This window comes from Pinus tabuliformis, chromosome 1_1 (assembly GCF_031772625.1).
Source record: "Pinus tabuliformis cultivar Carrire ecotype Pingquan chromosome 1_1, CPIR1, whole genome shotgun sequence".
In the NCBI taxonomy this organism is placed as follows: Eukaryota; Viridiplantae; Streptophyta; class Pinopsida; order Pinales; family Pinaceae; genus Pinus; species Pinus tabuliformis.
Window position 1 is genome coordinate 454,291,249 of NC_142297.1, and position 72,089 is coordinate 454,363,337.

The window sequence follows — 72,089 nt, forward strand, 5'->3', positions numbered from 1 at the left end:
CTTCAACCTATATCAACGCATTTTGTGTTGTCTATGTGACTTGCACTTCCTCTTATTCCAGTTCCTATTCTTGTTCATGCTCATGTTGTGCTTCCTTCTGTCTTCTGCACAACTCTTGTTCTTCTTTGAGTTTCTGCTAGACTTCCTGCAACATCCTCTCTGCATCTTCTAGTATTTTCTTCTCTCTCTCTTTCTTTGAGCTATCCTCCTGTCATGTTGTCACCCCTTTGCATCTATCTCCAAAGCTACTTTTTCCACAAGTGTCTCTTCCTTAAACTTGTAGCTTTGTTCCATCTATGTGCTTTCGACAATCTTCCTCTTGCCTTTGACTTGCACAGGTTTGTTGCTTGCTACTGTTGTTGTTGTTGCTCCCTATGGTGTTGTTTCCTTAAGTGCTACTAGCCACTCTACTGCAATGATGACTGGTTCATTGAGCCTATAGGAGTTATAACAATATGTCCATGGGTCTTCCTCTAGCCAATGACATGCCCCATGGATCCAATAATAGTACACTCTTGCACAGTGGTCCTTGCATAAACCATGTGGGTCATATGGGTTGAAAATCTTGGTGTTGAACTTAAACTTCTTGAAGTCTAACACCTTGGCATCCGCTTCTTTCAAGTTCCGGATCACATACAACCCAATTCGCACAGGAAGCATAGGCCATGAAGCCTTCTTCTTCCTGTGAAATCTAGTTGATAACCCTATCAAGATGTGGTATGCAACCTCCTGCATGACCAACTTGTCTGTTTCAAACCTTGGCAGTACATGCAGATCTTTCTCTACATTGTACATCCTGATGAAGGTGCCCTCGGGTGAGGCGTACCAATCTACGATGTTCAACAACACCTCCATTGCTTCTTGGGACATGCAGGACAGATCTTGTTCAAAGATCATCGTGTACAAAGGGGTGTTGAAATGATCAGATATTCTAGCCATGACTCCTCGGTAGCTACAATCTGAGAGAAACTTGCAATACACGTTCACAATACTCTTTGAAGGTATCCATGCCCAACCCATGCTAGGAAAATGTTGATAAACACAAAATGCATTGAAATACTAGGCAGACATGAAGAATCTTTCTTGATGATCCTTGGGTGGACTATGAGCATTGGATAGATGCACTTTCAACTGGAGAGCCAACATATCGAACCAGTTGAACCATTTTCCTTCACTTTCTAACTGATCCAACATAGCAACTCAACTCTGTAGGAAGGTATCTGTATTCCCTTGGCCATACAAGTGGCATATGAAGATGACCAAGAATTGATATGCCTTCCTAAGTGTCTTCGTACTATATATTTCGTTGGGTGTTGCCCTAAACTTTTCTGGATCCTTTACCCAATGCTTCAAGATGTCTTTTATGTTCATGTTGCTGTTGGGAGTGTAGAATGGTGCATCCATCCTGCTCACTGGAAATGGAAAATGATAAATCTCCTGATAATCCTCCGTCCTAAAGGAAGCAAGCCTTGCTCCACTGACACTGCCCAGTATCATTGTCTCAAGATCAGAGTGTGAGACAATCCAGTGGATCACATCTGCACATGGAAACACGGGAAAACTACATGCAACCTTATACAATCTTGACTTATGGATGTTCACATAGACCTATTGATCCTCCAGATTCTCCTCAAAGTTGCATGAGAAGATGGACTTGATGTCTTGCCATGTGATCTTGATTTCTTTCTTAATGAACATGTGTGTGTCTACGTACACGAGCAAGCTCATAGACCCTTGTTCAACTGTGTCGCTAGTACTTCTTTCAACTGTGTCTTTTGATCCAGCTCTCTTGTAGGCCATGATACCTAAATTGATAAGAAGCTGCTCAAAAACTTGTGGTACCTAGAGACAGAGAAGACACTCATGGCGAGACAAAGTCAGCTAGAAACATCAAAAAACTAGAGAAACATTCAGGCAACAAACTGGTGACTATTGGGCAAGATTACACATCATTGACTTCAGGAAGCTAGGAGAATGTTAGCTAGAACTATGCATTGTGCAGTCCCAAGTGCTAGTGAGGCTGACTATTGGCTGGATCTACACAATGCGTAGTCCAATGAGGTTGACTGTTGATTGAAACTATGCAATGCAAAGAACAGTCAGGCTGGGTTGCAAGGATAATTTTAGGGGCGAATGTTTGCCCTTTGGCGAAATTAAGGGGTTTTAAATTTTTAGTGGGCGAATATTTTGTATCATAGTAAATTTTTACAAATCACCTCAAATAGCCCACCTTATTTTAAGGGAGAGGGTAAAAAAGGTAAATTTAGCCCTTGAAATTAGGACTTACAACCTTCCATTCGCCCATTTTCAAGAATAGGTTTTATTTAAGTGAATCCATTCGCCCATTTTCAAGAATAGGTTTTATTTAAGTGAATCCTATGGGCCAAATACCATATTTATAAAAGAGGTTTGGTAAATTAATAAAAATATAAATAAATGAGAGGTATGTAAATAAATAAAACATTTTTAATATTTACTCCATAAGTCACCTTATATACATGTAAGGGTGTAAACAAATAAAAATATAAGTAAAGTGGAGGTATGGTAAATAAATAAAATGTCTTTTTATACTTACTCAAAAGGTATGGTAAATAAATAAAAATATAAATAAACTAGACGTATCATAAATAAATAAAACCTCTTTTCATATTTAGTCCATAACCCTCGTTCTATTTATGAAGGCTCAAGAAAGAGGTTTTATTTAAGTGAATCCTATGGGCCAAATACCATATTTGTAAAAGAGGTATGGTAAATTAATAGAAATATAAATAAACGAGAGGTATGGTAAACAAATAAAACATTTTTTTATATTTACTCCATAAGTCACCTTATATTTATGAACACTCAAAAAATGGGTTATATTTAGGTGAAACCTATGGCCAAAATACTATGGGACAATTACCATGGACTAGATTGTTATTAATACCATGCAAAAAACCATTATTAACCCTAATATTAGAATTAATAAAAATAAAAATGGCACATGGTATTGACCCATGGTATTCACCAAAATGGCACATGGTATTGACCCATGGTATTCACCTGGAATGTAGCCTATTTAAATGGGGGAACTGAACAGCATGTAGCCTATGCTAAGATTTTACAAAGTTTTATTATTTAGTGAAAGACTCGCCAAGATCTTATAAGATTTTATAATTGAGTAAAATATTCGCCATGCCTGGTGAGAGATTCGCCAAAAAATTATATATAAATATTATATTATTGATAAAATCGCCTTTCATTTTTCCTATATACCATGGAGATTCGCCCATTTATTATATTTATAAATTTAGGGGGGGTTCTTAAAATTTTCCCTGCTGGGTTGTTGGTTGGAACTGCACATTGCGTAGTCCTAGTGGGCAGGAGTGGGCATTTCCTCCCAGTATTATGTAGAGAACACCTCAAAGATAGTGTAGGCGGCCTCTACGTAATTCCTGGAGGCAAGGTAGAGCCTTGACTGTTAGGAATGCATAGAGCATGCTGGGAGAGACAAGATTTGGGCCAAGTAAGCTCAGATCTGCCCAATGGAAACCTAAAAACATAAAGGACTGAGTGTGTGTGTGAACCTGGAACAGATCTGAGTGAAACATACATGCACGCACTTGAATTAAGTGCAGAAATCAGTCAAACGGGAAAACCAAGAAGCTCATGAAGCGAGTCGCCGCAACGACAACTGTGATTGCAGAAACAATGTTATGTATGCGACATTAAGGAAAGGTAATGAAAAACTTGAAACAACAATTCTACAAGCTAAAATATATTTAAAATCCAATGATCATTCGATAAAATGAAGGAAACAACACTCATACAAGACAAAAACTAAAAAGCGATAGAAAAAGTGGCAAAAGGGATGAAAAACAAAACTTGAAAAAATTTGTGTCAACTGTGCCGAAGGTTCCTAGATGCCTCGGGAATGCCAAAGCTCCAAGATCAAATGTGAAGAATGAGCTCTGAGGCATCATTTAAGTATATTTGGCAAAATTATGGTTTATGACATGCATGCCACAAATCTAATAAAAGAGTGACAGTTGGCGAGGAGTTTCTAAAAATAGTTTTGCATGTAACTCTTACTGCTAAAAATAGATTCGTAAAATAGGGATGCTTTTTCACTTTTTTGATTTTTTGATTTTTTTGGGAAATGTTGTCAAACACACATAGAAGGATTATGCAATTCTGGAGGGAATTTGGCAACCTATCGACACATGCGACAAAACAAATGATGGAAAACTTCTGCAAATTTCTGGACTAAATGACCCGGGTTACCTGGCTAGCTCTGTGTAATTTTCTAGAGTAGTGATGCTCGGATGCTCTGTGCATTTTTGGAGAGCAATGCAGCTAGGCCAGTTCTACGCATTTCTACATGGAAGTGAAACTTTCCTAGCTTGCTTTGTGCAATTCTTGAGAGCAGTGACAACTATCTAGAACTGCGCATTTCTAGAGAGAAGTGCCAACTCAACTACTCTACACATTTTCCGAGTGCAGGGCAGCTGTTGGGCTTCTCTGCAAAATTCCTAAGGGGAAGACAAAATGTCCTCTAGGTTTGCACAATTTTGCCCGATAGCTGGTTGACTAGATGTGAACCAAGTGATGGGTGTTCTTGTGGTTGACCGACAGGATAAGTGAGTTGAACACAAGCTGTTAAACAACAGATGAAATCAAATAGAAACAAGTACCTGATCAGTGCAAGGTAGCTATAATTATTTTGAGGAGGGAGGCTCAAAAATGAAGCGAAGGAAAAATTTTGGAGGGTGGATGTAGCAATTACAACTGGTTGGAGGGCTCTTGGGGGTTCTGTTGCAAGCGTATAAGATTAGGTTGTCTGTGTTCCTTCAGTTCCACTTCCTTAACTGTTACATAGGGATTTGAACCATATCATAGTAACTCTTCATCACATGTTTACCCTGGTTGGGTGGTTACTTAGGTATATGTGGGAGGAAGGTGTTACAATTGACCCAAAACAATATGGAAAACATCCATTGACATCCTTTTTGGAACTCAACCTCATGTTGGTCATTCACTAACAATTGGTGTCCCTTCTGCATCCATGATACTTTGCACAATGTTGGATGTTTAGTCCTCTTCAATCCCATTTTTTCTACCATTTCTAACTAAACGATATTGTTAGTGCTTCCACTATCAATCACTACCTTATTTGGGTTGTTTCAATATTTTCTTTAGCTAGTTTCAACAAGACATTTTTCATCATCAATGCCTCTCTGGTTTCCGACATATTTTCTTCCTCAGGTGCTTTCACTTTTGCTACTTTTGGCTGAACTATGTGTGCACCACAATGTATCATATTATCATTCTCTGGACACTCAAAATATTTGTGACCCATTTTGCCACATTTGTAACACCGATAAGCAATCTCTCTACTTCTTCTCTACCTCTCTGGTAAGGTCTTCCTCCTCTAGTTCTACCTTCCTTCTCTGGCTTCCCTTATTGTTTTGAGTTGCCTGCATCATTCTTTTGAGTTGGAATATTTCCTCTTCCAGTTTCCTATCCTTTTCCTCTAGAAAAACCATTCCCTCTACCTGAGTTTTGATTTATTTCTATCTTTTCTTCTGCCTTCAAGGCATATTGGTATACTTATTCCATGGTCCTTGGAGAAAGCATGTTGATTTCATCTTGAATATCCATTATTAAGCCATTAATATAGCTTGCTATATTTTTTGGGGTATCTTCCACATAACCTGCTCTCAATTTAACTTTGTAAAATTATTTGGTATATTCTTTTACTATCAGTGACCTTTACTTGAGGTTTTCATCTTCCTGTAGAGAGTTAACTGGTAATCTTTTGGTAATAAATTACTCTTCATCTTTCCCACCATCCTATCCCAGCTTTTGATCAATGGCTTATTCATATTTCTCCGTTCAGCCTGCACAGTGTCCCACCATAGTGCAACATGAACTTTCAACCTTGTTACTGCAAACTTCATTTATACTTCATCGCCCATCTCTTCATATTCAAAATACTTGTCTAACTCACTGATCCAATCAAACAAATTTTCAGCTGCCAGACTGCCATCATAGGTATATAGTTCAAACTTTGTTCTTGAACTTGAGCCTAACAATGATCTTAATAATTTGACTTCTGTAGGTTCCTCAGTAGGTGTCTCCCCTTCTTCCTCAATGTATTCCTACCTCCATGGCGTTACGAGCTTGCAATCTCCTTATCTATTTTATGAGTTTTGTGTTAACCATGGGTCTGCCTCCTCGATCTCATCTTGTTCTTCCTCGCAGAGCCATATTATCTTACATTGTAAACAATATCAACCATGCCAAAAGGTTTTCTATTGATGAGCCTCGGTATTGTAACAAGAATGTTGCAACTCCCAAGGCTACCAAATTTAATTATAAACCTGGGGTTCGTAGAATTAAGAGATATCGACACTATATGTGTAGCATACGATGTGTCATTCCTTTGATGTCATGATGTAATGAAGTGCATGTACTGAAGTAAAATCCTAAACTAATTGCAGAAAATGAAATGTTCGAAATGGAAACCTTAACCTATTGCAAGAAAGAAAGTACAAGGAAATAAACCTATTCTAATTGCATAAAGTAAACATCATGAACTAAATTTCAACCATTACATTTCAAAATTTTTAGATCCATTAACAATGTTCATTGGGTGTGGCAATCAATAAAATCATCATTGTATTATCCATTTCATAAGTTTGTCCATTGGCCCAAATCACTAAAATGTTTTGCATGATAAAGAGGCAAGTCATAAGTAGTCTTTAGTCTTCCCTAATCATTTATTTAGAGCCTAGGGGTATTTATTCAACCCTAAGGGATCATAACAAAGCTTCTTGAGTGAATATGGGCAAGTATATACACGCTAGAAGGCTGCTGCAGGGTTTCCTATAGTAGGACTACAAGAAACAACAAATTTGCTATAGGGAGTTATAATTCATCAAATGTGTTAAACACACACATGGCAACAATAGTAGATGAATGATAAGCAGGATAGTACACTTATTATTAACAAATGATATACATTTATAATACATGGTGTGACCCTTGGATTCATATTCCAAGTGGTCTCTTGGACTCCTTTTGGTTGTTCAGCTTCCACAACAAACCTTAGAGGATTAGGTGTCCAACATTCCCCACCTTAATCCGAAGGGTTATGTATGAGTCCAAGAAGAGAGTTGTAATACAAAATGTGCAAAAATGCATGGCAACACTAGGATGAATTTGCTCTCTGAAATGTTGGTATAAAGGGTGATGGTTTAAGGATGACCACCAACACTGGAACACTTAGTGCAGTTCCGAGAACTCTTCCAAGTCTAGCATGAAGCTCAGGTCTTCTGCTAGAGGAAGTGTTCCTGATGTTTTGAAGAGGGAAACCTTCAACCATGAAAGGGATGTATCACCCCACATAAAATGGATAAACTCAACCTGAAAAGGGAAGTCTCAACCTGTGATGGTTTAAGGATTACCAAAAACTCTGGAATGCTTAATGCAATTCCTAGAACTCTTCTGAAACTAGCAAGAAGTTGAAGTCTTCTGCTAGAGGAAGTGTCCCCAATTCTTTGAAGAGGTATCACCAAATGAAGTGATGCTTAGGGGCATCTTTGTCTCTGGCTACAACTCTGAATCTGGTGTGGCAGTTTGTGGCTCAGGCTTGCTTGATGTGGCTTTGAAGCTTGTAGATGACCATCATTTCCCCCGCTATCAGATATAAGGTGAGATGATGGAGAAAACTCAACAGCAAGACTGCTCAATACTCTAGAACATGTTCGGACATATGACTGAAATATCTTCTTGGCTATTGATGCCCATTGCCAAGAAGCGATCCACCCAAGATGAATCTTTGTTCTTGCAGGACGTTTGTTTTTTAAGCATCTGTTTGAAGAATTACTGGTTGTATGACTATGCTTACATGGATGAAGATCAAAATAGTGATCTTTTAGATGGCCAACTCGGTCATAGTGTTGGCATTTCACAATCTGTTGTTCTTGTTGTTGTTGTTGCTGTTGCTGTGGAAGAGGGGCAGAATCTGGAACAGCTAGAGGTGAACTGTCATGAAGAAATCCAACACTCTGAAACTGGATGGGCTTTAAGTAATTTGGAATATTAAAGGACATGTCCTTTTCATATCCAAGACCAATTCTGTGCTTGTTGTGAACAAGCTCTTCCCAAGGTCTGATAATGGGCTTGGGAAGTGAAAAGTGAACTTTTGCATCTACATGTAACTTTGCTGCTTTATTGGGCACTGGATCTGAATCAATTGTAACATTATCGACTTGATGTTGATGGGTAGCTGTCTCAATGTTCTAAACAAAAACAGGTTCAGAATGACGACTCCATTGTTGTAACTCTTCTTGTTGTAGCTGAGATTCAAGCTCCAAAAATTCCACGTTCTCCTGTGTATATTCTAGACATGTTTTAATATCACAGAGAGTGTTCTTGCTAATTTTCATTGTATCATGATCAGAGGAATTTATCATATTTTTCAAGAACTCTAATATTTCATTAATTTGAGCCATATTCTTCATTGTCAAAATTACACTTTTTTTTTTTAAACTGATCACAACTATGACCCAATGCAGAAAAAGTAACACCCACTCACAGTACAAAGACACAAAAATATCCTCTATAAATGTGCACCAATTGTCCAGTGTGCAACCAGCAAGCACCAATTACTGTAATGCATTCACAATCCATTACATAAGAATAAGAGTTCACTCATGACCAGCATATAGAATGCAATATGTTCCGATAATACAAACGACTAAACTTTCCTCCACAAAAGACTACTTTTAATTGCCAAAACAATCATTGCCTTCATACAGCCCACCAAACTCTTATGCAGCAGTCGAAGTAACAAGGAATCAAGGCAGTGAAGCGTGGATCTACACAGTGAAGCTCTTCTGGCCATCAAGCAATAGGACTAGAAAATCCAATTGCAACCATGGCAGGTCATCGAATAGTAGTGATTGTGGGTGTCCTTCTATGGGCATAGAGATTTCGGTGAGAGCACCCTCATTGTCACTTTGGCTTGCAAACTCAAATAAATTTGATGTGGCTGACTTTAGCAACCACAGAAAACATGGCCGAGTTTGAATGGTTTTTGTAGCAATGAGTTCTTTGGTTTTGGTTTCCAGAAAATAGCATGGCGGCTGCTAGGGTTTTGTATATGGTTTAGCTCCACAATGCCACCCTTTTATTTCCCATTTTGAGTACTTTCCACACCAGAGCATGTCCAGTTTCAGTATTTTGTTATAGCTCGACAGCTAGACTTCAACTGCAGTTCCGTGCAACTTTTGCATTGCCACGCATCAAAGAAGTTGATAGAATCAAAGACACTCTTTCAAACCCATATGAGTCAGAAAATCAGCTATACAAGTCATTGAGAATATTGGAGTTAATGCAACTTTCTGTCGACATTCTAAAGGTAATTGCTATTGGCAGGACAATTAATAGATTAAAGAAACACAGTTCAACGAGAATTCAGTCCATCGCAAAGCAGCTAATCAGTGGTTAGAAAGATCTTATGGATGTATGGTTAAAGACTACTGATGATGTTGCTACAACGGCTATAGGCACCTCTCCAAACTCAGTTTCACCAGAAGCTTTCAAAGATGATGATGGTCTACCTTCTCCTCCACTTGATGAGGGTTCCTTTTTAACAGCTCAGACCACATCAATAGAAATATCTCAGTTCTTTGATGGAATGGATGAGGATGGAAATATTTGAAATACCAATGGACATGACAAAGATGGAGATGCTGGTTATTTTGAAAAACAATGCACAGTGGCACCTTCAAGTAATGGCAAGCAGTCTATTCAACGGAGCAATGCTGTAAGGGAAGGTGCAATCAGTGGTAAACAAGGAACCCCATGAGATAAAAAGGCAACGGGAGACACAAAGTCACATATTCAAAAGCAGAAGAATACTGATCATAGACATTCAATTAGTATTCCAAATGATGGAGCTGCCACTTCTATGCGTGTTAAGAATACAAGTGGAATGCCTCAGAGGAATGAACTTAGGGACAATGTCCGTCGGTGTAGTGATCCAATGAAGAATCAAATAAGGGATTCTTCTCTTCCACCTCGAAATAAGCCAACATCTTCAGTTGATATATCTGTAAGGGTTGAAGCTTCTAAAAGAAAGCTTTAGGAATGATACCAACAAGCATAAACTGCAAGGAGGCAACGAACTGTTCAAGTAATGGATCTGCAAGACCTCCCTAAAAATGGGCGTAATCTTGTAAAACCATCACAAGCTAAACTAGGGTCATAGAATAGGCAGTGATTCATTAATTGCAAATAGGAATGTCATATTATCTAGGCCCCAGTAGTCCAGTATAAATTGCTTGAAATCATGATACACTGGTCATGCCTATTTTTTGTGAGTCTGAAGCTTCCAATTGGTGTGGAGTGTATTTTGAGAACGGGAACTGCTTCAATTCATTTCTCAGGACTTCAAATAAAATCACAGAAAATGCACCAGGAGTATGGACTTGGAATTCGAATTTCAAATAAAACACCTTTTGAGAGCCAACGGTGTAAGTGGAGGCGAACGTGGCAAAACAGTCGGAATTACTGCACAGTTAAAATGCAGAGGTAACGTTTGAACGAGGAATGGAGAAAGAGAGCACAACTTCCATTGGTTTGCAGGAACAGGTCTGAGTGGGAGCATGAAACTGATAGAGAGTGTTAGAGCATTGCATTGGTAGAGAGGGACAGGTCTAGAAATATTCCTCTTTGCAGTCGCAGGGGAAGGTCTGCTCACAATAGAGGAATGGCAGAGCTGATAGAGGGAACAACCTCTATTCTAACAAATGCTCAGAAAGGCATAATCAAGAGGAGAGCATTGGTTTACAAAGGCCACAAAAATAGGTGGCTCACACTTGAGCAAGGTAGGAGATCGCCTGCTCTGATACCATGTTAAACACACACATGGCAGCAATAGCAGATGAATGATAAGCAAGAGAGTACACTTATTATTAACAAATTATATACATTTATAGTACATGGTGTGACCCTTGGATTCATATTCCAAGTGGTCTCTTGGACTCCTTTTAGCTGTTCAGCTTCCACACCAACCCTTAGAGGATTAGGTGGCCAACAAAATGACCAACCAAATAAAATCTAAATTGTATGGGACAAATTTTATTATTGGCTAGGATGTCTTAGGTTTCCATTCCAAGTGGAAGCACTAAAAAATACATATGTTAACCCATGCTAAAAAATGGCAGAAAATTACTAGTCTAAAATCTAGAAATTCAAGAACTAGTGAGCTAGTAAATCTATCAAATGTCTAACCTAATGAAGTGAAAATGAATTGGGGTAATTTTTTTTATTAATTGGAATGTCTTTTTTATCTAATACGATTGGAACCAACTTGATTGAAGCTCGTTAGCATTCTCTAAAAAATATCATAAATAAGAAACAAGAACAAGAGATGCATGTGAATAAGAAGTGAAAAGAAGAAAAATAAACGATACAAAAGGGATCCGAGGCTCCTGGGATGGCTAAGCCGAAGGAAACTCAGAGTCCTATGAAGAATACCAAGGTTTAGAAGTTTAACATGACACCAATCTTCATTATTTTCATCAATACAATTACATCCCTGCAATAAATGAAAATGGAGCTACAAAAATATGAGTTCTCTCCTTAAGAAGACTAATAAAAATCCACCCCTCGAGGAAAATTCAATGTGGTACCTATACAAAATAATTAGGAATCATTCCCCATGAAATGAGGAAGCTTTCCCCACCCAAATCCCTTGATTAGTGGATCTGGTTCCCAATACTAGGAATCTGCATTAAATGGCATGGAACACATTCCTAGATTTTCTCAATCATTGGAGCTCCACAATCTGTGCCATAATTTCATAATATCTTGTTTATTTATTATTTAATATTGATCCTCGTGTAGTAGGGAGTAGGTCCCTAGATTATCTCCTCCTCCAAATCTCCATAATATGCTCAATATTCTCATAATATTCCACAAAAATAAATAATATTAGGCACAAATATGAAATTATCCATAAACCTTCCTAATGAACATATTAAAGCTAAAAATACATTATCTAATGCAAAAAGAGAGGTTTAATGTGTTTAAGGATGGTCAGATGGGCCTTAATTTATGTCTAATTTAGAGGTCCATCATACCCCCTTACTGAAAGCATTGCTCATCCTCTAAGAAACTTAGTTACCTCATTGTGCCTCATTCATGGCCTTGTTCACCTCTCTCTTGTGCATTCCTTAGTCCTTTATCTTAAGAATATTGGTTGTAAGTTCTGCAAGGACAAGCATAAAAATGTAGTTGTTCTTTTCATGATTGTTTAACAATCTTTCAAGCAAAATAAACATAACTTTCCTCTTTTCAAGTGAACTCTGTTGGCTTGTAGATCCATTTCATTCATATCCTCTCCCTTGGAACCTTCATTCCATTTTCACTCATTTTTCCAAAACTATTTGTACATACAAAAAATCACAGTGTTTCTTGAGACCATCATCTTGCCTTCGTCCCCTTATTCAAGATGGGTTCTTGAATATTTTTTAGTTTGGAAAGGTCTTCCACATCCTTTTCCAACCTCCTGCTACCTTGTTCCACCATTTGGACACCTCTAAAACCTTCAAAACACCTTTAAATGAGAACTAGGACATCCTATAGTAATTCCTATAAAAACTACAGGAAACCCTATAGTGGTTCTTGTAGTACTATAGCAAACCTTGTAGCGGTTCCTGTAGTATTACGAGAAACATTGTAGTAGTTCTTGTAGTACTACAGGAAACCTTGTTTAAACCTGTTTTGAGAAGAAATGATAATCTGAGCCTAGGGTAGGCCCTCAACTAGACTTCCATGCCTTTTTCCCATTTCTATAACATCTTTTAGACCTTAGACAAAATCTGGAAAGAGAATGGAGACCTCTTGGAAAGTCTATTTTCATCACTATAGTTTGAGTTCTATTTTGATGATGAATTCCTTCTTTCCTTTTGTTGCCTTCTTCTTTTCTTTTGTGGCCTATATGATTTCCTAACGGCCTTGGAGTTCCATGTTTTGATTAGGTCTCTCTTAGGCACTGTTATTTTAGGTTTTAACACAATTTATTCCTTTCTTCCTTCTTGTAGCAACATTCTGCCATTCCTGTAGCATCCATCCTTCCTCCTTCATGGTCTTCTAACTGTATGGGAGTCATGAGAAATGATGTAGAGGGGTTGGATGATGATGCTAGGGCTCAGAGGGAGTAGTGTAGGTTTGTGAAAATGGAGAGGATGCTCGTTTTCCGATAAATTTTCAGGGTGAGACAGAGTGTAGGGTTTGTTCTTGAAAAATATTAATTTTTTTCTTATGAAATGGGATGGACGAATGATGGATAGATAATGAATATCAAGTGGATGGAGGACTTGGAGTGCTTTGGTGACTTGGCCTTCACACAAATTTCCTCTTTTAACTATTATCCCCATTCCTCAAAATCATCACCCTTCATAATTTGGTTTTCCACCTTGCATGAGTGAAGGAGTGAGCTACAATTAAGTAGTTGAAGGTGGTTAAGACTACTGACCCATCCTTAGCTTATAACACCTCATCTCTCATATATTGACAACAAATTTCTAACTATAATATGCTCAAGAGAAGATGTCAAGAATATTGCATACTTGTACCTACCTGATGGTTGTTGGAGAGACATGCATGTTGTTGTTGAGTTGATGATTGATCCATGGTCCTCTGGAGGTGATATTTTCCTTTGTTTGCTTCTGCACAGGTCTTCATAACTTGGTGATTCTAAGCCTTTGTCTTCTAGTTACCATGAGCAAGCTATCCTAGTCAAATCTAGCCTTCTTGGAGTGATGGGTTTGTTTGTGAGTGATGTTCACCTTCCCTATACCTTATTCCACAATTAGGCACCTTTCCCACACTTCATTATACCTTTCCTACCATCTCCTAATCTTTCGTCCTGTTTCCCGTAGTAAAACAGGGCATCCTGTAGTAGAACTAGACATCATGTAGTAGTACTACAGGAAAAAATAGATTTGGCATGTTTTGTCCATATCTCCCAAATGGTGAATGGATTGACCTAAACTTTTCTGAGCATGTTTCCATCATCCTTATACACCTCCCCATAAAACAAATTTGGCCAATGGATGCACAAATCTCGAGAAAAAGTGAAAATGGCTGAAGTTGATGGAGGCTGATTTCTTGGAAACTGTACACTAGAATTTTTTGAAATTGCTTGGGCATGTTACCATCATCCATATGCATCTATCCATGAAACAACTTTTTAAATGGATGCACGAATACTGAGAAAATTAAAAAATGGTTGTAGGTGATGGAGGCCGATTTCTCAAAAATTGTACACTGGAATTGGATGAAATCTCTTGAGCATGTTACCATCATCCATATGCATATCCACCTAAAACAGCTTGGAAAATGGATGCATGGTTTTCAAGATATGACAAAAAATAAATGTCTTCTCTATGTATTTCTGTTTCTTGTAGTAAAACAAAGCATTCCTATAGTATTTTAGAAAAACATGGAAAATGAGAGGTAAAAGCTTGGGAATGATGAGTTGATGGTAGAAATAGATGAGGGTGATGGATTTGCATGGCCTTGGTCCTTCTGGACCATCTGAGCAAAGGAGGAGAAAGTCCAAGTTTGACTTCCTTTAACTATAATTTTGACCAATTTTTCTTTTCTTTGGTGCCAACTTGTTTTTTTTGCTTGCATATGTTGGAGAGAACCTACATTCATAAGAGAGATACATGGAGTGAAGATTTTTTTATTTTTATAAAAAAAAAAAAATTCTTCTAGGCCTACTAGCCACCTCAACGATGTTTTCAACTAATAGGTCTACCTAGGCGCCTCAAAGGAGGTTTTCACCTATGATCTTTCATTTTTCTCTTTTTTTTCCTTCTTTCCAAGCCATTGACTACCTCATGGAGGTTTTCAATCAATGAGCCAATATCAGACACCTCAAAGGAGGGTTTCACCTAAGATTTTATTTCTTTCTCTTATTTTTCATTTTTTTTCTACCCTACTCTACTTGAAAAACAAAATCTCTTTCAAGTATAAGAATACTTCCAATGGAGCCATGTGCACATTGTTGGGTTGTGTTATATTCTTTCCATGGCTAGACCACATAGTTAACCGAGGGTTAGAGGGGGGAAAGGTCACAAGGGGTTTGAGGGGTACCCGTAACCCCACTTTATGGGGTCCAGGGCAGCGCCCTGGAAAATTTTGGTTTTGGACCCTATGTTAGGTTGGGCGGACCCACCTATGGTTTTGTGTATGGATTTCGCACATGTTTTTTGGACACGATGGTTTTTGGTCCATGGTTTTGGACGCGATGGTTTTTTGGTCCATGGTATTGGATGCTTCAACATGTATAAATATGTATTGTAACATTGAAAGGAACATAATGAAAAATAAAGCTGGTAGTCCCAGTTTTGGGATCCAGGGGAAAATCTCTATGTATATGTATTTTATGTGTTATGCTATCACATTATTTATTTTCTATGTTTTAGAATTCGTATGCAGGTAATTTATGTATGGGGTTAAAACCTACATTTGGTATCAGAGCTGTTTTGGCTTCAAGGGGATGCCTTTGTTGTGGAGGGGTTTCACTCGGGCCTGTGGTAGACCCTGTTCAGTGGGAGATCTGGGAGATCGATTCTAGTGGTGAAAGAAGATGGCGAGTAGTCGAAAGATAGAGATGAAGAAATTTAATGGTTAGAGTTTTGAGTTGTGGAAATTCAAGATGGAAGATCTGTTGGTGGATAAAGATTAGTGGATCGCGGTAGATCTGAGTACTAAACCAACGGGAGTGTCCGATGAAGAATGGAAGAAGTTGGATCAGAAGGCAAAAAGCACAATACGATTGTGTGTCTCAGATTCAATATTGCTGAATGTATCAAGGGAAGCTACAGTGAAGGCTTTGTGGGACAAGTTAGGGACTTTGTACCAATCTAAGTCTCTGGTGAATAAATTGTTCTTACAGAAAAAACTGTATAACCTGACGATGAAAGATGGAGACTCGGCGATAGAGCATCTGAACACATTTAATATTGTGGTAAGTCAGTTATCATCTGTTGATATTAAAATTTTAGATGAAGATAAGTGCATCAGTTTGTTGTGTTCTCTACCAGATTTTTAGGATAGTCTGGTTATTGCAATAGGTAGCAATGCAACTGCCTTGCATTTTGATGAAATAGTCTCATCCTTGCTGACGGAGGAGATGAGACGAAAAAATATGGAGAGCCAGAATGGTGATGCCTTGTTTGTACAAGGACAGTCCCAGAACAGAAACAAAAATAAGTCATCAAGTGGGAGATCTAAATCTAGAGGGAGATCTAAATCTCCAGGAAAACTTGTAAAGGTGGTGTGCTGGAAATGCGGAAAGGAATGGCACTTCAAAAAGGACTGTAAATCTAAAGCTCCTAATAAAGGAAAGGGATCTGATGATGCTCCTTCTATAGAGGTGAAAACCACCTCAGATGAAGGTGGGAATGTGTACTTGGCTTCTTCAAGTACACATGTAGATCATGAGGCATCGTTGATTGACTCAGGTGCATCCTTTCACTTCACTCCCCATAGAGAGTGGTTCTGTGAGTATGAGAAATACAATGGTGGTGATGTCTTCTTAGGGGATGACAAGAAGGCTAGGATCGTTGGTCATGAAAAATTAAAGTTGAAGTTGCAAGGTGGAAGGGTTAGAACACTTCCGGGTGTTCTGCATATTCCTGCATTGGCCAAAAATCTGATTTTTGTAAGCAAGTTGGTTGATGTAGGTGTAAAAACAGTGTTCGAGAAGGATACCTACAAGATGGTTCGGGGTGCATTGGCATTGATGCGGGGAGTTCGAACCGGAACTCTGGACAAGCTGCAAGATTGGGGGTTATTTAAGCAAAGAAACACACATTCCACACAGCCATGATGCTAATAAAACAAACTATAGGAAGAAGGGGTGCACCTTAGGTCCTTCGTTTGAGAAGATCCAATTAGGTTTCAGACCCTCTTTGAGTTCCTTTGAGTCCTTCAACCTGCAAAACCACAAATTCCAGAAAGTACAATAGTATATGGACAAAGCATCATAAATAAATCATCTTCATTGCATATAGAAAGGTAGTTAGTTATGTAATTAAAAACAACCATTCACATGTGAATCATAACATTGATATCATAAACATGAAGGAGATTTATATCAGGAAAAAAGACAAGTGTTTCTTTTATTATAAATAACTAAAGTACAGAAAGGAATAATTTCATCTCATTCGTCCTTTCACAGGCTCCAAACGGAACTGATCTCTGGATTCATCCAGTCTCAAGCCTTTAACAAATTCCTTCCATGACTTGCTCCATGATATCTCAAATAGTAGATAGACATCAACACACAAGGAAACAAGGGTTTCCTGCAAATGGGGGAAGTGCTAGAAGCACAAAGGACTTCAGACCTAGTACATGGATTATCTCAGCAGCGTGATCTTTCTCTCTATTCTCTCCTCCTTTAGGCCTTCCCATGGAAGCCTTTTATACTTCTCCCAAGGTAGTTGTTTAGTTGGGAATTCGTAGGGAACAGTTGGGCCACGGGCACTAACAGGTGATCAACAAGTAAAACCCGCGATCTCTGCCTGAAATTAAGGAGTTTATATTTTTTTAAGTGTTTTTATACATATACGCGGGTTGGATATACACAGACCTGCGTATACATGCATTTAGCTCAGGGAAATGTCGCTTATAGGGAATAAAAAATTGTTTTTTGAATATTTTGACCAAGTCTGGAAGGAGGGGTTGCCCTAGGCCATGAGTGCAGCATCACAAACATCAAGAGTGAGATTTGGAGCTATAAAATATGCCTCATAATATATGAGGTTAGAAGGGGTACATGATGGCTGAAATGTATTAAGCAAGTACACAGAAAGGAAATCTGTCGAAAACTGAGAAGGACTTCACCAGAGTTCAGCCTGCCAAGCCATAAAAGGAGATCATAAAGAAACACTGTCTAAGGCGGGCATACCCATGCTCATAGAAAGTAAAGCATGTCCACATATTAAGTACAAGCGGATCCACTAAGTATACAAGTATAAAGAACTGGAAAATACATAATGGATCATCTGATCATAATCAAACACGTACATGTCTGAATATCACATATAAGACTATCAATGATGCTGAAAGATGTAATGGATCACTGATATCAAAGACTGATCCCATAAGGTACCAAATGAACATGATGGAGTAAGATGGTACTACACTGCAAACTTAGGTGCCAGCATATAGAATGTCGCCATGAATGACTGCAACATATAAGGTGGAGTGGTGTCAACTAGCAGAAACAGGAGCAACTGTCAAGTGAACCAATGAATGTTAATGCAACCTGAGGTCTTCACTGACTGCCGTGGTACATTTCTACACCATGGGAATAAATGATCTAAAGTTGACCATGTGAGAAATCGTTTGATTACCGGTCATTGATGTATACCGTTAACAAACGCGAGACTACTCATTGATAATGATAATGAGCGTCAAGGTACCCAATACAATCTGGAAAGTGTGAATAAATGAGCTGGAGTCGAACACCTGTAAGAATCTATCAATCAGGAGACAATGATGGTTTCCCACTGTCGATAGCGAAGGATCTGCCACTAATGACTGCAAACCCCAAGGTACTGCCAAATGGACTCTAGACCTTTGCCCTAGAGCAATGAGTCGTAGTCGATGGGGAAAGATCCACTAGAAGGAAGGCATTAAGGCATCCTTCATCAATCTAGCACGAGTGTAACCCGTAGGCCAATAATGTGGAAGGAATCAGACGAAAGAAGCTGTAGTAACCCGACTGAAGCACGTTTTCGGCATACACAAGATGTGGCTAGCGCATGACAGAAACCCTCTAAACCAACCAATAATGAAAGCTGACACAGAGGCGAGGTATCCACCAATAGGGTCAAATGGAAACCAAGGTACTGCATGAATCCCAATGTGTGATAATGTAAGCTAATGTCGAACACAAGGGAAACCACTCAGTCAAAGACCCATGATATTGATCGATGTTGAGCACAAGGTGACCTATCAATAATGTAAATAGGGCCAGGGTGCGGCTCTAGGCCTGCCCTCAGAGCAATATGTCGTCGTCGATAAGGACAAGACCCGCCAGCAAGAAGTCAATGGGGACCTTCTCAAACCGGCACGAGTAAAGGACCAATATAACTGATGTGATGATAGACAAGACACTGACAACCAGGGATGGCTGACTAAAAAAAAATGAGTCAAGAGACACCGCAAAGAGGCCGACTCAGGCTAACTTCCCTTGAACAAAAGAATGACTCAATGTGACTATGTGGTAGCATATGATGACTCTGTATAAGCTTGTCGTGTAGGAGGCACAAATGAACCCTCCATATGATTGGAAGAGATAACCAATCGGGGAGAACTGACTCAATAACAAGGTTAAGGCATACCTAAGTCAAACTAAATCCCACCCAAATGGAGGAGACTTTGTTTTGAGTGCTTTATTCAAGGGCGACACGACTAAGTCTAGCTGCCAACAATAAATGGAAATACTTGTCCCGTTCCCGCTCTTTTTTGAATATATAATTTTTTTGTCTTTTTCTTTAAGCTGGAAAAAGAATAAAATAATGCTATAGTACAGTGGAAAGAGTGAGTGTCAGTGAAACAGATGATATAGTTCCTGGGATTGGAACATTCCTATGCTCAATGCAAGGAGGCAAAACTGGTCAAAGACACTCAAAGGTGTGTTCCTTCCACGGGTCAAGGTGTGTCAAGCTACAGAAGGCTAGGGCATGCAAGTTTGATTTCGCAGTAGTCATGGTCAAAAGTTAGCTTAAACACGAGTCCAAGTGAAGCCGGCTCAAGGCCAATAGGTGCAAATGGTCAAAATGCAATGCAGTAGTACAACTCAACACAAAGGAGCCTCTGGGGTATAAGGCTAGAATGAAGCGAAGAAGCAAAGAGGAATGAGTCTTCATCACATAAGTCATGGCGGGACTACAGAGGAATCCCGAGCCTACGTAAAACGAAGCAGCATGGGCAACAAATGTCAGTGAGGTGCTAACTAGGAAGCCCATGAAAAGGATGGCTCTACCATCATGTCATGATTAAAAAATCGGCGAGTGAAGATGGTTTACTGACCATAACACGATGGGATCGACCCTATGGCAGATGTATCAACAAATGGAGGATAGTATGCATAATGCAGCTGAAAAATGGTGTCCCTAACCTATATGCTAGTGAGAAAACGATACCTGCCATGAAGGGTCAACAGTCATGGAAACGTCTCGAAACTGTCGAAAAAGCGTCCAAAATGACCTGAAAATCAAACCATTCTCAACATTCCAAGCTCCCAAGTTAAAAGTTACATGAGACCAAACAAAATCAAGTTTTGAAAAAAAAAATCATTTTCAAAGCCTATAAAACAATTTTTGGACTCATCATTTTCACCATTTGAGTTGGAGAGAAAAAGTTTGGAGCAAAAGAAGCAAACCTCCCATACGCCAAATTCAACCGTTCATATCCTTTGAAAATCACCAGGTAAGCTCTATACTTCACTTGCATTCATTTGTGACTAGTTTTAGAATTTTTAAATTAGGTTTTACCGTTAGATTTTTTGCCAAAATTTCTCCGCGGCGTATACGCGGGTTGAGTATATGAAACCCACGTACATGCAGGCCCTACATGTGATTGTGTGTAAAGGGACCCACATATATGCCGCGAGCATTTCAAACATAAAACATAACGGTTCAAAATCATTTTTTCTTCAGGATGCCAGTCACATGGCGAGAAAGAGAGCATACCTCAATAGATAATGAGGCCATGAACGATCCAAATGCTTTGGATGCCTTGCGAGATGTGGTTTGCTAAAATTATTCAAATTGCCAAATATGGAAGCAAACACATGGTTTCTTGAGATGCTCCTTCACTATTGGAGTATCAAGGATGATGCATTTATGATTGACCAAATGCCACTCAGGATGGAAATGAAAGACATTTATTTCATCACAGGCCTGACCCGAAGGGGAGAGATAGTGCATTCCAGGGGTAGGACATGAAGCAATCTCTCGATCGAGGATTATGTTCATATATACTGCCCGGGACATCTGAAAAAGGTTGGAAGTCAGATTCCAATCAAACATGTAGCGAGTTTATCATTGAGGATAATCTTGTTCACCATAGCTAGAGTGAACGGATCAGCATCTCTGCACCAGGCGTCATGACCAGCCATGAGCCTGGCGGTAGATTGTCTTACTACCGTATTTGACTGGTGTACTCCTCTACTGGCTAGCCTGAAAAGCCAGCTAGCTTCCATCAAGAGAGGGCAGACCAAAAACTTTGGATACGGGACCATCTTGTGCTCTTTCTTCTTTGAGAGAGTCCTAGCACTTCGTCCTAGAGTGCCAGTTTCAATCAGCACCCCACGAGATCCATGGATGGGCAGGTGGGCTGACCTGATGAAACACCTAGGAGGTGGGGACATCCCACAAACTGCATTTGACGAAGACTTCTCCTGGTGGGAGTAGCAGATCATTGCCATAGATGACTACCCTTATGCTGGGTTGGATTTCTGAGGAGATCCCAATCTAGTATTACCACCGACCGCAGCATGGGGTGACATAGGTAAGTGATTTTTGATTTTATGATTTTTTGTGATTTTTCAAATATAATAATGAATTTTGAAAAAAAAAATTGATAGGATTCAAATGATTAATATGATGATCATGTTCTAGATATTGGGCCGGTACGACCAGATGGGTTCCCGCGACATGGACGGCGCGACCAAGGAGCCGAAGAGGCAGCTGCTAATACAGAGCGACTTCTACATATAGTTCAGCGACACTTGGTGAGACTGACTCACCGAGTACCGATGGCAGCTGTAGAGGACCTCCCTGAGGATATGCAGCGTCATGTGGTTGGCATGCCACGTGACTGGGTTCGCACTTTTAGGCGTGTAGCCAATGCTATAGCTACCTACTTAGCCGCTCATCCTGAGCTGGGGCATTAGATATGCCGGACATGATTATGGGCATTTGAGTCCCAATTTTGTATATTATTTTTGGACAAACTTATGTACACTCGAGATGATTTATGATATATATACAGTTCGACTTGTTGATATTTGATTTTATTGTGATGAATGATTTATGTGCCAGTCTAATGCTTGATTAGCGATAGAATCAGCTAACCAATTATGAGATCTTGGAATATGCAAATAATTAATATAAGTAAATTATATTTGCAACAACCTCACCCTTAAATACTGGCGATATAAATATGGATCCCTTACCCCATAAATGTTATTTAATTGTGACACTATCAATTGAGAATCAAGATAAACTACTAACGAGTTGATTTCGTGAGAAATTGCCTCAGATAGTAAATTAATAACGGCAGTATACTCAGCCATATTGTTTGAAGCAGGACTAATGCATACTCCCCTTGACACCATCAATTGACCAGTTGGATAATAGAGTACCCAAGTTGCAGAAGCGAGGTTCCAAGTGTGCCAACTAGCACCATCGGCGAATCCAAAATAGACCAAGTCATCCATCAACACCTACCATAGCAGACCAAAAGTGTCGATATCAACAAACTCTCGATGAAATATGTACAAATATACAAAATGTACAAAGAAGCCATTGCCTGATTACTAAGAAAAATACTTCTTAAGGTAGAGCCCGTTTCGGGGCTCCGCCAACTTGTTTCCTTCAAAATCGATTAACTCATACGCCCCTTTTTCTAAAACTCGTTTAATAATGAAAGGACCATACCACATAGGCTTAAACTTGCCTGCCCCCAAGGTATCCTTGTCTTGGTCGTAGACTAGGATGAGGTCGCCTTCTGAAAAGACTCGAGGACGGACAGATTTATCATACTGCGTTTTAACCCTTTTCTTATGAGCCTCGTTGATTGTGGCGGCATCTCGACGCTGCTCATCGAGATGTTCCAAATGAAGGAGGCACTCTTCGAGACTAGAAGTCTCTGGAAGGAGCTCAATAGATAACTTAAGAGATGGAATTTCACATTCAACCGGAAATATAGATTCCATCCCATAAACCAACTTAAAAGGTGTAAAACCAGTAGCAGTCTTTATGGAGGTTCGGTATGCCCAAAGAGCCGGATACAACATAAGATGCCAATTGGACCGATTTTTGTTGATTGTCCTTTGCAGGATCGTCTTAAGAGTTTTTTTGACTGCCTCGACCTGTCCATTGGCCTGAGGATAATAAGGAGAGGAATGTTCCTGACGGAAACCAAGCTTAATAACCAATTCAGACATTAGTTGATTCTGGAAATGCCTGCCATGGTCAGTGACAATCTCTCTTGAGATACTGAATCTTGAGATAATCTGATTGAAAAGGAACAATGTCACCATTTCACTATCGTTTTTATAAGTAGGCATGGCTTCGGCCCACTTCGTAAAGTAGTCTACAGCCACGATAATGTACTTGTGACTCGCCGCTGAAGGCGGATTACAAGTTGTATAATCAATACCCCACTTAGTAAAAGGACCGACAGTGACAACGGGGAAGAGAGGAGCTGGATGTGTGCGCATCTTCCGAGTATAAATTTGACACGGGTGACAGCGTTTGACCGCTTCAACACAATCCTTGAAGAGCGACGGCCAAAAATAGCCGGCACGCAAGATACGCTGGGCTGTAGCAAGCCCTGATAGATGACCACCACAAGCTCCACTGTGGCAATCATTGAGCACTGACTCTACTTCCTCTAAGGTTAAACAACGTCGAAGGATTGAATCAACCCCTCGACGATACAATGTATCACCAATGATAACATAATTCTTGGCCAGGTGATGTAATTTCCAGCGTTCATCCTTAGAAAAAGTAGAGGGAAACTTCGAAGTTTGGAGATAGACAATGATATCTCCATACCAAGGGTCGGGTGAAGAGATGAGGAATAAATTTTCGTCGAGAAAACTTTCCTCATAAATAGTATCCTCTCCACAAGGCAGCGCGGAAATAAGCTCGGCGAAAACCATGGATTTCTTAGACTTGGCAGACAAGAACTCGAGATCAAATTCTTGTAAAATGACTATCCATTGATTATATTTGCCCCCAATCACTCGCCTACTGAGGACAAATTGAAATGGATTGACTGCTGCTAAGACAAATTTTTGCATAGCAAAATATAATGACGGAGCCGTTGGACAGCATGAATAGCTGCCAAAGCCAATTTCTCAACAGGAGAATAGTGAAGTTCAGGACCTATCAAGCCTCAACTCAAGTAATAAATCACATGCTCTGTGAGAGCATCGTCTTCTTGGACGAGAACCATCACAATGGTTGATTCCGCTACATCGAGATATAAAAGGAAGTCCCTACCATAATCCGATGGACTCAAAAGCGGGGCAGAGACTAATGCTTTTTTCAAAGCATCGAACGACCGCTGTGCAAAATCGTCCCATATAAATGGAACTCCTTTATGTAGCAAACGCATAAATCCTTTCGTAATCTCGACATAATTCACTATAAACCTTCTTAAGAAATTAGCTTTCCCTTGAAGACTCTGAAGTTGTCGAATTGTGGACGGGGGAGGCAACTGAACTATTGCCTCAACCTTGAAGGGATCAACATGAATCCCTTCGTTTGTCATGATGAACCCTAGTAACCGACCAGATGTAACCGCGAAAACACACTTGTTGGGATTCAACCGGATCTTGTAAAAATGGCATCGCTCAAAAACCAATCGAAGATGACTAGGATGATCATTTCTCTTTCGAGAAGGAGAAGCTAGATTGTCCAAGTATGCCTCAGTGATATGTTTAATGTCATGGAAAGCATATGACATGGCCCGCTGGAAAGTGGCTCCAACATTTTTAAGACCAAAAGGCATCTTTCTGTATGCAAAGGTACCCCAGGGACATATAAAAGTTGTCTTATGTTGATCTTCAGGACGGATAGAGATCTGATTATAACCGGAGAAACCATCCATGAAGGAGAAAACCTCATTACCCGCACACTCGTCAATAATCTGATCAATAGATGGTGTGGGGTAATTGTCTTTTGGACAAGCTTTATTTAGGTCCCTAAAATCAATGCATACTCGAATTGTTCCTTTCTTTTTATCCACAGGGACTGGATTCGAAACCCAATCGGTAAGAGGAATATGGTATATAAAACCCGCCTTGAGCAACTTTTCAACTTCATATTTAATGGCTACTGCTTTCCTAGGATTAACTGGTCGAAGCCTTTGCCGAACCGGCTTGGCGTTTTTGTATGTCTTGATCTCATGTTGAACTATGGATGGATCAATGCCAGGCATTTCTTCATAAGACCAAGCGAAGACATCTCGAAATTCTTTGAATAGGTCGGTATAAATTTGAATTTCCTCAGGGGAACACTTGGCTCCGATGAAGAGATTCTCAACCACACTAGGGTTCCTAGAGATGTTTATAGATATCGTTTTTGAAATCACCGACATGTTACCTTCGACACGAAAGTGTGCTGGAGCCAAAGGGTTCGACATCATACAAACATCACTAGTAGAAAGCTTGGAGAACTTAGATTCTACTTCCTGCAATGGAGGAAGAAAATATGAACGATGGTGTAAGTCTCCCCAAGGTCGATCTATACCCGTCATTACTTCTAGGATTGCTTCTTCCAAAGGTAAAACCGTATCTAAGCAATCCAAAGTGGAGGTAGAATCAAAGGTCTAGGCCGGGGCCACATAACCATCTAGCTCCTCCTCAGTAAAAGGAGTAGAGTGGTCATCTATAGAGTTAACGATAGATTGATATCTAAGCTCAGCTGCAGACATCAGGAATGCCATTCCACCAACCTGTCCTTCAGCTAATGTGGTCGTAGGTGAAGGCAAGGTCCAAGGGTCTGAAAAATAATGAGTTCGAAAGAACTCCTCTCGAGGAGACTCCTTAGATGATGAAATGACATTGATTCTAGCGATGGGAGAGGGAAGATCAAAGGTACCCATCAATGACGAATACATCCCAACTCCCAGATTCTCAGTAGGTGGACAAGGGTTATCCACTAATGGAACGGTAGAGTCTGAAGTTGCTCGAGGGTCAACTGGAGAATACTCCAATTGATCAACCTTAACAATTTTCCCCTCATGAGGAAAGCAAATGACACGAAACAGAGTCGAAACAATGGCGTCCATTTCGTATACCCAGTTCCTTCCTAAAAGGAGATTGTAATCTAGATTAGCATCTATGACTTCTACCTCAATGTTAACGACCTTTCCCCCAACACATATGGGAAGGGCCGGGATAATCCCATGCGGCTTATGAGAATGACCATCAAATGCAGTCAGGAGGGTAGGTGAAGGAACGACCGAAGGTGATCCAATAGCCTTCCAGCATGACATCGACATGACGCAAGTGGAAGCTCCTTCATCAATGACGGTACGAAAAATGTTAATTTTCCAGTATGTGGACTTTATTTGAAAAGCCATATGATGAGGGAGTCACTTTTTGACATTTAACATGTCGAAAGTGAGCACCAAAGAGTTGGTTGGATCAACTGCTCCAATCACCGAAAGCAAAGCACTTCGTTGAGCTGGACACGACTGGAGAACCTCTAAAGTGGACATAGCGCATGGACTCTGAGCCAGATCCTCAACAATAGAGTAATTCTGGGCGGCCCTAACATTAGGATTAATAGTCTTGCGTTTAACAGAACCTTTCGGCATCCGTGGCATAGTCTCGACAGAGGGTCGCTCAATATGAAGGTCGGTATTTCCGGGAACAGTTTTGTCCTTGGAAGTTTCAGCCTCACCATAATCACGTGACCGTGTGGCCACATGGACATTGGAACCCATCATGAAAACATTTGACGATTTCTCCCCTTCCTGGTTGCCCCCTGCGAAGGTACCAGGGTTTGAACTCGCGCCAGCAAGAAGTTGCTGCCCTTGGGGAAAAGGGTTGGTTAACACAGCTTGAGAACTAGAAGCCCCTTGCTGCCCTAACAAGCACTGAGCTTCTTGAATCTTTGGGCAGAGATGAGTTAAATGGTCTCCACTGCATAGCTTGCATGGAAACTTGACTTTCTTTTTAGACTCATTTCTACCACCACCAGCATTATTGCCAGATTTATTTGCATCAGTCTTCTCATCCTGACCCTTTTTCCTACCTCGTCCTTTCTTCTTCCCATTGGAATTTTGATTTCCTTTGGGGTTGGTAGATTGGACGGCATTAATCGAAGAGGGTTGGGAAGACGAAGTGTTAGACGATGTGACCTAGTTGTTAGAAGCAGTTTGTAAAGACAACTGTTGCAATTGACTCAACAGGTTCACTGCATTTGTGTCTATCGATCCAATGATACCATCCGCATGGGGACCTGGCGTTGACTTGGCTATATCAACCTTGGACCCAGGAGCATCTGGCAAGATTTTTTATAGAATCCCAGACTGAGAATAAATCAATTCTAATTGCTGGGCCCTAAAAATAGCTTGCTCCTCAGAATAGACTCCGGACATGGAGACATCCTTAGAGATTTCAGGTTGTAAAGATTTCAAAAACCATTCGAGACAGTATTCCGGAGGGATTTCGGCTTTAATGAGCCTCTTTCTCCGTCTCCATTTCTGAATATGGTCAGAAATGTGAGTTGCCTTGTCCTGATGAAAAGTGGCCAGAAGTTCAGTTCCGGCATCATAACAGACAGGGAATTGAAAATGATTTAAGAAAATAGTAGCTAAGTCAGCAAAAGATGTAAAGCTACCCCCAGGCAACTCTATATACCACTTGGCCGCGTTACCAGTCAAGGTGCGTTGAAAAAGTCTCAACCTAATCGAGTCATCAATAAGGGAGTTTGATGAGCACCACAAATGGAATGTGGTCACGTGGTCACCCGGGTCTTCACCACCCTTTCCTTCGAATTTTGGAATGTCCAAAGGGAGTTTGGTTGGGACCGGAGGCTAGGCCAGATTGTATTTGATTGGATTGTTTGTTAATTTCGTGAGATCTGGCAAGTTCAAAGTTGCCAGAAAAGGAAGCCTAGGAGGACCTTGGGAATTCCACCCAGACTGGGCGGAGTTCTTAAAGCCCTGAAAAGATTGCCCTGGATTTTGGAAGGCACCAAGCTGCCCAAAGTAACCCACAGAACCGGTTGAACCAAACGGTAGACCTTGTGATCCAGCATAACTCGTAGTTTGACCAACTCCGGCCGACAACCCTCCATAACTGGCGAAGCTTCCTCCTAAAGGATTATAAGGATTCGATAACCCCTGATAAGGATTCCAAGCAGTAGCTAAGGGAGGAATACTTCAAAATGCACTAACTGTGGAGTACGACATATTCCCTTGTTGGCCTAAAAATGGATTCCCAGTTCCTATACCACTAACCGCAGGGTTAGTCCAACCTTGAAAGGGATTAGTGCTTTGTCCTTGGCGGAAAAATGCATAGATTCTATTATCAGTTTGGAATGTGGTATATGACCACTTCCAAAAGGAAAACCCTGAAATGAAGCTGATCCACCCATCATGGATGTGGCGGCACTAAACGGAACTATCAGAATACCCTGTGACTGGGTGCCAAAAGGGAAGAATCTAGTACTAAAAGCATTGGCTTGGGAATTTCCACTCGTAGAAGGAATGGAGGTAGACCCAACTAAAGACGTGCTAGCAAAAGACCCAAATAAAGATGCAGAGGGGATGGAAATAGTTCCTCCCCCTTGTACTGTGTTAGGGTCCCACCCTAACCCCCTTATTTATGTCATGGGATCACGTCATAGTCAAGAGTCAATAAAGCCCATATTAATATTTGTAAGTGGTTAACCCGCAATTAATGACAGGACCACAGTTAATTGCAACTGGGCGGTAGTATTAGATAGATGGTAAATGGGTGGTAGTATTAGATAGATGGTATTAATAAAACCCACGATATTGGCCCGTGGTATTGCATGTATGAGTCATATATAAAGGATAGAGACTCCCTGCGAGGACTATCGTGTCTTGTTTTGTAATTGAGCTCTGCTCTATGGGAGGTTGCCCCCTCGAAGAGGCCTGTGAACATTTCTCTCTGAATAATAAAATCATTGCCATTCTGTGCTCTGGGTATATTTTCTTCGCATATTCTGTGTTCTCGGTATCTTTTCTTCGCAAATTCTATGTTTGGATATTACTTTACAGGTTAAGAGCATAACAAGTGGTATCAGAGCACTTTCCAGGGCTCGGTGGGATCTCCAAATTTTAGCAAATTTTTTTTTTTGGCTAGAGACGTGTTCCGGCGTCTTTAAACTACGAGATCTATCGTTAAGCGCATAAACCTACGGATTTGGGGAAGCATGCACGCAGGAAATACAAGAGGTGGTCACGTCTGTTGGACTCCCTTGTAACCCCTGTGGGTACCCCTTCGAGTAGTAGCGCATTAGACAGAACCGCGCACGGACTGTCTTCCACGTACCCTCTGGGTATATAGGAAGCCCCCTAGCTCCCTTGAAACCTCGCCATAGATAAACCTTCAGCCGTCTTGTGGCTATAGTACACCGAGAACAACACTCGGAGAGATTACTCGCCCGTACGATAGGGTAGTCGGGTTGTACGGCTAAGGGTACGGTCGATCCTCCTTAGTTAGAGCCCTGAAACATTGGGCCGAGTACTACTGTCAGACCCTTATGTATATTGCGATCTGTAGCACCTGACACTCCTCAAGACCATAGTTCCCTTTCTATCGGGGGATCACACATCACCTATTCTAGATCAGCAAGTGTAGCAGCAGCCGACATCAATCCCGCAGCTCCATCAGATCAGCAGCAGCAGTTGTTCCACCATTCAGATCTCTCAGATCCACCAGATCGGAGTAGTTGTCAAGGGTTCCTGTCCCTGGATATAATTTTTGCAGGACTTTTGGCGGCATTGACATTCTGAGGATTTGGCGACTGCAGTATTGATCAGGAAGGAGTAAAACTCTGTTTGGAGTTTTCCAAAAAAAAAAAGTATGAGATCTTCCGGGATGCTTATTGGTAACCTAGCCCATCAGAATCAGGACGACGAGCTGAGCAAGGTGGTACCATTCAATTTCTTAGTAAAAAAAAAAAAAAAAAAATTTTTTAGGTGGTCCCAATTTTTTCCTTAGGTTGGTGTATGGTAGAAACTCGCGCTCAAGCGATGGCCAATGAAAGGATCGACAAAATTGAAGACCATGTGCACTCCCTCCAAACTGCGGTGAAGAATATCGAACTTGAGCTTAAAGGAATAAGTAACCAGATACATGATGCGATACATGATGCACTCCCAAAGGGCAAGGAGCCAGCCCACGAGGCGGCGTATAATGGCCATGAATACCATGAGGGTGAGTCTAGCCACTCTCATCACGTCTGGCACACCCATCCACCACCTAGTCAGCGACCTCCCAAGTTGGATATGCATAAATTTGACGGTTCTCACACGTCCGCATGGCTAGCACAAATGGAGCAGTATTTCCAATTGAATCATATCATAGATGAGGGGACTAAGCTTATGGTGGGCACCATGTGCTTGGACAATGAACGATGGCAATGCATCAGCGTTGCAATGGACATTTTCAGGATTGGGCCCAATTTGCCAAAACTCTTCATAGTCGCTTTGAACAGGAAGACTCTTTTTTGGGGCATCTCACTAAGCTCCGACAGACGGGTACAGTGGAGGAATATATTACTGCTTTTGAAGCCTTAGCCTTCCGCACTAGGGGTCTCACAGATGAGTTCTACATGGAATGCTTTATCAGCGATCTTAAAGAAGCCATTAAAGCTCAGGTTCTACTCCACCACCCTCCCACATGGACAGAGGCTTGCCAAGTAGCCCGTAAGGTGGAACGTGCATTAACAGCCCAATCCAGCCGCCCCAACTTCCCCGCTAAAGGTCGTCCCTCACAGGCTCCCAATACGACTCAGACACTTAAGATTCAAAAGGTGTCACCTGCGGAAATGGCCGAAAGAAGGAAGCAAGGACTATGTTACTACTATGATGAAAAAAATTCCCCGGGTCATAAATGCAAAGAGCACAAGTTTTTTCAAATAGATGCCACTGACTACAGCTCCACCGAGGAATATCCACCACTTGAGGAACCGGAGGAGATCGAAGAAGATAACCAAAAGGAAATTGTATCTGATGAACCAATTATTTCGCTAAATGCATTGGCAGGAATTTCTTCCCCTCAAACTCTCAAAATCAGGGGTTTTCTTAAACATCGCCCAGTAGTAGTCTTGATTGATAGTGGAAGTACCCATAATTTCATCCATCAAAAGATCGTTGAAGTAGCACATTGTTTCGTCCGGGCAGTTTCTAACTTCCAAGTCTAGATTGCAGATGGGGGCACAATGAAATGTGAAGGTCACTGTGAAAATGTCAAAATTCAAATGGGGGATTATCAATTGAAAACCCACATGTTTGCAATACACATGGGGGGTTGCGACATTGTCCTAGGCTCAGAATGGCTCCGCACTCTTGGGCCAATCACAATGGATTTCCAGGAGTTATATATGAGTTTTAAGCAGAACAACTCCACACATACCCTCCGTGGACTACAGGCGGGAGCCCCCTCTATCATCAGCTCGCATAGGATGGAAAAATTGTTAAAAAAGGGCCATCATGGAGTGGTAGCTCAATTTAATGCCATCCAGGTAGTAGACACCATGTCTCCACCAATTCATCCTGAGATGCAACAGATTTTAAATAAAAATCGGATGGTCTTTGACAAGCCTCATGAGCTTCCACCCTCGCGAGGGGAACATGATCATAGCATCACATTGGTTCCAGGGGCCCAACCCCCAAATGTGCGGCCATACAGATATCCGTTCACCCAAAAGAATGAAATAGAAAAAATCATCAAGGAATTGTTGGAAGCAGGTGTCATTCGTCCCAGCATTAGTCCTTATTCATCCCCAGTGGTCATGGTCCTCAAGAAATATGGGGAGTGGCGGATGTGTCCCGACTTCAGGGCCCTCAATAAGTTAACAGTCAAAGATAAATTTCCCATCCCAGTGGTTGACGATTTGCTGGACGAACTCAATGGGGCTCAATTCTTCACTAAGTTGGATCTTCGCTCAGGCTACCACCAAATTCGCATGAAGGAAGTCGACATTCCCAAGACAGCTTTCAGAACTCATGAAGGCCATTATGAGTTCCTGGTCATGCCATTTGGTCTCTGTAATGCCCCCTCTACTTTTCAGAGCCTTATGAATCACCTCCTCAAACCATATCTCAGAAAATTTGTCCTTGTCTTCTTCGATGACATCCTCATCTATAGTGGCACTTGGGCGGCACATCTTCAACATGTAGATCTACTCTTGCAACTGCTCCGCACGCATAAATTATTTGTCAAGATGTCTAAGTGTTCGTTTGGCATGGCAGAAGTTGAGTATTTGGGCCACATTGTGGGGCGTGAAGGTGTCAAGGTGGACCCCAAAAAGATTCAGGCAATGCAAGAATGGCCTCAACCTAAGACCTTGAAAAGCTTGAGAGGGTTTTTGGGTCTCACAGGCTATTATCGTAAATTTGTCCACAACTATGGCCACATAGCGAAGCCCCTAAAGCAACTCCTAAAGAAAAATTCCTTCTTCTGGAACGAGGAAGCACAACAAGCATTTATCGCTCTCAAAACCGCCATGTGTTCCACTCCTGTCTTAGCACTACCGGACTTCACCAAATCATTTGTCATTGAATGTGATGCTTCGGGAACAGGTATTGGAGCGGTCTTAATGCAGGAAGGGCGACCATTGGCCTTCACCAGCCAACAACTAAGTGGGAGGAATCTGGGCCAATCTACCTACGAGAAGGAAATGATGGCCATCTTACATGCAGTCGAGACCTGGCGACCTTACTTGTTGGGGCGACGTTTCCAAATCCGCACAGATCATCACAGTCTTAAATATTTTTTGGAGCAACGCCTATCTTCCCCACAACAAAATAAATGGTTAGCCAAAATGTTGGGATATGATTATGAGATCATTTACAAGAAAGGGAAAGACAACAGGGTAGCAGATGCATTGTCGCGCCAATTTGAGGAGGAAAGTACTTTGCTCGCAATTTCCCTCCCCATTCCCGACTGGATTGAAGAGGCTTGCAGGGAATGGTTTTCACATCCCGGCCTCTCCCAACTCATTTCTCAATTGCAGGTAGATCCTAATTCTAGCAAGGGCTACTCGTGGCAGAATGATATTCTTCGCTACAAGGACAGAGTCGTAATATCACCAACATCCACCCTCAAAAGTCGCATTTTGGCAGAATTGCTCTCATCTCCCATTGCAGGACATTCGGGCTTTCAGAAGACGTATGCTCGCACCAGAAGATCATTTTTTTGGGCCGGCATGAAACAGGACATCCTTACTTTCGTAGCAGAATGTGACGTCTGTCAACGCCACAAAGGGGAAACCGTCAACACACCAGGCACATTACAACCATTGCCCATTCCGGCGTCAATTTGGACGGAGGTCTCCATGGATTTCATTACAGGTCTTCCAAAGTCTGGGAAAAAGTCAGTCATCATGGTGGTTTTGGACCGACTTTACACCAACTTTACAACCATTTACACCAACTTTGGTTGCTCAAACTTTCAGGGATCAGATCTTCAAATTGCATGGCATGCCCACTTCTATTGTGTCCGACCGCGACCCAATCTTCACCAGTAATTTTTGGCAGGAGCTCTTCAGAATACAAGGCACTCAACTCAAACTTAGTACTTCATATCATCCGCAAACAGATGGTCAAACCGAAGCCGTCAACAAATGTCTAGAAACCTACCTTAGGTGTTTCACTTCAGAAAAGCAACACCTTTGGGTACAGTGGTTACCTCTGGCGGAGTGGTGGTATAACACCAACTATCATGCCACCACCAAAATGACTCCCTATGAAGCAGTCTATGGACAACTTCCGCCTTCCCCTACTTCTTATCTCATGGGGTGCTCCAAAGTACAAGCCGTGGATCAACTCCTACAACACCGTGCAACCATGCTTGCCCATCTGCGCGAGAATCTTCATCAAGCTCAGAACCGTATGAAGCAACAGGCTGACCAACATCGCTCAGAGTGCCAATTTCAAGAAGGGGATCAGGTCTTTTTGAGGCTGCAACCATATAAGCAAACATCACTCAAAGACAAGGGTTGTCAAAAGCTCTCTCCAAAATTCTACGGACCATACCAAGTACTTCAGCGCATTGGAGAAGTGGCTTACAAGTTGGATTTTCCACCTACAGCAAAAATCCACCCAGTTTTCCATGTTTCGTGCCTCAAGAAAGTGATTGGGAAAAATTGCCGAGTTCAAACCAGCCTCCCTGAATTGGACGAAGAAGGGTCAATCTGGCTTCAACCTGAATAGGTTCTAGACACACGAGACAAGCACCTACGCGGCCGCATGATTAAGGAGGTCCTTGTCAAATGGAAAGACACCTCTCCGGAAGATGCAACTTGGAAACCAGCCACTATTCTTCAGCAGTTTCCGCAACTTCAGCCTTGAGGACAAGGCTAGTCTTAAGGGGGAGGGCATGTTAGGGTCCCACCCTAACCCCCTTATTTATGTCATGGGATCACGTCATAGTCAAGAGTCAATAAAGCCCATATTAATATTTGTAAGTGGTTAACCTGCAATTAATGACAGGACCACAGTTAATTGCAAATGGGCGGTAGTATTAGATAGATGGTAAATGGGCGGTAGTATTAGATAGATGGTATTAATAAAACCCACGATATTGGCCCGTGGTATTGCATGTATGAGTCATATATAAAGGATAGAGACTCCCTGCGAGGAGTATCGTGTCTTGTTTTTTAATCAAGCTCTACTCTATGGGAGGTTGCCCCCTCGAAGAGGCCTATGAACATTTCTCTCTGAATAATAAAATCATTGCTATTCTGTGCTCTGGGTATATTTTCTTCGCATATTCTGTGTTCTCGGTATCTTTTCTTCGCAAATTCTATGTTTGGGTATTACTTTGCAGGTTAAGAGCATAACATACTGATGTTGGATACTACATAGTTGTAGCACTTGTGGTGGAAGCCATGCTTCCAGTAGTGGTCATCGATGGTAAGTGCGTAATATAACCTAGACTTGAAGGTCTATGCATCAGAGATCCAATGTATTGTAATACTTCTGGATGACTAGAAGGTAGGGGAGAATTCAGAGCCACTAACAACTCTGAGAGTTCTTCTACCTCTATGCTATCTTCCATCTGAAAGAGAACTCGAGAAAGAACTGGAGTGTTCCTCTCTTGTTCTGTGGAAGTACCAGGCCTATTCTGAACACTAATGTCCCTGCGAGGAAGATCAATCCCCGATGCGTCAGCTGCCCCGGGTTGAAACCCACCGGCAGTATTACCTCTGCGCCTTCTAGGAGAAGGCTCTAAACTTGGTGGTGAAAGACCACGAAGTCTTCGAGACCGTCTAGGAGACCGGTCAGCCACTTTGAATTTTTTATAAAGATCTAGCTAAAGACTCAAAAAATTGAAAGCTAGGCCAACTAAGAGCACAGAGCACACACTAAAAAGTCCCTAAAGATGTCAGCCAGTCAAACAACTTTCGAGTATTTCCGCTCCAAGTGATGAGGACCAGACACAAAAATACAAGAAAGTGGAATAAAGGGGCCTTCCAAAGATAGTCTGGGATAATGACGGCCCAGTCCTACCAATGAAGGTAATAGAGGAAGTTGCACTGACCTCCTAACAATAGCCTGCGCCGATGCAAGCCCCCAAGCTTCGCAAGGGTGCCCTTCGGTAGTACCGTTGAGAGTGATGCAACGTCAACCTCAGGTGCCATGGGATTCCCCTCTGCAGCCACCTATGTAGATCCCTAGGAGTAGCAGTTAAGGTTACCAACTCGTATTAGAAGCCAGGTGGAACAGTCGTGAGGTTGGATCCAACAAGTAGGAGAGGGGGTATCTCTCTTCCTTATCTTCACGAACCCTCGTGCTTAACTCCTAGATCTGGAGCTTTCCTGGTCTTCCTAACGCTATTGGATTTTCACTCACTATTCAGACTCCTATGTTTGACAGTTTAAATGGCCTTGGAGAGTTTTCTCTCCACACACCTAATCCAAGGCCCTAAAATCCTAAAACTTGTTGGTGTATCTGACTTGATAATAAAAAAGTTTTAGTGAATTTTAATTAGCGCTTGATTTTAAAATAGGTTGTTCTTTAAGTCAAGGGTTTTGTGGAAATGAAACTTATGGTGTTTTGACGCAAAAGAAATTAATAAAAACCTAACTACATGCAGATGCACTTGTTTTCGTTTTTCAATGAAAGAAATTTCTACTTGGGTTCAGAGGAACTTCAAAGAAAGCAACAAAATTTCTTTTCTTTTCTTTAATTCAAACTTCACACTCACAAAATTTAACAAAACTATGAATGCCTAAAAAGGTATGCAAATTTATCCTAATGCAACAAATACATGCTGATGCAAAACTCAAAAAACTCTTTAAAAGAAGAAATGAAAGTTACTTGTTTATCAATTTTTAATTTTCCACTTAAAATGTTTAGATGGAATATGAGTTGCAAATGCTCATTTTCGTCTCTACACTAAAAGCAATTTTCAAGACAAACAAACAATGTACTTTCATTCACTAAAAGAAACTAAAATCAAAACCAAGTTCAAGAAAGAAAAACCAAGTTTTTCAAGAAGTTTTCTTCAAAAGAAAAAAAGAAACAAAAATGTCTTTTCAAGAATGCTCTCAACAAAACTGAAACTTTATGATTGAAGAATAGGCAACAAACACTTTTGCAAGTTGACAACACAAGAGGGATGAAAACTCAACAAAAAAAAATGTGTTTAAAGATGCTCTTAACAATCAAAAGCAGCAATGAAAGCTTTGGCAACAAAGACCAAGAAATCAAAAAGACAATTTTCAAGAAAGTGTCAACCAACAACTTTCAAGAAACAAGAAAAGTAGATGGTCACAAAAAGGTAGTTTTGTCAAGAAAACAAAAGGTCACCAAAACAAGATTTGACACAAAGATTGAGATCAATCTTCCCACCCTGATGAATCAGAGCAGCCAAGATTCCCCAGCAAGAAATCTTGCGTGTTTAAACAAAACGATGACACTTGCAAAAACAAAAACAAGACCAACACCTCTCACAATCAGAGAGAATTTGAAATCAGACACTTGCTATAAAAATCAAAATTGACACAGAAAAGTAACTGTTCAGGATTGAAACAGACCAGCAGACAGACCTTCAGAAGCAAAAAGATTTGAAAAATCTTGAAAATTTAAGATATACGCGACTGTACTTATGTACAGATGCATGTATACGTGACTATGCCTAAGGAAACCTGCGTATACACGGGTTCACTTAAGGAAACATGCGTATGTACACCTCTGTAAACAAGGAAAAAAGCGTATAGAACAGACTTCAAGAAAAACAAAAAAAAATAGTCTGAAGAAACTGATCAAACTTTCAATGCAGGTTCCTACAGGAACAGACTACTTAATGACAACAAGCAACTAAACAGCTGAGCCCTGTTTGGCTTGAATACACCCAAACTAGGAACAACAACAGTGTTGTCCCCAGTGGAGTCGCCAATTCTGTTAAGGGAAATCTTCCCCTAGGGTCTTGGGTTGGTACCCTAGCAGATCGGGGGTTATTTAAGCAAAGAAACACACATTCCACACAGCCATGATGCTAATAAAACAAACTATAGGAAGAAGGGGTGCACCTTAGGTCCTTCATTTGAGAAGATCCAATTAGGGTTCAGACCCTCTTTGAGTTCCTTTGAGTCCTTCAACCTGCAAAACCACAAATTCCAGAAAGTACAACAGTATATGGACAAAGCATCATAAATAAATCATCTTCACTACATATAGAAAGGTAGTTAGTTATGTAATTAAAAACAACCATTCACATGTGAATCATAACATTGATATCATAAACATGAAGGAGATTTATATCAGGAACAAAGACAAGTGTTTCTTTTATTATAAATAACTAAAGTACAGAAAGGAATAATTTCACCTAATTCGTCCTTTCACAGGCTCCAAGCGGAACCGATCTCTAGATTCGTCCAGTCTCAAGCCTTTAACAAATTCCTTCCACGACTTGCTCCATGATATCTCAAATGGTAGATAGACATCAACACACAAGGAAACAAGGGTTTCCTGCAAATGGGGGAAGTGCTGGAAGCACAAAGGACTTCAGACCTGGTACAGGGATTATCTCAGCAGCGTGATCTTTCTCTCTATTCTCTCCTCATTTAGGCCTTCCCATGGAAGCCTTTTATACTTCTCTCAAGATAGTTATTTAGTTGGGAATTCGTTGGGAACAGTTGGGCCACGTGCACTAACAGGTGATCAGCAGGTAAAACCCGCGATCTCTGCTCGGAATTAAGGAGTTTTATATTTTTTAAAGTGTTTTTATACATATACGTGGGTTGGATATACATAGACCCGCGTATACACGTGTTTAGCTCAAGGAAATGTCGCGTATAGGGAATAAAAAATTGTTTTTTGAATATTTTGACCAGGTCTAGAAGGAGGGGTTGCCCTAGACCATGAGTGCAGCATCACAAACATCAAGAGTGAGCTTTGGAGCTATAAAAGCAGCACTATTGTTGATGGGTGCAACATTTCTGTGGTTCCTGAAAGTGGAGCAGAAAATCTAGTGGTCTCTAGAGAGAAGACGATGTTGTGGCATCAAAGGCTTAGACATATTGGAGAGAATGGACTTCGAATACTTCATGGTAAAGGTATGGTAGAAGGTATGAGTAATAGCTCTCTGGATTTTGATTTCTGTGAAAATTGTGTATATGAGAAGCATAATCGAGTGAGTTTCCCCTCTGGTAGTAAGAGGGCGAAACAAATATTAGAGCTTGTGCATAGTGATGTGTTTGGACCTGTGAATGTTCCATCACTGGGTAAGTTTGTGTACTATGTATCATTTATAGATGACTTCTCAAGGAATACATGGATATATTTCCTTAAGAAGAAATCTAAAGTCTTTGACAGGTTTAAAGAATTTAAGGCTCTCGTGGAAAATTAGACAGAGAAGAAGATAATGGTGCTGAGAACAGATAATGGTGGAGAGTTTTGCAGCAAGGAATTTGAAGGCTTTTGTAAGAAGTGTGGTATAGCACGGCAGAATACTACTCCATATACACCTCAACAAAATGGAGTTGCGAAAATAATGAACAAGACGTTGATGGAAAGGGCAAGAAGCATGCTCAATGGTGTCAGGTTAGGACAGGAATTCTGGGCAGAGGCGGTCGATACTACATGTTACTTGGTCAACAGATCACCTTCATCGGCGTTGGAGGATAAAAATCCACAAGAGGTATGGACTGGTAAGAAACCCTTTCTTTCACATCTGAGGGTATTTGGATGTGATGCATATGTACATGTTCCAAAGGAGAAACAAACCAAGTTGGATAGTAAATCTGAGAAGTGCATATTTATTGGGTATAAGGATGGTTTAAAGGGTTATAAGCTTTGGAACCTAGTAACAAGAAAGGTTGTGTACAGCCGAGATGTGGTGTTCAGAGAGGTGAAAGATGTTACTAAACATGAAGTCCAACTAAAGGAACCTGAGAAGATAGAGTTTGAGCTAAAGGAGGAAGAATCAGACTCTACAGCAAAGGAGGAATCAGAAGATGAAGAGCCACAAACTCTAGGTCTGAGAAGATCAGTTCGAGAAAGGAGGCAGCCAGAAAGGTATAGTCCATCTGCTTTCTGTTCAAATTTTTCTTTGTCTATTACTGATGATGATCCTAGAACTATGAAGGAAGCAGTGGATTCAGAGGATGGGAAACTCTGGAAAGAGGCCATGGTTGATGAAATTCCATCTTTGCACAAAAATGAGGCTTGGGATCTAGTGGAGTTGCTGGCTGGAAGGAAACCCATTGGCAGCAAATGGGTGTTCAAAAAGAAGAAAAATGCAGAAGGAAAAGTGGAGAAATACAAAGCTCGGTTGGTAGCAAAAGGTTATTCCCAGGTGCCAGGAATTGATTTTGCTGATATTTTTTCTCCTGTTGCCAAGGTAACCTCTATTAGATTACTTTTATCTGTTGTTGCTGCTTTTGATTTTGAGGTAGAACAGATGGATGTGAAGACAACATTTCTTCATGGGGATCTGGAAGAGGAGATATACATGAAGCAACTTGAAGGTTTTGTGGTGAAGGGTAAGAAAGAACTTGTATGCAAGTTAAACAAGTCTTTGTATGGGTTAAAACAGTCACCAAGGATGTGGTATTAGAAATTTGATACATTTATACGGGGACTTGGCTTCACCAGAAGCAAAGCAGATCACTGTGTGTATTTTAAATTAATTGGTGACCGTGTTATTTATCTAGTCTTGTATGTGGATGATATGTTGCTGGTTGGAAATGACAAAGAAATTATCCAAGTTTTGAAGATCCAATTGTCCTCCAAAATCGACATGAAAGATCTTGGTGCTACAAACTATATTTTGGGCATGGAAATTGAAAGAGATTGGGCAAAGAGGAAGCTCTGGTTAAACCAAAGGAAGTATGTCGAGACAATATTGTAGAGGTTTAATATGCAGGATAGTAAATTGGTGAAGGTTCCTATTCCTGTAGGTGTGAGGTTATCTACTGAACAATGTCCCAAGACACAAGAAGAGGAAGAGGACATGTCCTATGTTCCATATGCAAGTGCAGTTGGTAGCCTGACGTATGCAATGGTCCGTACTAGACTAGACATTGCACATGCAGTGGGAGTATTGAGCAGGTTTATGTCAAAACCAGGGAAGGAGCACTGGACAGCAGTGAAGCGGGTTTTCAGGTATTTGTGTGGCACTAGTGATTATGGTTTGTGCTACCAAGGAAGACCAAGATTTGATAGAGTGTTGGATATTGGTGGCTTTTTTTATTCATAATAGGCTGGAGATCTAGAACAGAGAATATCTACAAATGGGTATGTGTTTAACCTATTTGGAGGTGCAGTCAGTTGGATGAGTAAGAAACAATCTATAGTAGCACCATCAACTATAGAGGCAGAATACATGGCAGCCACTCATGCAAGCAAGGAAGCAGTTTGGTTGTAGAGATTGTGTTCAAGTATGGGGTTAGTGCATGAAGCTATAAGGATAGACTGTGACAGCGAAAGTGCAATTTTATTGGCAAAGAACCCTGCATATCATTCAAAGACAAAGCACATTGATGTTCAGTACCACTTTGTGAGGGATATGATAGAATACAAAAATGTGTTGCTGGTAAAGGTGGACACTTTGAAGAATACTGCAGATGCATTGACAAAGTCTGTGAGCTCTGAGAAGTTCTCTTGGTGTAGAGAAACAATGGGCGTTGCAAGGTTAGATAAATGACTAAGCTCTCTTGTGGCCCCCTGTGGAAAGAAAACACAAGTGGGAGAATGTTGGGTTGTGTTATATTCTTTCCACAATTAGCCCATGTAGTTAACCAGGGGTTAGAGGGGGGGAACGTCACAAGAGATTTGAGGGGTACCCATAACCCCACTTTATGGGGTCTGGGGCAGCGCCCCGGAAAATTTTGGTTTTGTACCCTATGTTAGGTTGGGCAGACCCAACTATGGTTTTGTGCATGATTTTCGCACATGTTTTTTGGACGTGATGGTTTCAGTCCATCATTTTGGATGCGATGGTTTTTCGGTCCATGGTATTAGATGCTTCGGCATATATAAATATGTATTGTAACATTTAAAGAAACATAATGAAAAATCAAGATGGTAGTCCCAGTTTTGTGATCCAGGGGAAAATCTATGTGTATATGTGTTTTATGCGTTATGCTCTCGCATTATTTATTTTCTGTGTTTTAGAATTCGTATGCAGGTAATTTATGTACAGGGTTAAGACCTACACACATCAAGATGACAGAAAAACTGATGTGTAGGCTTGAAATGTATGCGTTGACATGTGCTTGAATTAGAGAGATCAAATGATTTGACTTTGATGATATCAAGCACAGTTGAATAAGAGAGTGTTGCTACAACTTAATGACTATCTAGAACCATATTTCAATATTGTTGTGATTCCCCTGGTTCACTTGCTGATTTGGATCATCTTGGATGCCTTATTATTTCATGAAATTCAGTTCTTCTCCTTTTTTCTGATTATTCTCTTGAACACATAGAGGATCTGATGGTAAACATGAGGGAACTTTCCCAATATATGATTATGATGTCCGCTCTTTGTCAAGTGCAACCCATGATTCTTTGGTATTCTCATTTGAATCTTCTTTTTTTGCATGTTTTCCTTCAATGATTCAAGAGAATCTCTTTTTTGATATACTCTTCTTGAGCTAAGATGAATACCACTTAGATCAAGAGGAGATTTTTGGAAGTGTTGTACCTCAGCATTGTAAGTGGGTTGAGCTACTTCATTGTGTGGGTTTGGAAATGGTGGTACAGGTAGCTAAGTGGGAGTGGATATTTGAGATGGATGTGGTTGTGGTGGAGGTGGATGTTAGGGATAACATGGAGTTGGGTATGGAGGATATTGAGGATATTGTGGATGGCTCCCATAAGTTCCTTGCCAACCTTGTTGCCAAGATTGTTTTTGGCGTTGAGATGGCCAATGTTGCCAAGGAAAGGGTGTGTTCCAATTACTTTGAGATGGATGTGCATAAGCTTGAAATTCTGTGATTCAAGTCCAGGTGTGAAGAAGGACCTTACCAAGACCTTTTACTTTCGTGATGTGTTAAAATTGCATTTTAAAAGAACATTAACAAATACAGCTACAGACTGTAAAGAAGAGGAACATAACAATCATCAGCACATGAGAACAAAAGCCATTGTTAACGAAGTTCGTCCAAGAGGGACTACGTCTCCAGACCCTAGTCAAGGTGGTCTAGGCCGCTGCATTATGTGCTCTCAATAAAGATGATGTACACAAGAGATGATGTCTTGATCATACAAGGAAGAATGCCCTCACGTAGGAGTGTCTCTAAGAGATATTCTACGACTAGAACTCTCGATCAAAACTCCTATCAGTATGACACAAAACATGCATGGTGTGCATCCCACCAACATGGCACAAAAGGGATGTCAAAGAAAAACACATGCATGACGACATGTAATAAACAAGAGTATCCCAACAACATACAATAAGGGATCTCAAAGCATAACATGAAGAGTTATGACAGACAGTACATCATATAGAAAGACTCTGCATAACACGAAGCAAGGGATCATGACAACAAGAAATAAAGAATATCCTTCATCAATATCAGTTAAGGGTCTGCAACATAATGTAAAAGAAGAAATATATGAATAAATCATATACCTCACACCACCACAGGCCATCTGAAGATGTGAATGAAGAAGTGGATAAAACACTCCATGGTGAACATCTGTTCACATTATCAATGCGTAGGCACAGTCCGCTACCAATCTGTCACGGACTCATTATGAATGACCATATGGAGAAGCGGGGCCTCTGAAGCAGCTGTCAATAAGCTGAAGCTCTTTGAAACATCGATCTCACAGCATTTATCATACAAGATGAATCGATCAGGAGATGAATTGATCACAAGAAGAAGAACTGCTCTAGACTCTCGGCTCTCTAACTCGCTGGCTATTCGGCTCTGTAGCACTCTGGCTTATGTCACTGCAGCTGTGGATCTACCTGAATTTCAAGCACTGTGCCTCTATGGCTATCTATGTTATAGATTAATCAGCTATGTGGCTTTCTGGGGTTCAAGCACTGCGCTAGCTTCAAGCTCTCTCTAGCACGCAGGCTCTCGGGCTTCTTCCTCGTAGCCTTTCCACGCAACCTCTTGGGCTTGCCATCATATTGCTCTTGCCCATTGTTTACACAGTCTTTTTCCTTCCCCGACTCTCTGCATCCATGCTTTGGGCACCATTAATAGGCTTTTGGGCTCTCTAGCACAAGCTCTCTTCCTCTGGCATGCCGCCCCTTTGCTCTATGTTACCCATCGTGTTTTATAACACGTTTGAGACAAGGCTGCATATAAATCGAGGTTGTTTTGTTTATAATGGAAGTCGTTTGCATATAAGAATCGGCTGTTGCAACAAAACCTTGAAAATAGCCTTCTTTCTATTTAAACAAAAAGTACTCTAAAAACTGATAAATCCAACAAAATCCCTTTAAAGCCAGACTTCAAAACAGTTTAAATCAGCCCTACGAACCTTATCGGGTCTGCTTTAATTGCTTATCGCATCGCATAACGGATTTGGCCAAAACCACAAATATACAGGAAGACATAGAAAAGTCTAAATTCCCTGATTTAAAATTTTATCAGATCAGATCTATAATTCCATCGGGTCCATGCCTAATTGCAAGTTGGGATCGCAGATCGCTGATCGCTGACTCTGATCATTCTGATCACCGACGTTGATCATTCCCATCGCCGATTTAATCATGTCCATTGATCGGCTTCCTGATCCGATGGCTGAGATTAAATCACATATCGCTATCGCATCGGCCCATGGTCCTTCGCCTATACATTGGTATATGTCGACGCTGTTGGGTAGCGAAAGCCCCATGCAACAGTTAGAGGGCGCGAAGCTGGACATTTTCGGTAAAGTTAGGGAAAAGACTATGCTGAAAGCATGGAGCACGAATTATAATAGGTCAGATCAAAGGGTAGTCCGCTTGAAAATAATGTAAAGAAAGATAAATAAAGTCAGCCCGCGTAGGGATCGCGGGCCAGGAAAGGGTATAAATAGAGCGAGGCTCTATGGGTAGAAAGAGTAGAATTTTTTATAGGAAATATAGAATATGGAATGTAATGGGTTCTTGAGGAAGATAGTCTGAAAGCATCTATAAGTCCGAGTCAAGGGAGGGGTAGCAGGTAGAGGCTCTACAACTGTGTGCGCAGAAACCTGGAAAGTCCGCAGTTGTGTGTGTGGACCCCTGCAGCTATGTGTGCAAAGGCCTGGAAAGTCTGCAGCTTTGTGCATGGACCCTTGCAGCTGAGTGCACAGGGTAGATTTGGATGTATTGGTGGAGAATAATAATAAAGATAAGTTTGCTTCTGTAAATTTTGTGTTATCGCTTATCTGTCTTCATGGTTTACCTTTCTATTTCTGGTTAATGCAAATGTGATAAGTGTATGCGAATCTGGGTTCATTTTATGCGCGAATTGATTATGTTGGTTAAATGTTTTCTTAAAGACCTTGTTGAGTAGTTCTGAATCATAACTGCTTCCTTCAAGTAGAATAGTGCATTAATAAAAAAGATATAATCACTCTGGATCTGTGCGAGTATCGAGCAGTGCAGAGCTGTAAACCAGTGCACGAAACCTCCAGACCACACCAAGACATCCCTAGGGTGCGGAAACCTGGTTCTAGCACCCTCCCCTGCTACCTTGGGTGAGACCTCAGTCTGCACTCCGCGGGCTGTTGCCGAAAGGGCCAGTAGCTGCGGGATTTGTTTGGCTAAATAACTCTTCCAAACCTAGGTCAAGCCCATATAAGCCAACAAATGGTTCTGTTGCTGGGACCAAGATCTGCCTAAGGGGTGTCTAATGTGGGAACACTGGAATCCTACGAAGAAAGAGCTTGAAGATTGGTGGGATTTGAAGCTTCACGAGTTTGCGGTTCAGGAAAATAGAAACTCGCAAGTATTGGAGGAATAGTGGTTGGATCGCTATATATTCATGGATATACACAAGATCTTCTTCGTAAAATTTCCAATAGAATTGTATGAGTGGATTGCGAAGTTAATTGATAGCGTGGGGAGGTGCAGATTAGACCAGCTGATAGTGTGGACTCCAGAACTAGTGCTAGGCTGGAAGCCTTAGAAGATAGACTTGCGCACGCGATGGATCACTGGTTAGATCAGATCATAGGGGAATTTATCACTGAATTCATGATAGATACAACCGTAAGTTATAGCAAAGCAGAAAGGCAATTTCTCCAAGGACCGTGGGGTAGGTGCATCAAATCATTGAATACTTGGATTAAAATGTTGTTGTGCAAAAAACAAATCTTGCGCGTATAATGATGTCTGGAGTAACGTGGAGTGGAAAGGGTTATCGAAGAGCAGGAGAAGTAGAGAACAACCCTTTGATTTATATCTCACGGGAAGACGAGGAGGATCTCACCAGGTTCTTGCCAGGAAGTGCGGTTTGGTTGATTAAAGAACGCTTCCCACTGATACCACCTCCATCTACACAGCCACCCGCTTCACCCACATCGAGTCCATCCAGACCAACACCGCCTCCACCCTCTCCACCACCAAAATTCTGGATGGCGACTGCAGTAAAGTTATCGAAATTTTGGGGTGTAGGGAATGAAGAGCCAAGTTGGTTCTAGTTTGTGATAAAATCTATATGGGATGCGCAAGGCATAACAGATGAAAACATTAAAAAGGCCACATTGGTTAGTGCACTACAAGACCGTACGCTGACATGGTACATAAAATAATCAACAAACCATTCGAATGAGGGAATAGTGGCGATCCAAGATGTGCTTAATAAATAGTTTGGCCGACCAAAGTCTGAAGCCCAGTCGGTCATTGGGTTCAAGGAGATAGAAATGTTGCCTGGTGAAACTCTGTGGAATCTGGACCAAAGGTTAAAGAGTACTATTCGTGAAGCCAATATGACTTTGACAGACAGGCAACATTGTGCGTGGTTTGTGGCATCATTAACACCCCACCTGAGGATGGCTTTGTCACAACATAAGATCTCAACCCAAGCCAAGACACTGGAAACAACAATGAGGTTACACGCGACCCCAATACCAGACCCAGGGTTGGGAGTTCAACAAATCCACGTGCAACTTCAAAACTTGAGTCTAGAAGTGCAAAGCTTGAAGCAAGGAAGAGTGTCCTGACCAGAGGTACGACCGGAGGTAGGTTGTATTAAGAGACAAGACCATTGTCCGGTCTTCTCGAACCATCTGGTAGAAGGAGGCCCATGCCATTAAAAGTGGAAGTACAAGTAGGGTCAGGTGCTCCATCTGTGCTCTGGTGTGCAATTTTCCAGGTAGGAGGAAAGCATGTCACAGATAGCTGCCACCTATTACCGAGCTTATGAAAACCTCCTCAACACTTATTTTGCAACTTCTGCAGAACCATGGGTCACGAGGAAAGGGATTGTCGCATGTTGGTGGATCGACCACCTACATATAGGATGCAAATAGAGAAACATGGGAAGGACTCAGCTGCACCATTCGCGCATGGGGGATTCCTGATACACGGATGGGGGCTTGGAGGATGGGGGCCTGGATGGGGCCGTGGACAGTTGATCTGTTATAATTGTGGTGGTCAAGGACATTACGCTCGGGATTGTACAAATCCAACTAAAGCTTGTTGTCCATCATGCTACCAATTTGATCACAATGCAGTCGATTGCCCTATGCTAATCGCTCAATTACGGGAAAAGGGAGTGCTCCTAAATAGCCCCACCCATAATGCCCAAATGATGAAGGCTAAACCACACACTGAAGACCCCAACATAAACATGATGCTCAGAAGTGGTGCAGCTACAGGGGAAGATAAAGGGAAGAAGCTGGAAGAGGATACGTGGGTTCGTAAGGCTCCCGCAAAACAACCAAAATTTGATTTGGCGCAAACAAAGGAAACTTTTTTGGAGGCTAAGAAAAATTTTGCGGAAGCATCGACTTCGGGTAGTGAAGGGCAACCAGAACTAGAACAGGACAGGTCTTTGATAACTACCTTCTTAAAAACCTATATGAAGCTTCTAAGGGATGCTAATGCAGTGAGAGGGTTACAAGAATTAATAAATAAATGTGCTGGCGCAAATGAACTGCGCCTAATCTGCAAATTGGGCAAACATGTTTTGCGTACCAGTCGGGAGATGCGACTAACCGTCCAGATTGGTGACTATGAGATGGACCAGGTCGTGTTAGATTTGGGGTTCGATGCAAATGTCCTACCAAAACAAACATGGGAATGCATGGGCAGGCCTATGCTGCAATGGTCCCCAATCCAATTATGAATGGCCAACTAGCAAAATATTCTGCCTATGGGAAGGTTGCAAGGGGTTACCATGGACATCGATGGTGCCTGCACGCAAATAGATTTTGAAGTCATTGAAATCGTGGATGACAGTAACCCATATCCAGCGTTACTGGGGATAGATCAAGCAATAGACATGAATGGAATCATCAACCTTAAGAAACAAAAAATGATCTTTGAAAAGAACTCTCTTCGAGTAGTAATTCCATTGGATCCAGCGGAAGGAAAACATTACACTGAACCTGTGCGTGACAGCGACAATGATGGGGAACTAGACTGTATCTATCAGCTCACAGTGCGAGATTGGGACAGGGTGAATCAATAATGGACGGTCGACTCTCATGGGACTGCGATAACTCTTGCACATTGGATTCGGATGAAGAGGTTGAACGATGGAAAAACTGCCTACATGAAGTATCCACATTAAATTGCAACAGGATGGTCGCGATAGGAGCCGTAGAGTTGTTTGCGGAGAAAGCCAAAGAATCGGTTGCCTCGTTGAAATCAAAACTAGGTGCACCGGTAATATCTACGGTAGCATCCTGAACGACCTTGGTTTCAGGAAAAAGGGCAGTCGTAACCAAGCAAAGGAGAAAGCATGGGGGTCGCGGACAGGCACCGGCACAAGTGGTCAGACAAACTAAGGGAAGTAGTCTGAAGCGACTCTGGTCACCAGTAGCCGATGACAACGTCCATAGGGACTTGAGGGGAAGCACACATCGCAGCCATCCAATGTCACAAACTTCTTGGAAGTTGTGAATACCTCGGACTCAATGGGTCTGGAGTAAGCGATGGAAAAGAGCTCAGTAGAAGCCAGGTAGCTGCAGGCCTCGCGTTGACAACACACTCTAGGAACGGTCGAGAGACCAAAGAATGATATGCAGAAATGGATTCAGCAGAATTCCACACCGTGACACTCACAATAGTGTAGCCCCTCTGCACATAAGGCGAGTCGGATCGCTTAGGCATATTGCTAAGAACGACCGAGTTGTGACCCTGCTATCAGGGTTGCGCACACATCCTCAGCAGGAAAAAATGGCTCCACGCACGATCGAATGGTGCTCGCAACCCGAGTTGGGTGGGAATTTATGACGACACACCCGTGGTATGAAAACCTGACTAGTGGCTGTTGCTATAGTCTCAGTGCCCCGAGCATTTGAAAGAAGGCATGGGACTATAAACAAGTCTGCAGGAAGATGGTCTGGTGAAACATTTCCCTCCCAATTGTAGCCACGTCCACGGAACTGTGCTACTGCATAGACCAGTCAAGAGATGACCATTAGCACCACTATTCATGACAAGGACGTTACGGTATGGCAGAAAGGAGCGAGCGGTGAACCTTTAAGGCGAAGGTTCCAAATCGAATCCGCTAAGATCTGCCGACGAGATAGTAACCCTACGCTAGAAAAGGAGGGAAGAAAGTCGTTTAAAATCTCAGTTTTATTTTATGATCGGGGCACGGCACAGATGTATTGGCACTATACATCAGAGCAAAGCAACAAGCAGTTGACTCCTAGATGACCCATGAATACCATGGCCAGAACATGAGCATGATTCGCGGAAGAAATGCAGTTGAATTCGGAGGAGCCAGAGGGTAGGAGTCAGGCGCCGGGGGTTCTGAAATCCCCATGAACACCGCGAAAGAAAAATACTAAGAAAAAGATGGGAACAGTTCGAGCCTCACCACGATTCACCAAGCAATCCGCAGTCGATAAGGGCAAAGCCGTTTCCACCGAAACCGACGAGGATGACGATGCTCTCCAAGAGTTGCTTGACCAGATAGACGCACAAGCTGAGGAAGAGGTAGATGCATTCCAACTCCCATCGTTACCTCCATATCTTTCTCCATGGCAAGGGTCAACCAAGGTACCCAAGGACTTGGATGTCGTGCAGGCTGAGCTTCAGGCCCCGCTTCTTCCTAATGATATAAGGTTCGAAGGCTTGTCGTTGGTGTTATAGACATTTTTGTGCCTTACAGCATTGAGCATGAAATGTCCATAATCTAAGGGATCCAAAGTCCCTAAACATGTTGTTCCTACCCCTAGAGGAACAAAGCTAACAAACCACAACAATTCACAGAAGTTCTCCACCTGAAACTGCTCAAAAACAAGTCAATTCAGGATCATGTCAACTGCTCCACTGAGCATGTGTGCTGAATGTCAACTGCTACACTGTCTACCTGCGTTGAATGTCAACTCCAGCAAAGGCTACCTGCGCTGAGCAAGTTTGGACAAGTGGCAAGCTCATTCCTCAATGTGTCAATGCTCAGGAAGCTTAAAAAATGACACTTGCCTCAGGGAATTCAACTGGTGATGAGTAAGAGGTTCCAAATCTCCAAGTGGAAGCAAGAACCTCCAAGTGGAATCAAGAACTCACAGTGAGAGAGGACACTAATCAGATCTCAAGCTTACTCATCCTCTCTCCAAAAATCTATATATGGATCTCTCCTCCATGAGATCTAGAGGCTGGAATTTGGTATTTGCAAAGAATTGCTGTTGGTTTGAGGTTAGAACTATTGGGTGATTTGCTTTGAAGGAGGTGAAGAAAGAGATTCCTTTCTGCTGGGAAGGTGATGCTGGATTGGGCCTCATATGGTTGTATCACTTCCTGAACTTTACTTACTTCATCAATAAATCCATTTGAGTTTCTTCTATATGCATGTATCTCAATGATGTTTTGTTGTATTTTCATATTTAGTTTATTCTAATCCTTAAACTAGTTATGAATGTATGCTTCTTGTAGTTTCCTTCTCTTGCCATTTTGCAGGAACTTGGTGTAGCTGGGCCAGTGAAAGAGCAAGTAGCTGGAAGCAAGCATCAAGGAGTGAGATTGGATCAACAAACTAGCGGAAGACATCGGTTAGTTACATCCTTCTCCTCTATTTACATTTCATAAAGAAGAACACTTAGATAGTTTTGTCTTGTTTGTTGCTGAGGTACTGTCACTCCTTAGAGTGGGATAGGGGCATTCCGTATTGGATACTTTTCCCAACAACAAATTGGCGACTCCACTGGGGATCGTATCTTGTTGGTTTATTTGTGTTTTTGCTATTCATTTCATAAACTCAAAGAGTACCGAATCGAACTGCATTTGTCTCTTTCAAATGCAAAGTAGAGGGCAGCTACTCTAGTCCACTCACTGGGCCTGTTTATGATCTAATTAGCTGATCCACAAGTGCTCTAACAGCTCTTAGTGATAGATCTTCATCCTCCTTTGAATCATCCTTTAGATTGTACTTGATTGATAGCTTTGATTTGGCCAAAAACTGTGAATTTGACTGAAATCTGTAACCCGGAACCCAGAAACAATTCTCGTTTCTGCTTCAGCGCAGACCCAGAGAAGAGGTTCTGCATTTCAACGCAGGTCCCGTGAAGGCTACCTGCGCTGAATGTCAAAACCTCTGTGTTAGACCTGCGCTGAACCAGTCTTTGCCTTGTGCAGCTGTGTTTCCCTGTTTCTTTCTGCTCAATTTCACCTCTGTTTTTGCAGCCTGTTATCAGTCAGTATACCTACCTGAAACCACCTTTCTTTGCCTCCATTCTGCCTCAGTTGTATAAAGAAACTGTATTTGTTCTTTGTGTATTTGTTACATCATTTGCAGTTTCCCATTACGAAAGTAATCTAGTCTTACTGTGACCCTTAGATCTAGACCTGTCATAAGTGTCGTTTTGATCTTAGGAGTGAGTTTGCTTGCTGTTCACAGTTGATTTAGCTTTTACTTTCATCATTTGGTTTGAATTTATGCATTTCTAGTGTCGAAACAAGTAAATCTTAAGGTGTCTTTTGATTTTGAAAAAGGAACTTGTTTATGTTTTCACTTGAAATCGAATTCAAATTTATGCAACAGCTTTCTTTTTAGAACATCACTATTAAGAAAGAGAAAAGAAATACATGCATTTGTGCATCCGCATTTTGACAGCTTGTATGTTGATTTAGGGAAAAAGTGCATTACTGTGTGCTCTATGCTCTATGAGAAAAGATGATGTCTTTCTTTTCCCTTAGTAGTTAGGATTTTCATATGTTGAAAAGATAGAAAAAGCTTGCTTATCATCTTTAGACTGCATTTAGGAGTTGTACCATACATCTCGTGGTGATCCAAAAAGGCAAACTTCTAAATAAGATCAACCTAAAATAAATTGAATGAACTTAACAACGCTTTGCAACATAACGCACAACATAGAGGTCTAGGCTAGAGACGTGTTCCGGCGTCGTTAAGCCTAGTGACTGTCGATCTCGTGGAAGGTGGGTGATTCCTCCTGAGGGACGATAGCGCTAGTACGGATTGTGCTCCCACGTACCGTCGCGTATATATTGGGAGACCCCTATAGGCATATATCCTTTATCCTTAGGAAGCCGTGCCGGCCGCCCTACTGATCGCAATGCAGTGAACACAACATTCACGAAGATCGACCACCCGTACCTTAAAACGTATTCTGTGGTTTTGCGAAAAGTTTGGCACACCCTCTGCCTAGAACTCCAGAGCAGTTCCTTTTGGCCTTTTTCAGACTCTATAACAGAAAAATTCCATCCGAGCATTTGTCACTTCGGGCTCGTTAAAACATCGAAGGAGACTAGAGTCATCTTTAGCTTTTTCTCGACTCTTTAAAAGTGAAAAAGCAAGTTGTGTCTAAAAGCGTCGTTAAAATTTATTTTAAACGGAACAAAATCACCTCCTATTCCTGCGTTGATCTTTAGGTTGAGAAAATGGAACACACCAACCAAGGAATTCCCCTTGGTGGAAATCCTAGTCCCTTCTCCTCTTGGGGAGATGTTGGTGCGCCCCATATGGCCACATTGTCGCTTCCAGGATTGACAATTGGCCTGCCAGTCTGGCTCTTCTCAACCAATGTAGTTCAGAACACCACGGTTCCTGAACAGTCGAGTCAACAGTTAGATCAGTCTAGAGCTGCCACCCAGCCTTCTACTTCCTATAACTCTTCCTCTCCTCCTTCCTCCTCGCAAGGTAGAGCCGGCAAAAGCCAAGCTCCCAAAGAGAAGAAGGAGAAGAAGAAGAGAGAGAAGAAGAAGAAGGAGCCAAAAGCAACTGGGGGAAATCAAAAGGCATGTGACAAAAGTCCACACACAACACTGACCGGGCCTAAATCGCCATGTGTCATATGTAGAGGAGACCACTTCCATAGAGATTGTCCCTGTATTCCCCGGATACTGAGGGACTGGTCCCCTCATTTGCACAATTCGGGAGCATCAACCTCTAATAGCCATGTTGAATGCTTACCGTCAACCAGCGAAAGTGAAGGTCCCAGACAAAGAGGGAGAGCTGGATCTCCCTGTAGACTGTGCGAAGGTGATCACGCCATCCACCGTTGTCCCTTCTTAGACGAGGCGAAGAGAGTTTTGGAAGATCGTCCGGTTTCACCGTCACGACTTCCTCCTGGATATAAAAAACTCATGCCAAGTCCTTCGTTAGTTGAAAATACAGCTGGCCTGCTCAAGTGGTCAGCTGAAGCGTCAGTCATTGAAAATGAACCTACTGAATCCAGACCTGATGAAAGTCCAAAGGTCGAAACGGCAGTTGACCCGGCTTTGCCTTCATAGGATTCATCTTCAAATGACACCGTCACTGAAGAGAATAAGGATGACACCGTCCAGATTCTTTTCATCAACACAGACTCTGATGAGCATCAGGGCAATGTGCCCATTCCTTTATCGCAGGAAGGAACTTCGTTAGGGTCATACCCGGCCGTGTATTCGGTCCCACCACCAAGAAACCTGGTTGTGTCCTTTGATTGGAACCAACTAGGCAGACCCCGGTTGCCAGCCAGCATACCATTCAGAATTATCGTCCAAATATACAGAATGGTAATGGCTGGCACTATCATTGATGAGGGGGCATCTGTGAGTATCCTTTCCTCTATTGCTTGGAAAGCACTGGGTTCCCCAGCGCTTTTGCCTGAAATGAGAAATCTATCAGGTTTTGACAAAGGAACCAGTCGACCTTTAGGGATCCTCCCCAATGTGCCCCTAACATTGAAAGGGAAGGCCGTTCAAATGAACGTGATGGTCGTTCAAGGACCCTTGGATTATAACCTACTCCTTGGATGAGACTATATATATTGCATGGGAGCCATTGTCTCCTCACTCTTTAGAGTAATGTGTTTTCCACACGAAGGAAGAATGGTCAAGCTCGTAGACCAACTTTCATTTCTAGGATCACGCATCGCAAATAGTCATATACCAACCCTAAATGGTCTATTCACTCAAGAAATGTCTCCACCCCCAGTCCTTCTTCCCGATGAGTGCGAGTGATTCGGAAAGATGGGACTGGAACCCAGGGGGCATGCATCCTGGTCTGCTTCGGGCAGAGAAAACCTTGGGTATAAGGTAGGTTTCCGCGGGAGAATATGACTAGTCCGTACCCCGTCCGTCTAGGAAGAGGGGTTGTTCTAGAACAAGATTCTTTTGTCAAAGTTATGTGTTTGACGGAACAGGGTCACTCACCTTTGTCTATTTCGGTAGACATTGCCGAAGAAATGTTTTATTCGTAGCCGCGAACGAAACAATCTTTGGGTAACCTGAAAGAGGTAGGCCTCTCTCGGTAAAACAAATGTTTTGGCGGAGGTGAAGTAGGGGTAACCTTGAAATTGTACTTTATACCTGGGGGCATGCAAACCTTTTGGAGTGCAAGCAAGGGCGGCTATTTATTTTTTAAATTTTTAGGTCCTCCCTTTAAACCTGTAGGTCTAACCCTTTAAACTCGTAGGATTAGTCGTAACCGAACTTGCATAAAGAAAGGATATGGAGCAAAGCTTTAAAGATGAAGCTCCAGTAAAAAATAGAATCTTAAGGAGACATTCTTATCTTATGACTGGTATAAACGAGCAGTTTTAGCACACAGTTCATGCTCGTTAAAAAATAAACGCAAGATCCGAGCAGTTTTAGCGCATAGTTCATGCTCGTTAAAAAATAAACATAAGATTGTGAGCAAGCTTTCCTTAGAGTTAAAGCTCATCCAGAAAAAATGAACCGGTAAATAACCATTGTGATCGTAAATTCATCAGCCATAAAAGCCTTGGTCGTGTTTGCACCGTCACCTCCACTTTTCATTTGGCCGATCATTCACCTCCATTTGATTGTTTACCTCTTTTGAGGAGCAGCTGTGAAGAGTGATTTCACCTAGCCATCCTTGTGACACTGCCGTGATTGGAAAATTCCAACCTGTACCTGGAATCAACTGCTATCCCTGTTTATCACTCGTTCCTCAAAAGACGAGTCTTCTTTAAGCTCTTTTCAACTGACTCGTAAAATATGAAAAGGTTGCCGAGTTTTGGCCTTCCAGCTCGTTAAAGGGACTGGAAGTGCTATCCCTCCTCTAGATTTTAATCTTTTTGGACCAGAGGGATTATTGCACAAAAAGATCGAGTGCTTGTTTATTCAGCTCGTTAAAACTATCGAAAACTCATCCATTCTGTATTGTTTTATACTTTTTCGGACTTAAGGGATTAAATGACGAAAAAGGAACTTTGGAGTTAACTTTACGTACCTTTTCAGACTCTCTAAAAATGAAAAGGACCGAGTTGTCTTTGTCGCTAGACTTGTTAAATCCATTAAATAGCGACAAACTTGTCTTTAGACGAGAACGAGCTTCCCTATCGCTAGGCTCGTTAAAATATAGCGATGGGCTTGCCCGAAGGGTAGGTTATAGAACAAGCATATGTTATCCTCCTCAAGCTTGACAAAAATAAAGAGGTACTGGTCAGCAATGACTGGGGAAAAATTGGGAGAAACTCAAAGCTTTGATGGTAGCAAGTCGCTCTTGAACATGACACTTTTCCTCCGTACCACAATCGGGTTGGGTTGTTTCATTCACCGGTCACATCACCATGGTCTTGCCATACCATCCATATTTGGGGTAATGCTACCAATCCATCGCATCAGTGTCGTTATATGTTCAAGAGAAGTCGTTCAGAAAGAGTCAACCGTGTCCCATCCACTGCCATACATTATCCTTCATCCTTTCATGACCGCCACCCTGAATCATATGTCACAGATAGTTTTCACCTCCATCAAAATCATTAGCTCCGTTCCGTGTCACTGATGTGGGATTCATTAAGGCCCTCCTTTGACGGATCGCTTCTTGTCGACATCAGCTCATTATCCAAGAAGTTGATCTAGGAACAACCCCTTCAGTACTTTGAAGCTTGCATGCCTCAATGGCAAGTTTCTCACTTCCGGCGACAGGTATACATCAATGACCTTCGACCGAAAGATTTTGCGTGGTGTTCGACGCCAAGTCCTTTATTCACACCACGTGAATTGTACTGCAGTACCTTGAGGGTCATTATCATTATCGGTGATTCCTCTCGCGCTTGTTAACGGTTTACCTCATTGACCGGTAATCAAGCGATGTCTTTCCATGTTCGACTTCAGTGCAATTCTCACATGGATCAACTGGTACTTAGAGTGAAGATCGAACGAGTTTGAAGACCCCGGATCTAGTTTCATCCATCCGGGCTGCGATATATATTCAGGAAAGATAAAGACATTTGACATGTACATCATTGCAGCAGATGATCATCCTACTCAAAGGATGATAATTTCACCAAAATTATCAGTCTACCATCAGACGATCGTCTGTTCTATGTACAAAAATGAATTTATAAAGCTGAGCATGGGAATGCCTGCCTCAGCTAGATCATGAAAGCAGTATGAATCATAATGTATTGTATTGTATCTTATTACAGGTCTCCTCCCAGCAAATGGATGAACTTCGGACCCTCCTGATAAAGCATTTCACCCGATAAACGGCCTCATACTTTAGGGGGCAACTGTTATAGACATTTTTGTGCCTTACATCATTGAGCATGAAATGTCCATAATCTAAGGGATCCAAAGTCCCTAAACATGTTGTTCCTACCCCTAGAGGAACAAGGCTAACAAACCACAGCAATTCACAGAAGTTCTCCACCTGAAACTGCTCAAAAACAAGTCAATTCAGGATCATGTCAACTGCTCCACTGAGCATCTGCGCTGAATGTCAACTGCTACACTGTCTACCTGCATTGAATGTCAACTCCAGCAAAGGCTACCTGCGCTGAGCGAGTTTGGACAAGTGGCAAGCTCATTCCTCAATGTGTCAATGCTCAGGAAGCTTCCAAAATGACACTTGCCTCAGGGAATTCGACTGGTGATGAGTAAGAGGTTCCAAATCTCCAAGTGGAAGCAAGAACCTCCAAGTGGAATCAAGAACTCACAGTGAGAGAGGACACTAGTCAGATCTCAAGCTGACTCATCCTCTCTCCAAAAATCTATATATGGATCTCTCCTCCATGAGATCCAGAGGCTGGAATTTGGTATTTGCAAAGAATTGCTGTTGGTTTGAGGTTAGAACTATTGGGTGATTTGCTTTGAAGGAGGTGAAGAAAGAGATTCCTTTCTGCTGGGAAGGTGATGCTGGATTGGGCCTCATATGGTTGTATCACTTCCTGAACTTTACTTACTTCATCAATAAAGCCATTTGAGTTTCTTCTATATGCATGTATCTCAATGATGTTTTGTTGTATTTGCATATTTAGTTTATTCTAATCCTTAAACTAGTTATGAATGTATGCTTCTTGTAGTTTCCTTCTCTTGCCATTTTGCAGGAACTTGGTGTAGCTGGGCCAGTGAAAGAGCAAGTAGCTGGAAGCAAGCATCAAGGAGTGAGATTGGATCAATAAACTAGCGGAAGACATCGGTTAGTTACATCCTTCTCCTCTATTTACATTTCATAAAGAAGAACACTTAGATAGTTTTGTCTTGTTTGTTGCTGAGGTACTGTCACTCCTTAGAGTGGGATAGGGGCATTCCGTATTGGATACTTTTCCCAAAAATAGTTGGGGCGTGCCCCCAACCTTAAGTTTGAAGATTGGGATCTGGCTGACCGTGATAAGTTCCCTAAACTAGTAGAAGACATGTTGTTGCCACAGGTATGGCTACTAGGTGTGGAGAAGGCAGGCATCCTCAACCTCAGATGGTTACCTCACTACCACTGTGTGACGATATCCACATTTGTAATTCGGTAACTACTCTATTTGGTACATGATGGATTCTTGTGGTTGGAAGAGCCGATCCCGATCACAGCTGAACTAATTCACCGAATAACGCACCTGTCGCTGAAAGGAAATGATCACACTGACACTGCAGGAACCAGCAGTGAGGTAGGACTCGCCGAAACAACAAAAACATGATATCAGCTGGAGAAAGGTAAGCGCGGATATGTCGTAGCCAACATCAACAACCGAGCTATCTAAGTGGCTACCCAGCTCCTCGCTTGTAAACTCATGAGGAAATGTCACGTAGATGAAATACCTGCTTCTGTCATTGTGCTGGCTAGACAGTGTGCTGAAGGGGTTCAGTTCAATTGGGCGCAGTTCTTGTGCAATGAGTTCCTGACCAACTGTCAAGAAGCACAGGACAAAGGTAAGACATTTCACTATGCATGGTTGCTTTTGTCAATTCTCTTGGTTACAGGTGAACTACCATAGGATAGCCAGTTCCCCAACATCACAGATGACCTCCCTGAGGCAGTGCGGTATATGGCGCTATGTGGTACAAGGGATGCGACAAGGGTTTCTGTAATTCGAGCATTTTGGACTTCTATGGAAGGAAAGATAAGGACAAATATTTCTCTACAACCGCGAATGTCTCCCACGATCTATAATAATTTCCAGAGCACCACCGAGTTTAAAGCTGACATGCATCACTTGTACATCTAAGCGCGGAAGGATCCGGAACAATCCTGGGTCACACTCTCGTTCATGGCAATAGATGAGCCGATCTACGTAGTTTTGGCAGCATGGCCACTCGAATGGCATGCCCCAGATAAGGCCATCCTCGACCAACTCGCTGCACAACAACAGAAGAAGGACCGACAACAGCGGCTCATGCACCTGGCAGAAAAGGCACGACAGGAACAACTGTTGGCCTCACAGCAAGAGGTGTCTAAGAACCCACCAGCAGAAGAGATCACAACAGAGCAGGTATTGGAGTCAGACTAGGAAACAGAGACGCAGGACCACGTGGCCCAAGTCAAGCGATCGCACACACAGGACTCACCAACTGCCTTGAAAAAGTCCAAAATAGCGAAGGCTTTGGAGAAAGAATTCACAGCAAGTCCTACCACTACCAGTGACTTGCCCGCTCTCATTGCAGAACAAACAATTGTGTTGGGGGAGATCAGGATGCAATTGGAAGCAATACAGGTGAGCTCTCTGAGCAGAGTCCACCTCGTTGACAATACAATTACAGCTGAGTGGATGGTGCGCGCACCCACACTGAACACTGTACTGTTGCCAACCAATGCTATCCTAGTTAAAGGCACCAGGGATGACCGTAGTTGGGAGTTAAATCTGGCTGCCCTACATGATGGGTTACTCTACCAATTGCAGGACGAACTCACTAATGAACTCTGGGCTAGGGAAAGTCATGCCCTTCACACTTTAATGGAGCAGAAAGGCGAGTTAGAGCAGGTAAATCTTCAGCACGCTGCCTTGGTTGAACGTTATCAGGACGTTGAATAAGCCGTGACAGAAGCCTGCAGCACGGTTCTGGCATCAGCTATCCCTATGGACCTTCCAACCATTACCAAGGTTCAACACATGGCTGCAGGAGCCTGCACGACCCAAGAAGCAGCCGCGAAAGCCCAAGGGGATCTGACTCGACAAATAGCAGAGCTCAGACTCCAAGAGCAACAACCATTGGTGGATCATGAACAATGTCACGCAAAAATTCAAGCAGCGATGGAAGCAATAAGGTGCGTTGTCCATGATTATTCAGGGCTCTTCAATCAGTCTATTGGTATACTTACATCCCTCTAGGAGGACCCTGCCATACAATGCATAGAAGCTGAGGTGTGTGCTCTACAACATGCCTATGATACCGCTTGCAAAGATGCACAAACGGTCGCTCTCACACAACGGCTGGCCAAAATGCGGGAGGCCCAAGTTCTCAAAGCCCAAATGGACGTTACATGGCAACAAAAGGTAGAGATTAAATTATGCATTCAACCTTGGCTCGATGAAGTGTTTGCTGTATCTACCACGATTGAAGGCAAGTTAGCACATAAGCAGGCTATATGCGATTCCGAGCAGGCAAATCCAACTGACACGGATGCATCAGTAACTTGGGCGAAACAGGTACAATGGATCGCCGAAGAATTTGCTGAGGAAACACAAGTCATGCATAAGGTATTAATCGACCTCCGTGAGAAGATCACTGCCCGAGCCAAGTGACTCAAGATGAGTCACGATGATTGTGTTGGGGGACTTTTGGGTAGCGAAAGTCCCGCGTAGCGATTAGAGGGCGCAAAGCTGGACATTTTGGGTAAAGTTAGGGAAAAGACTCTGCTGAAAGCATGGAGCACGAATTATAATAGGTCGAGTCAAAGGGTATTCCACCCAAAAATAATGTAAAGAAAGATAAATAGAGTTGGCTCGTGCAGGGATCGCCGGCCAAGAAAGGGTATAAATAGAGTGAGGCTCTATGGGTAGAAAGAGTAGAATTTTTGATAAGAAATCTGGAATATGGAATGTAATGGGTTCTTGAGGAAGATAGTCTAAAATCATCTGTAAGTCCAAGTCAAGGGAGGGGTAGTAGGTAGAGGCTCTGCAGCTGTGTGTACAGAGGCCTGGAAAGTCCGCAGCTGTGTGCGCGGACCCCTACAGCTAAGTGCACAGGGTAGATCTGGATGTATTGGTGGAGAATAATAATAAAGATAAGTTTGCTTCTGTAAATTTTGTGTTAGTGCTCATCTGTCATTATGGTTTACCTTTCTATATCTAGTTAATGCAAATGTGATAAGTGTATGCGAATCTGGGTTCATTTTGTGCACGAATCGATTATGTTGGTTAAATGTTTGCATAAAGACCCTATTGAGTAGTTCTGAATCATAATCGCTTCCTTCAAGTAGAATAGCGCATTAATAAGAAAGATATAATCACTCTGGATCTGTGCGAGTATCGAGCAGTGCAGAGCTGTAAACCAGTGCATGAAACCTCTAGACCACACCAAGACATCCCTAGGGTGTGGAAACCTGGTTCCAGTACCCTCCCCTGCTACCTTGGGTGAGACCTCAGTCTGCGCTCCACGGGCTATTGCCGAAAGGGTCGGTAGCTGTGGGATTTTTTTGGCTAAATAACTCTTCCAAACCTGGGATAGGCCCATATAAGCCAACAGATGCCAATTGCTGATCATTTCGATCACCAATATCGGTGATCGCTAATCGCAAGTGTCCTGGTCTTCGGCCTTTGGGTTTCACCGACGCTGATCCTCCATCGCCGATTCGCAAGCCTGTATAGCGCTGATATCGCAACTATCATGCCCTCGACCTCCGATATCAGAGATCGCTGATTGAGGGTCCTAAAGCCCACCTTAAGTCTGCCCTTTGGACTATTCTGATTGTGATTTGCCTTTAAGGCCAAAAATACCCATTTTTATGAGAAAAACCTCATTTTCTTAAGGAGCAGAGCCACCTTCTTTTCGCAATAACTTCATCATCTGGACTCGGATTGATGAACCGTTTGCACCTACATGATCAGGAAGATGAGCTCTTTGATCTGGTCCTAGTTTGACATCATTCTGATCACTTTGATTTTTGAGCGTTTCCATGCCAAGGTGTCTGAAGATCCACCTAGATCAATCCTCCCCACTGAGGAGATTTTGGTCCTCCAAAAGCATAAAAAGTAATCTGCATCTTTTTCTCTACCCTTGTCTGCATCACAAATGTCCTAAAAAGGTCTCGCTTCCATCTCCTTCACCTTTGTTCTTCGGAGCCTTAAGCGACGAACAGACACCTGCTACCTCTACAACCTGTAGTACATTATTTCGCAAATTACATGCTTTGAATACATGACCAACTAAAGACCAAAACTTCCCATACTTTCCATGAGTTTATAGCTCATACTCGGTGGCCAATTTTACAATAAGATGGATGTAATACTCCAGATATGACAACAAGGCCAACCCATCATGGTTGCTTCAAAAAGTGATGGAAAACACTTCATCACTACAACACATGCTTTACATACATAAGGCCAAACACTATTTTTTTGTCAAGTGATAGAAACATAACATCACTTTCAGAGTTTTAACATGCAACTCAAAATATGACTAGACATCATTGTTGCTAACTACGTGATGGAGACACATCATCACGTTTACATTTTAAGATGCAACAAATGATTTACAAAAGAACGACCATGAAACGACAGCATGTCTAGAAACCATTTCTCACTTATCTTTGTGAATGGGTCACCTCCTTGAGGTGGTTTTTCTTTTTGAACAGTTGTTTTTCCTGGTTCACACACCGATGCTTTGTTTTTAAGGCACTGCTCTAGATGGAGCTTCCAGCAAGTGGCTCTTTGATGGCCATTTCTGTTGCAATGACTGCAGTATGTTTTCTTCCTCCATACCTACTTAACCTGTTTCTTTTCATGCTATTGAGAGGGTTTTTCACACCTCATGAATGCTGCCATTCATTTCCAACACTTGGAAAAGGTATGGTTAGGTAAACCACAAAAAGTGCATGTTTTTCGATGCCTTTGTCTTCGTTCATTATTAACAACATGATCAAAATGAAAATTCAAAGATCGAAAATGGTTATACCTTCCTTTGTTGTTTCTGATGTTAGCATGGTGATGAGAGCTTGCCTCATCTCTCTCCCTGCAATGAAAACTGCCATGGGATGATGGGGATGTTTTCCCATCATTCTCTTTCCTCGGTGATGTCTCGGACAAATCTAACACCTTTGAGCACTCTCCTTTGGTGTACCTCGAGCCTGAAAATCGAGGTTCATGCATAACCTCCAAAGGTTGAGTGATGCCTTGGTTATTAGCACCAAGTTCTTTCTCCTCATGCCTTGTCTTTGTAAGGAGCCTCATATTTGTCCCTATAATCGGCATCTCCAAATCTCCAACAGACATCATACTATGAGAAGATGAAATCGAAAGGAAATCAACATCTTTTACCTTCTCTTTCAATTTGGAAAGAACTGATGAGGGCTGCTCATCATCAGTCATTGGTGGTTCGCTAACTGTCTTATTGCATTCCCCAACTTCTTTCTTGACATACCCAAGTCCTGCTTGACGAGGTAATTCCTCTACTTTGATGGGATTGAAAATGCCTTGGCCATTAACCCCCAAGCCTTTTCCTTCATACCCCATTCTCTTCAACAGTTTGGAGCCAATTCCTGTGGTGTGATTTTCAAACACAACGAAATCATCATCAGGAAACATACATGAAGATGGAGAACTACTTTTTACCTCACATGGGTTACGCTGAAGCTTTTCCAAGGCCTCTTCCTTTGCTTGTAGCTGTAGTAGAAAACTTTGCTTCTCCTCTTTCTCTTCATGTAGACACATCTTCAATTCGTCATTCTCTATTTGAAGATTATGTTTTCTTTGCTTCAATTCCTCCATGGCATCTTCTGTGGCTTTCAACTGAAGCTGTAACCACTCCTTTTCCTCTATTTATTTCTATAAAGTTACATACACAATTTCCACTTTCTTGGAAATGCTAAGCATTGTCTCGTACATTGCTCTTTCATCCTATGTCATTGCACGTTCCATTGTTCATGCTGCAATTCACATACACGTAAAGACCTGCTCCGATACCACTTGATCCAGGTCCGGGTGTGAACAAGGACCTTACCAAGACCTTTTACTTTCATGATGTGTTAAAATTGTATTTTAAAAGAACATTAACAAATACAGCTGCAGACCATAAAGAAGAGGAACATAACAATCATCAGCACATGAGAACAAAAGCCGTTGTTAACGGAGCTCATCTAGCAGGGACTACATCTCTAGGCCCCAATCAAGGTGGTGTAGGCCACTGCATTATGTGCTATCAATAAAGATGATGTACACAAGAGATGATGTCTCGATCATACAAGGAAGAATTCCCTCACGTAGGAGTGGCTCTAAGAGATATTCCACAACTAAAACTCTCGATCAAAACTCCTATCAGTATGACACAAAACATGCGTGGTGCGCATCTCACCAACATGGCACAAAAGGGTTTTCAAAGCAAAACACATGCATGACGACATGTAATAAACAAGAGTATCCCAACAACATACAATAAGGGATCTCAAAGCATAAGTTATGACAGACAGTACATCATATAGAAGAATCCGCATAACACGAAGCAAGGGATCATGACAATAAGAAATAAAGAAGATCCTTCATCAATATCAATCAAGGGTCTACAACATAATGTAAAAGAAGAAATATATGAATAAATCATATACCTCACACCACCACGGGCCATCTAAAAATGTGAATGAAGAAGTGGATAAAACACTCCACGGTGAACATCTGTTCACATTATCAATGCACAGGCATAGTCTGCTACCAATCTGTCACAACCTCATTACGAATGACCATATGTAGAAGCGAGGCCTCTGAAGCAGCTATCAATAAGTTGAAGCTCGCTGAAACATTGATCTCACAACATTGATTATACAAGAAGAATCGATGAAGAGATGAATCGAACACAAGAAGAAGAACTGCTCTGGACTCTCAGATCTGTAGCTCGCTGGCTATTTGGCTCTGTAGCGCTCTGGCTTATGTCACTGCAGCTCTGGATCTACCTAAATTTCAAGTGATGTGCCTCTATGGCTATCTGTGCTATAGATTAATTGGCTATGTGGCTTTTTGGGGTTCAAGTGTTGTGCTAGCTTCAAGCTCTCTCTGGCACGCAGGCTCTCAGGTTTCCTCCTCGCAGCCTTTCCACGCAACCTCTCAGGCTTTCCGTCATACTGCTCTCGCCCATTGTTTACACAGTCTTTCGCCTTCCTCGTCTCTCTGCATCCATGCTCTGGGCACCATTAACAGGCTTTTGGGCTCTCTAGCACAAGCTCTCTTCCTCTGGTACGCCACCCCATTTCTCTCTGTTACCCATCATGTTTTATAACATGTTTGGGACAAGGATGCATATAAATCGGGGTTGTTTTGTTTATAATGGAAGCCATTTGGACATAAGCATTGGCTGTTGCAACAAAACCTTGAAAATAGCCTTCTTTCTGTTTAAACAGAAAATACTCTAAAAACTGATAAATCTGATAAAATCCCTTTAAAGCCGGACTTCAAAACAATTTAAATTGGCCTTACGAACCTTATCGGGCCCACTTTAATCTCTTATCGCATCACATAATGGATTTGGCCGAAACCACAAATATACAGGAATACACTGAAAATTCTGAATTCCCAGATTTCAAATTTTATCAGATCAGATCTATAATTCCATTGGGTCCGCGCCTAATTGCAAGTCGAGATCGCAGATTACCGACCGCTGACGCCGATCGTTCCAATCGCGGATTTAATGATGGTTGTTGATTGGCTTCCTGATCCGATGGCTGAGATTAAATCACATATCGCTATCACATTGGCCCATGGTCCTTCGCCGATACATTGGTATATGCCGACGCCGATCGTCGATATCGGCGATTGCTAATCGCAGGGGTCCTGATCCTCAACCTTTGGGTTTCGCCGACGCTGATCCTCCATTGCTGATTCACAAGCCTGTATAGTGTCGATATCGCAACTATCATGCCCCCAACCTCTGATATCGAAGATCGATGATCGAGGGTCCTAAAGGCCCGCCTTAACCACCCTTTGGACTATTCCGATTGTGAATTGCCTTTAAGGCCAAAAAACCCATTTTTATGAGAAAAACCTCATTTTCTTAAGGAGCAGAGCCACCTTCTTTTCATGATAACTTCATCATCCGGACTCGTATTGATGAACCGTTCACACCTCCATGATCAAGAAGATGATATCTTTGATCTGGTTCTAGTTCGACATCATTCTGATCACTTTGATTTTCGAGCATTTCGATGCCAAGGTGTCTGAAGATCGACCTGGATCATTCTAAATTAGGCTCTTGCCTCATATGAGGTTGAATAGGTTTCCATGGTCTTCTTGGAGGTACATAACATAGTTGCATTGGAAATTGACTTGCTCCATTGTCCTCTTGGTAAACTTCCTTCAACCTTGGTAATGAGGAGCAACATTTAACATCATGTGATTCTGCACGGACAACACAAATATCAACATCTTCTTTTTGCACATTTTGTATTCTTAACATTTCTACTTGTTCAATTATATTGCTAAGAATTTATGTTTTAAATTTGTCAAGAAAATTTCCAAGTTTAGCTTGGCTTACAGATCTTGATGCTGATTGACTTACTCTTGCCCTTCCTTTTGATATGTTTTTGCATGTTTCACAAATTTCTTCAAATGATAATTGGTATACATCACCTCTACTCATGAGATCAAGGAGATCAATCCACTCGTCCCTAATTGTTCTAAGTAAGAGGGTTTTAGTGTGTCAGATCCTAAGTTATGTATTTTTTCCCTCTTAAAATTATACATGAACCTTTATATTAGATCCTCAAGGCTCTCATCTTCTTTTTGATTCATTCTAAATATTTCTTCTTTAAGATCATGGACTTTATATTTTTCTAGAAATATCTTTTGCATATCATTCCATGATCTTATTAAATTAGTCCCTAAACTCATGAACCATTTAAGAGCTTTATCCTTCAATGTTGCTGGAAACAATCTCAATTTTTGAGTGTTTAATAACTAACCATAAGATCTACAAACAATTTCAAACTCAAAGAGAAAGGTTTCTGGATCCTCTGACCTCATACCATGGAAGTTTGGAAGAAAAGATGGAGGGATGTTCTTCATATGCACACTAATCTCAGTATCTTGAATGGGAAGTCCAATAGGATATTCTTCATTGTCATTGTCTCCATCCATTTCTTCTATATTCTACCTGTAAATGTGGATGGTTGTGTGCCTCTTAGTACACCATTGATCAAATGGGGGGTGGGTTGGTGTTGGAGATTTTTTTTTGTTTTTATGATTGAATGAAAACACTAATGCAATGAACTTTTCTATTTTTCAAATGAAATATGCCTAATGAAATTATTTTTTTTATGCCAAAATTAAAAGAAATGAATCAACTATGGGAGAAAACAATGCATACTTTGACACTTCCCCGACAACTGCGCCAAAAAGTGATGAGCCTCGATAGTGCAACAAGAATGATGCAACTCCCAACTTTAATTATCAACTCGAGGTTCATACAAAATTAAGAGGTATCGATACTATATGTACAACATACAATGTGTCCGTCCTTTGATGTCATGATGTAATGGGGTGCATGTACTGAAGTCAAATCCTAAACTAATTGCAGAAAATGAAATGCTCGAAATGGAAACCTTAACCTATTGCAAGAAAGAAAGTACAAGGAAATAAAACTATTCTAATTTCATAAAGTAAAGATCATGAATTAACTGTCAACCATTACATTTCAAAGACTTTAAATCCATTAACAAAGTTCATTATATGTGGCAATCAATAAAATCATCATTGTATTATCCATTTCATAAGTCTGTCCATTAGCCCAAATCGTTGAAATGTTTTGTATGGGTAAGGAGGCAAGTCCTAAGTGGTATTTAGTATTCCCTAATCATTGAATTATAGGCTAGGGGTCTCTATTCAATCCTAAGGGATCATAACCAAGATTCTTGAGCGAATTTGGTCTAGTATATACACGCTAGAAGGCTACTACAGGGTTTCCTGTAGTACTACTACAAGAAACAACCGATTTGCTATAGGGAGTTATAATTCATCAAATTACCAACCAAATAAAATACAAATTGGATGGGACAAATTTTTTTATTGACTAGGATGTCTTAGGTCTCAATTCCAAGTGGAGTCACTCAAAAAGACCTATGTTAACCCATGCTAAAAAATGGCAGAAAATTACTAGTCTAAAATCTAGAAATTCAAGAACTAGTGAGCTAGTAAATCTATCAAATGCCTAACCTAATCAAGTGAAAATCAAATGGGTTAATTTTGGTTATTAACTAGGATTTTTTTTAATATAATTCAAGTGGAACCAACTTGATTGAAACTTGTTAGCATGATCTAAAAAATAGCAGAAATTTACTGTTATTTTCCACAAAGGAGTTCCAAAAATCTAGATTTGGGAAAAAGCAAACTAATCCACGTATCTCAATGATTACTATGGCCTTCCAAAGATTTTCCAAGTATGAAATGATGTTTGTAATCTTGCAAAAGAACTTACATCAACTATTTAACCCAATCCTACAACAAGAAATCATTAATACTAAATGGAAAAATAGAAAGAAACAAGAACAAGAGATGCATGTGAATAAGAAGTAAAAAGAAGAAAAACAAATGATACAAAAGGGATCTAAGGCTCCTGGGATGGCCAAGCCCAAGGAAACTCAGAGTTCTATGAAGGAGACCAAAGTTTAGAAGCTGAACATGACAACAGTCTTCATTATTTTCATCAATACAATTACATCCCTCCAAGAAATGACAATGGAGCCGTAAAAATACGAGTTCTCTCCACAAGAAGACTAATAAAAATTCACCCCTAGAGGAAAATTATACTTGTTACTTATACAAAATTATTATGAATCATTCCCCATGAAAGGAGGAATATTTCCCCACCAAAATCCCTTGATTAGTGAATCTGGTTCCCAATACTAGGAATCTACATTAAATGGCATGGAACACATTCCTAGATTTTCTCAATCATTGGAGCTCCACAATCTGTGCCATAATTCCATAACATCTTGTTGATTTGTTATTTAATATTGATCCTCATGTAGTAGGGAGCAGGTCCCTAGATTGTCTCCTCCTCCAAATCTCCATAATCTTCCCAATATTCTCATAATATTCTACAAAAATAAATAATATTAGGCACAAATATGCAATTATCCATAAACCTTCTTAATGAACATATTAAAGTTAAAAATACATTATATCATGCAACAAGAGAGGTTTAATGTGTTGAAGGATGGTCAAATGGGCCTTATTTTATGTCTAATTTAGAGGCATGGGTGTTAATTTATGTCTAATTTGGAGACCCATCAGCTATGATACCACAAATTGGTGCAACAGGCATGCTAAAAGGAGATTTCAAACCAAAACGTAGTCCTATAATTTTTATTTTTATTTTCCATATTCGCTTCAAAATGATATGATAGCATCCATTTTCTAATTATTTGTGTAGTTGCTATAAAATGATTTGGTAGAGTTGTTTGCTACAAAATGATTTGGTAGCGCACTATCAAATTTTTGTACAATGATTTCAAGGAAGATGAATTGAGTCAGCTCTTTCCCAATCCAACTCTCAACATCTATGACTTGCTACTCAATACAGTAAACAAATTACTTTTCCTTTCTTCACCGGATTTTGCAATGTTAGATCGAATTTGACAATAAAAAAACAAATCTAGCTGGGATTTTGACCGCATCCAAAATCAGGTACTCTATTTCAATTTAATACCGTTCAAGTTGTTGGAAAAAAAGCCACATATTCACTACTCTAAAACACAGGGAACATTCCTCCACGGGATTTGAAACTGATACAACAAGAATACAAAAGATAAATGAACAAATCACATAGTGATTGAAGCCACAATGTACACATTATTCATGTAAATTGATTCAACAAGTTATAAGCTCTCAAAATGATTGATCCAGGTCCGGGTGTGAGAAAGGACCCTTCCAAGACCTTTTACTTTCATGATGTGTTAAATTGCATTTTTAAAAGAACATAAATGAATACACGTGCATGTTGTAAAGAAGAGGAACATGTCAATCATCAGCAACATAAAAACATAAGTTGTTGATAACAGAGTTCATCCAGGAGGGACTACGTCTTCGGGCCTCGGTGTCAAGATGGTGTAGGCCGTTGCATTAAGTGTTGTCAATAGTGATGATGTACATAGAGGTGGTGTCGCTATCATACAAGGAAAAATGCCCTCACGTAGGAGTGGCTCCAAGAGATGTTCCGCTATAGGAACTCTCAGTCAAAAGGACTCCTATTAGTATGACATAAACTCATGCATGATGAGCATCCCGCCAACATGGCATAAAAGGGATCTCAATGCAAACATACATGATGACAACGTGAGTATCCCATCAACATACAATAAAGGGATCTCAAAACATAACATAACAAAACAAATCATGACAACAAGTACATCACATAGACGATTCTCACAACCAAAGGCCATCTGAAGAAGTGGATGTCAAATTGTTGAAGTTGTTTGGATCATCGATCTCACAGAATCAATCGCATGGAAATGGCTACTCGCACATGAATGCTGACACCTGCATTCCACTTAGAAAAGTGGATAAAGAATAGAATGAGAAAATGGGAAATTTGAATGCACCATCAAATTTGTGGCATCGAATAGTGCAAAATCGACTATCCAATTTCTGAATTTTGAGAAATTGAGAATCTGGGGCTTAAGGAATCTTTTAGATTTTCCCTAGATTCCTCAAAGATTTTGCTCCATGGGTGGATTGGAAATCTGCAACTCAAAGGGTGAATCTGACCTTGCCATTGCAATCCTTATGGAAAACCGTGAAAAATGACTATAAACTTGACTATATTCCAACATGGAAAAAAATTACCTCCTCGGGAACATTTCAAGGATCATGGTTCGCTCCCTGTTTTTGCAACAATCATGGTTCCACCTGCATACTGAAAAATGGCCAAAAAATGTAGAACTCTGATGGAGAAACGGACAACACCATTACGTTCATGGCATCGAGAAGTGTTGAAACCATATAAAATTTGTCAAAATCTGACAAAGTGAAAATTCGGCCCTCTTGCAAAATTTTGCCTCGAACTGTGTGCATAGCCTCCTCCTATCTCAAAATCCGTGCCCACTCCTGGTTCCTCCATCTACCTCGACGCACTGAATAAAATTGTGTTTATGTAAATTTGTTGGCGGATTAACCAATGCAGGTAGTTGTGGCACATTGGTTAAGTTGGTAAGTTTGTTGAGGAGGGGTCAAGGGATCAAATCCCGCCCCTCCCTATTTTTTAACGCTTATTGTTTGAATACCATGTATGGGAGGCGTATTAAATCATGTGTGGGGGTCAGGCCCACCCCTTAACCTCCATTGTATTGAGGGTATTAATGGGGATGTTGGTTCCATTTTTTTATGCGTACAAGGTTGCACATTAAAGTTTGGTTGATTCATGTATTATGGGGCCCCCCGGTGGGGACCGGCCCACTTGGCCGGGCGGCTTCAACTCCTGTCGGCCTCACCTTAATCTTTTGTTTGGTATATGTATGGTGAGGTGTGGGGTGGTGGGGGTGGTGGCCCACCACCTCCCTTTATGTGTGTGTGTATATATATATATATATATATATATATATATATATATATATATATATATATATATATATATATATATATATATATATATATATAGGTTGAAGGAGACAAACTAACGAGGCGACAATTTCACTTGGAATCTGGCTGGAGTTGGCTGGATTCCATCCACTAGAAAAGTTCAAATTGGGGCCTCCTTAAGCCTGCCCAGTCAGCAAAGGTCAACCCAACTTTAACTGCCTCTATCTCCTTCATCCAGACTCGGATTGATGAACCGTTCACACCACCGCGATTAGGACGACAAGATATATGCTTTGGTCCTAGTTCGAGAATAATCCAAACACTTTGATTTTTGAGCTTTCCTAAGTCCTCTTTGTTCTGTGTGTGTCTCTGGAGCCACCTGAATCAATCCTCCCCACTAAGGAGCTTTTGGTCCTCCAAAAGCATGAAAAATAATCTGCAACTTCTTTGTACCTTGTCTGCATCACAAGCGTCTTAAAAAGGTTTCGCTTCCATCTCCTTCACCTTTGTTCTTCGAAGCCTTAAGTGACGAGCTGACACCTACTACATTTGCAACCTGCAGTACATTGTTTTTCAAATTACATGCTTTACTTTCATGACCAACTAATGGCCCGAACATCCCACACTTGCCACGAGTTTATAACACATACTCAGTGGTCAAGTTTACATCAAGACGGACGCAAGACCCCAGCTATGAAAACAAGGGTAACATATCATTGTTGCTTCAACAAGTGATGGGAAACACATCATCACTACAACACATGATTTACAAAGATAAGGCCAAACACTATTTGTTTTGACAAGTGATGGAAACACAACATCACTTTCATATTTTATCACAAAACAAAGACCAGACATCATTGTTGTTAAACAAGTGATGGAAAACACATCATCACTTTTACATTCTAAAATGCAACAAATGATTTAAAAAAGTAAAACCATGAAATGCTAACATATCTAGAAACCATTTTTCACTTATCAATGTGAATGGGTCACCTCTTTGTGGTGGTTTTTCTTGTCAAACAATCGTTTCACCTGGTTCATGCACTGACACTTTGTCTTTAAGGCGCTGCTCTGGATGGAGCCTCAAACAAGTGGCTCTTTGATGG